This window comes from Amblyraja radiata, chromosome 19 (genome assembly GCF_010909765.2).
Source record: "Amblyraja radiata isolate CabotCenter1 chromosome 19, sAmbRad1.1.pri, whole genome shotgun sequence".
Taxonomy (NCBI): Eukaryota; Metazoa; Chordata; class Chondrichthyes; order Rajiformes; family Rajidae; genus Amblyraja; species Amblyraja radiata.
In genome coordinates this window covers 4009150-4068767 of record NC_045974.1, presented here as the reverse complement: position 1 = coordinate 4068767, position 59618 = coordinate 4009150, and the positions used below count along the sequence as shown (strand labels likewise).

The window sequence follows — 59618 nt, the reverse complement described above, 5'->3', positions numbered from 1 at the left end:
TCTAGCCTGTCCAACCCCTTAAGAATTTTGTAAGTTTCTATAAGATCCCCCCTCAATCTTGTAAATTCTAGCGAGTACAAGCCGAGTCTATCCAGTCTTTCTTCATATGAAAGTCCTGACATCCCAGGAATCAGTCTGGTAAACCTCTGTACTCATGACCTTGCCACCTGGAAAATCCCCACATCCATTCAAATCCTCGGATAGTTTTTCTTTCTTTTTTTTCCTTTAATGATACAGAAGAGTTTCAAGTGAACTCCCAATTAAATATGAATGAAATATACAACAATTTATTGCGCCATGTGATGATGTTTGATCGAATGGAACGACGCAGGTTGTTAGAACGGAGTTTCCTGATGGATTTCCAGCTCCTCCTTGTCGGGAGTTTCCTGATGGATTTCCAGCTCCTCCTTGTCGGGAGCTGCCGGCTTTGGGCAGAAGGGGATATACCGCCTCCAGGAACCTGTGCAACACCTGGTGCCGATGCCGAACGGTAGGTCGTAACAGTCGCTCTCGTTCTTGTCCTTGTCCCCCTCGTCCGTGACCGATTGCTTCCAGGCGATGATGCCCCGTTCTTTCTCTGTACCTGGGGAACAGAAGGTCATATCCCTGCCCAACGTCCCGGCGTGTGTGTGCCTGTCCTTTAGCCACAAGGGCCACATGCAAACTCCACATTGAGGGCTCCCAGCGTAGGTTTACAAGGTTAATTTCCGGGATGGCGGGACTGTCATACGCTGAGAGAATGGAGCGGCTGGGCTTGTACACTCTGGAGTTTAGAAGGATGAGAGGATATCTCATTAAAACATATAAGATTGTTAAGGGCATGGACACGCTAGAGGCAGGAAATATGTTTCCGATGTTGGGGGAGTCCAGAACCGGGGGCCACAGTTTAAGAATATTAGAACGGATAAGCCAATTAGAACGGAGACGAGGAAACACATTTTCTCGCAGAGAGTGGTGAGTCTGTGGAATTTTCTGCCTCAGAGGGCGGTGGAGGCAGGTTCTCTGGATGCTTTCAAGAGAGAGCTAGATAGGGGTCTTAAAAATAGCGTAGTCAGGGGATATGGGGAGAAGGCAGGAACGGGGTACTGATTGTGGATGATCAGCCATGATCGCATTGAATGGTGGTGCTGGCTCGAAGGGCCGAATGGCCTCCTCCTGCACTTTCCTTGTATGTGAATACTTGGCCAATAAACTTATTCATTCATTCATTCAAAACAGAGCATTGGGCCGAGACAGCAGCTTACCTGGGATGGTGTTATCTAGAAAAAAGCCCCAAAATCCTCCCACAAACATACTGGTGTTTAAAAGTACACGGAAAACTTGATCCAGCGGAAGTACTCCTAAGAAGCAGAATGGTTTGTTTTAATGTTTTGTGTACAGTCTACATAGAATCCTGGCTGAACTAAATAGGATCTTGTTGTTGTTATAACCATATAACATATAACAACCATATAACAATTACAGCACGGAAACAGGCCATCTCGGCCCTACAAGTCCGCGCCAAACAACTTTTTTCCCTTAGTCCCACCTGCCTGCACTCATACCATAACCCTCCATTCCCTTCTCATCCATATGCCTATCCAATTTATTTTTAAATGATACCAACGAACCTGCCGCCGCCACTTCCACTGGAAGCTCATTCCACACCGCTACCACTCTCTGAGTAAAGAAGTTCCCCCTCATGTTACCCCTAAACTTCTGTCCCTTAATTCTGAAGTCATGTCCTCTTGTTTGAATCTTCCCTATTCTCAAAGGGAAAAGCTTGATCACATCAACTCTGTCTATCCCTCTCATCATTTTAAAGACCTCTATCAAGTCCCCCCTTAACCTTCTGCGCTCCAGAGAATAAAGACCTAACTTATTCAACCTATCTCTGTAACTTAGTTGTTGAAACCCAGGCAACATTCTAGTAAATCTCCTCTGTACTCTCTCTATTTTGTTGACATCCTTCCTATAATTGGGCGACCAAAATTGTACACCATACTCCAGATTTGGTCTCACCAATGCCTTGTACAATTTTAACATTACATCCCAGCTTCTATACTCAATGCTCTGATTTATAAAGGCTAGCATACCAAAAGCTTTCTTTACCACCCTATCTATATGAGATTCCACCTTCAAGGAACTATGCACGGTTATTCCCAGATCCCTCTGTTCAACTGTATTCTTCAATTCCCTACCATTTATCATGTACGTCCTCTTTTGATTTGTCCTGCCAAGGTGTAACACCTCACATTTATCAGCATTAAACTCCATCTGCCATCTTTCAGCCCATTTTTCCAAATGGCCTAAATCACTCTGTAGACTTTGGAAATCCTCTTCATTATCCACAACACCCCCTATCTTGGTATCATCTGCATACTTACTAATCCAATTTACCACCCCTTCATCCAGATCATTGATGTACATGACAAACAACAAAGGACCCAACACAGATCCCTGAGGCACCCCACTAGTCACCTGCCTCCAACCCGACAAACAGCCATCCACCATTACCCTCTGGCTTCTCCCATTCAGCCACTGCTGAATCCATCTTGCTATTCCTGCATTTATACCCAACAGTTTAACCTTCTTAACCAACCTTCCATGAGGAACCTCGTCAAAGGCCTTACTAAAGTCCATATAGACAACATCCACTGCTTTACCCTCGTCAATTTCCCTAGTAACCTCTTCAAAAAATTCAAGAAGATTAGTCAAACATGACCTTCCAGGCACAAATCCATGTTGACTGTTCCTAATCAGACCCTGTTTATCCAGATGCTTATATATATTATCTCTAAGTATCTTTTCCATTAATTTGCCCACCACTGAAGTCAAACTAACAGGTCTATAATTGCTAGGTTTACTCTTAGAACCCTTTTTAAACAATGGAACAACATGCGCAGTACGCCAATCCTCGGGGACTATTCCCGTTTCTAATGACATTTGAAATATTTCTGTCATAGCGCCGGCTATTTCTACACTAACTTCCCTCAATGTCCTAGGGAATATCCTGTCAGGACCTGGAGACTTATCCACTTTTATATTTTTCAAAAGTGTCAGTACTTCTTTTACTTTGAAACTCATAGTATCCATAACTACTCCACTTGTTTCCCTTACCTCACATAATTCAATGTCCTTCTCCTTGGTGAATACCGAAGAAAAGAAATTGTTCAATATCTCCCCCATCTCTTTTGGCTCTGCAGATAGCTGCCCACTCTGTTTCTCCAATGGACCAATTTTATCCCTCGTTATCCTTTTGCTATTAATATAGCTGTAGAAACCCTTTGGATTTACTTTCACCTTACTTGCCAAAGCAACCTCATATCTTCTTTTAGCTTTTCTAATTTCTTTCTTAAGATTCTTTTTACATTCCTTATACTCCACAAGCACCTCATTTACTTCATGCTGCCTATAATTATTGTAGATCTCCCTCTTTTTCCGAACAAGATGTCCAATTTCCCTTGAAAACCAGAGCTCTTTCCAATTTTTACTGTTTCCTTTCAACCGAACAGGAACATAAAGATTCTGTACTCTTAAAATTTCCCCTATACAATAAGGAGATGCTCTAGCATTGAGGGGGTTGAGAAAGGCAAAGGGAGATGGAGATTGGGGTGTGCAGGAAGGAACAGAAGATGCTGGAATAACTCAGCGGGACAGTCCGCATCTCCGGAGAGAAGGAAAGGGTGATGTTTCGGGTCGAGACCCTTCTTCAGACTTGCATTTGGCCACGTTTCAGTAGGTTTGAGCCACCATGGCAGGTGTTGGGGCCAGACAGTGTGTTTGTGCAGGGACAGGTGGGCCTTTAGAGTCACACACAACAGAAACAGGCCCTTCGGCCCAACCCATCCATGCTGACCAAGATGCCAGCATCTATGCTAGTCCCATTTGCCCAGATTTGGCCCATATCCCTCTAAAACCTTTCCAATCCATGTACCTGCCCTAGTGTTGTTTAAACACTGCTATTGTCCCAGCCTCAACTATCTCCTCTGGCAACTAGTTCCATACACCCACCACCCGACTTTAACTATAAGGGGTAGGCCATTTAAAACTTTTTCACCCAGAAATCTGTGGAATTCTCTGCCTCAGAAGGCAGTGGAGGCTAATCCTCTGGATACTTTCAAGAGAGAGCTAGATAGAGCTCTTAAAGATAGCGGAGTCAGGGGATGTGTGGAGAAGGCAGGAACGGGGTAGTGATTGTGGATGATCAGCCATGATGATCACAGTGAAGCGGTGCTGGCTCGAAGGGCCGAATGGCCTACTCCTGCACCTATAGTCTATTGACTTGGGTAATCGTTGACAGATCTGGGCACGGACTGACACAATGATACATCCCTACCTGTCTGTATGGACTCGGGGTGCTTGTTCATCCAGTTAGGTATGACCAGGCCGGAAAACATGGAGAATCCAAAAATAAAAATATTCCTTGAACTATTCATATCCACAAACTAAAGGGCAATAAAAGGAACAGCAATCAGAGCTTGGATTTTATCATTCAGATAAATGGATATCCACAGTCCAATGGTATGAATATACACGATATATAAATGCCAAACAATTATTAATAAACATTTAAACGAGGAGAAAACTCTTGAAATTCTACACAATATAAACTCTCAACATCACAGGACATTCTGAAGTGCACTGTCATGAAACATACAAGATTGTTAAGGGCTTGGACACGCTAGAGGCAGGAAACATGTTCCCGATGTTGGGGGAGTCCAGAACCAGGTGCCACAGTTTAAGAATAAGGAGTAAGCCATTTAGAACGGAGATGAAGAAACACTTTTTCTCACAGAGAGTGGTGAGTCTGTGGAATTCTCTGCCTCAGAGGGCGGTGGAGGCCGGTTCTCTGGATGCTTTCAAGAGAGAGCTAGATAGGGCTCTTAAAGATAGCGGAGTCAGGGGATATGGGGAGAAGGCAGGAACGGGGTACTGATTGTGGATGATCAGCCATGATCACATTGAATGGCGGTGCTGGCTTCAGGGGCAGAATGGCCTCTACTCCTGCACCTATTGTCTATTGTCTGTTGTTGTGGGGAGACGGCAGGAGAATGGGATTTTGGAGGCAAAGATCAGCCACGATTGAATGGCGGACTGGACGCAATGGGCCGAATGGCCTCTAATTCTACTCCTATACCTTGTGAAGTTGTGAAGCACGTGAGGCTCACTCTGACAGATCTTCTCGGCCTCATCTAGTGGGAAGTTGCTGCTGGTTTAGATCAAGGTGTGGAGGAGATACATGGACCTTGCCCATCTCAGGCTGAGCACCATGTAGGCAGTGCCACCAGGGCACAGCTGCCAACAGGCGATGAGTGCAGCGTAAACCTTCAATATCAATGGGGATGAGGAGGAATTCTCTCAGCCAGAGGGTGGTGGTGAATCTGTGGAATTCATTGCCATGGACGGCCAAGTGAATGGTTATTTTTAAAGGAGAGGTGGACAGATTCTTGATTAGTATGTGTGTCGGGGGTTATGGGGAGAAGGGGTTGAGAGGGAGAGATAGATCAGCCATGATTGAATGGTGGGGTGGACGCGATGAGGCCTAATTCTGTTCCTATGGCTGATGACTTTATGAAAGATTCATTTCTATTCCAATAAAATTAAAGCAAATATAACATTATTTCTGGTCCAATAAAAGCACTAGAATTTGCACCTCATTTAATTCATCAGATTTGTAAAACACTAGATAGACACAAAGTGCAGGAGTAACTCTGCGGGTCAGGCAGCATCTCTACAATACTGCCTTCTGTTGCACACTCACTCACATCACTTGGTCAACACCTTCCTTATCTCCATTTTAAACTGGTGACTGGATGGAAGGTGGAGCAGAATTCTTTACACATGAATCAGAAGAAGACTCTGGGCAGGAGGTAAGGAGCATATTGTCATCCATGCATTCAATGGGTCATAAGTTGATAAGTGATAGGAGCAGAATTATCAAGTCTACTCCGCCCATTCAATCACGGCTGATATATCTCTCCCTCCTAACTCCATTCTCCTGCCGTCTCCCCATAAACCTCTGACACCCGCACTAATCAAGAATCTATCCATCTCTGCGTTAAAAATATCCACTGACTTGGCCTCCACAGCCTTCCGTGGCGAAGAATTCCACAGATTCACCACCCTCCGACTAAAGATGTTCCTCCTCATAGAAAACAGGTGCAGGAGGAGGCCATTCGGCCCTTCGAGCCAGCACCGCCAATCATTGTGATCATGGCTGATCGTCCCCTATCAATAACCCGTGCCTGCCTTCTCCCTTGACTCCACCAGCCCTTAAGGACATCTTCCTAAAGGAATGTCCTTTAATTCTGAGGCTGTGACCACTGGTCCTAGACTCTCCCACTAGTGGAAACATCCTCTCCACATCCACTCCATCCAGGCCTTTCACTATTCGGGAGGCTGAAGTGTTGGCAGTGTTTGCTAAAGTGGGAATGTTCGGCTTATACTCGCTAGAATTTAGAAGACTGAGGGGGGATCTTATAGAAACTTACAACATTCTTAAGGGGTTGGACAGGCTAGATGCAGGAAGATTGTTCCCGATGTTGGGGAAGTCCAGAACAAGGGGTCACAGTTTAAGGATAAGGGGGGAAATCTTTTAGGACCGAGATGAGAAAAACATTTTTCATACAGAGAGTGGTGAATCTCTGGAATTCTCTGCCACAGAAGGTAGTTGAGGCCAGTTCATTGGCTATATTTAAGAGGGAGTTAGATGTGGCCCTTGTGCCTAAAGGGATCAGGGGGTATGGAGAGAAGGCAGGTACAGGATACTGAGTTGGATGATCAGCCATGATCATACTGAATGGCGCAGGCTCGAAGGGCCGAATGGCCTACTCCTGCACCTATTTTCTATGTTTCTATGTATCAGGGGTTACAGGGAGAAGGCAGGAGAATTGGGTTAGGAGGGGGAGAGTTAGAACAGCCATGATTGAATGGTGGAGTAGGCCCGATGGGCCGAATGGCCCAATTCTGCTCCTGTCACCTATCAACTTGAGAAAATGACACAAAGTGCTGGAGTAACTCAACAGGTCAGGCAGCATCTCTGGGCAACATGGATAGCCAGCCGATGTTTCTGGTCAAGACCCTGCTTCAGACTGAAACATCACCTTTAGGCAGTCACAGTGGCGCAGCGGTAGAGTTGCTGCCTTACAGCAAAATGCAGCGTCAGAGACCCGGGTTCGATCCTGACTACGGGTGCTGTTTGTACGGAGTTTATACGTTCTCAGAGAGTGGTGAATCTGTGGAATTCTCTGCCACAGAAGGTAGTTGAGGCCACAGTTCATTGGCTATATTTAAGAGGGAGTTAGATGTGGCCCTTGTGGCTAAAGGGATCAGGGGGTATGGAGAGAAGGCAGGTACGGGATACTGAGTTGGATGATCAGCCATGATCATATTGAATGGCGGTGCAGGCTCGAAGGGCCGAATACTCCTGCACCTATTTTCTATGTTTGTATCGAATGTGCTTTAGGGATTGTACCTGCAGATTTGAAATTCCGACGGCTGTGATAATTCCGAACATCACCATCAACATCCCGCCAATCACCGGTTGTGGGATGGTGCTGAAAACGGCTCCGATTTTAACAAGCAGTCCCACGCAAAGCATTAACAATCCGCTGGTTAGAATAACCACGCGACTGCCCACCTGAAAGCAAAGAGAACGAGAGGCATTGCACCCGGAGATCCCAGCTCCACACTCAGACGTTAGAACGGAGACGAGGAAACATTTTTTCTCACAGAGAGTGGTGAGTCTGTGGAATTCTCTGCCTCAGAGGGTGGTGGAGGCATGTTCTCTGGATGCTTTCAAGAGAGAGCTAGATAGGGGTCTTAAAAATAGCGGAGTCAGGGGATATGGGGAGAAGGCAGGAACGGGGTACTGATTGGGGATGATCAGCCATGATCACATTGAATGGCGGTGCTTGCTTGAAGGGCTGAATGGCCTACTCCTGCATCTAGTGGCTATTGTAATTCTTCTCTAAACAACATTATCAATTTACGGCAATGAGCTACACAGAGACGTGGATTGGTCATAAGTGAGAGGAGTAGAATTAGGCCATTCGACCCATCGAGTCTACTCCGACATTCAATCATGGCTGATCTCTGCCTCCTGATTCCATTTTCCCGCCATCTTCCCATAACCCTTGACACCCGTTCTAATCAAGAATATGTCCAGAACAAGGGGTCACAGTTGAAGGATAAGAGGGAAGTCTTTTAGGACCGAGATGAGAAAATCATTTTTTACACAGAGAGTGGTGAATCTGTGGAATTCTCTGCCACAGAAGGTAGTTGAGGCCAGTTCATTGGCTATATTTAAGAAGGAGTTAGATGTGGCCCTTGTGGCTAAAGGGATCAGGGGGTACGGAGAGAAGGCAGGTACAGGATACTGAGTTGGATGATCAGCCATGATCATATCGAATGGAGGTGCAGGCTCGAAGGGCCGAATGGCCTACTCCTGCACCTATTTTCTATGTTTCTATGTTACTTCTGCCTTAAAAATATCCACTGACTTGGCCTCTACAGCCCTCAGTGGCAATGAGTTCCACAGATTAACTCCCCTCTGACTAAAGAAATTCCTCCTCACCTCTTTTCTAAAAGAGCGCCCTTTAATTCTGGGGCTATGACCTCTGGTCCTAGACTCTCCCACCCGTGGAAATGTCCATAGGACAGGTTTGGAGGGATGTGGACAAAACACAGGCTGGTGGGACTAGTGTAGCTGGGACATTGTTGGCCAGTGTGGGCAAGTTGGGCCGAAGGGCCTGTTTCCACACTGTATCACTCTATGACTAGTGTAGCTGGGACATTGTTGTCGTGTGGGCAAGTTGGGCCGAAGGGCCTGTTTCCACACTGTATCACTCTATGACTAGTGTAGCTGGGACATGTTGGCCGGTGTGGGCAAGTTGGGACGAAGGGCCTGTTTCCACACTGTATCACTCTATGACTAGTGTAGCTGGGACATGTTGGCCGGTGTGGGCAAGTTGGGCCGAAGGGCCTGTTTCCACACTGTATCACTCTATGACTAGTGTAGCTGGGACATTGTTGGCCAGTGTGGGCAAGTTGGGCCGAAGGGCCTGTTTCCACACTGTATCACTCTATGACTAGTGTAGCTGGGACATTGTTGGCCAGTGTGGGCAAGTTGGGCCGAAGGGCCTGTTTCCACACTGTATCATTCTATGTCTATGACTCTAACTGCGTGCTAGAGAAACTCAGCAGGTCAGGCAGCATCTGTGGAAATGGAATGGACACACAATGTTTCAGATTGGGATGTTTCAGGTGTAGAAGGAATAGATGACAAGATGGAAAGTATAAAGTTGGATTGGATTTGTGGCGACACAAGGAACTCCAGACACTGGGACCTTCTGCAAACTCGACGTGTCAGGCAGCATCTGTGGAGGGAATAGACCGGCGATGCTTCAGGTCGGGACCCTTCTTCAGACTGCTTGTAGTGGAGGCGAGAATGCTGGAACAATGTGCTGCCCCCCGCTACAGTGCCTACCTTGGTGATGCCCAGAGCGCCCACGTTCTCGCTGTACGAGGTGGTTCCGTTGCCTGTCCCCCACGCCCCCGCCAGCAGGCAGCCGATCCCTTCGATGCCGATCCCACGATTGATGGCTTCTCTGGTGGGGAGAGGAGCGCCGCAGAGCCGGGCGCAGGCGTGGTAGTCTCCCACAGACTCGATCATCGACGACACCACGCCGGCCAGAATGCCAAAGGTGCCAGCCAGGCTGACTGTCGGCAAGCCCCACTGCCCTGAACACAGAGACACAGCATGAGGTTCATAGATACACCATGGAAACTGCAAATACATGGGAACCATCATCTCCAGCCTCTTCCCCCCAAGCCTCACAACAGCCTGATGTGATTGATCGATCAACTGACTGATTCATTGATGAAATAATTGATTGATCGATTGATTGTTCGATTCAGTGTGGAAACAGGCCCTTCGGCCCACCGAGTCCATGCCGCCCATTGATCGCTCATTCACACTGGCTCCATGTAATCTCACTGTCGTTCCCATTCCCCGCACACTCGGGGTGATTTACACGGGCTGACTACCCGCTCGCCTTTGGGATGTGGGAGGAAACCGGAGCACACGGAGGAAACCCACACGCTCACAGGGAGAACGTGCAAACTCCACACAGACGGCACCGGGGGTCAGGATCGAACCCCTGTCTCTGGCGCTGTGAGGCAGCGGCTCTACCCGCTGCGCCACCGTGCCGCCCTTAAGGCTCTTTACTACCCTTGTTGCTATTGAAGTCAGCGTGGAGGCAACGGCTGGCCATCTTCCCTCTCCAGGGTCTGGTTAAGACACAGTTAAGACTAGTAACACCAGGGGGAACCAGGCTCTGTACTTAGCGAAGGTGCTTGTTAGTTTTCAGTAGCGTCCTATCTGCATCCTAGATTGGGCATCTTGAAAGTGGAGTGAGCAATACTGCTGGGTATATCAGGCATGCAGTTTTAATTCAGCAATCAGCTTACCGCCACTTAAGCCAGCAATATTAGATGCAACAACACAGTAGAGATACATTAGTCAATGCGTTGATGGGAACTGTGTATGTTTTTACAATTTGAGGAAATACATTTTGATCGCAACTCTTAAAACATCTCGAATGAGAGAATCACAAGGTAGTTTTAGGTATTTGGATACACAAGGAACTGCAGATGCTGCTTTATAACAAAAGACAAAGTGCTGGAGGCACTCAGTGGGTCAGGCAGCATCTGTGGAGAATGCGGAGAGTGGATGTTTCGGGGTCGGGACCCTTCTTCAGACTGATCGTGGAGGGGGGGAGAAAACTGGAAGAGGGGTGGGGGCAGACCAAAGCTTCAAACAGTCTGAGGAAGGACCCCGACCCGAAATGTCACTTGTCTAAGAGGAGGCTTTTGCCACGTGGCTTTGGGGTGAGAAGAGGAAATTTAAAGGAGATGTTCGGGGCAAGTATTTTTTATGTGGGGTCTTGGCACATGCTGGTGGCAGATACAATAGTGGCATTTATGTGGCTATTTGATGTCAAGGCAGGGGATGGATGGATATAGACCATGTGTGGACTCCGGAAATTAGTTTGTCATGACATCACGTTCAGCACGGACATTGTGGGCCGAAGGGCCTGTTCCTTCCTGTGCTGTACTGTTCCACAGCGGGTCAGGCGGTATCTCTGGAGGACATGGGTGGGAGACATTTTGGGATGCGAAACATCACCTATCCATGTTCTCCATCGATGCTGCCTGACCCGCTGAGTTCCTCCAGCACTTTTTTGTCTTCTTTTGCATCTGCATTTCCTTGTGTCTCCACTGCATATTCGATGTAGTAAAGTGTTGTTTGTTAGCGCTCCAGTTTAATGCTTTGGGGCGCAACCATGTATTGGAGGGACCTGCTGATGAAGGTAGGCTATCAACAGCTTCCAGACACCAATGGGACGGGGTTTGGCCTGTTTCCGTGCTGTAATTGTTATATGGTTATATTATATGAAAGGAATGGAGGGTTATGGTCTGAGTGCAGGTAGATGGGACTAGGTGAGAGTAAAGCCCCTGTCCCACTTAGGAAACCTGAACGGAAACCTCTGGAGACTTTGCGCCCCACCCAAGGTTTCCGTGCGGTTCCCGGAGGTTGCAGGTGGTTGCCGGAGGTTGCAGGTAGTGGAAGCAGGTAGGGAGACTGACAAAAACCTCCGGGAACCGCATGGAAACCTTGGGTGGGGCACAAAGTCTCCAGAGGTTTCCGTTCAGGTTTCCTAAGTGGGACAGGGGCATAAGTGTTTGGCACGGACTAGAAGTTCCGTGCTGTAATTGTTATATGGTTAATAAATGTCCGGTCTCCTGATAGCACTTGGGGCCTTGAATGTGTATGTTAAACAAGGAGGAATTCCGATCAAGTGTACAACAGCAACTGAATATGTTTTGCCTACCAGGGTATGGAATTCGAAACCATTCAACTCGACTGATAACATCGCTCTTTAAATCGGTTCTTGCGTAATATCCGTAGACGTTGGGATCATCAGGAAATACGTTAAAATAAGTCAGGATAAAACTAATGACCCATGAGATCCCAATCCCAAAAAGCACCTGCACACAACATCAAATAATGAAAATCTTCTTTAACGTAATTGCACTGCGTCAGAATAATCACAACTCGTTAGATTATGCCGCGTTGGTCGAGACCACCGAGGATACGATGCTCGAGGTGTCAGCTGCTCTACATCGGTGAGACCAATCGCAGGCTCGGCGATCGCTTCACCCAACACCTCCGCTCGGTTCGCAATAACCAACCTGATCTCCCGGTGGCTCAGCACTTCAACTCCCCCTCCCATTCCGAATCTGACCTTTCTGTCCTGGGCCTCCTCCATGGCCAGAGTGAGGCCCACCGCAAACTGGAGGAGCAGCACCTCATATTTTGCTTGGGCAGTTTACACCCCAGCGGTATGAACATTGACTTCTCCAATTTCAGGTAGTCCTTGCTTTCTCCCTCTGCGAGTCGGGTCGGGTCCGGTTACTGAAATGGTTGAAAAAAAGGCCCACGTTCCGCTCCGTTGCGTACTACACGTCAGCCCATTGCATTTAGAAGGAGCGGTCTATCTTGCTCCACTATAGGATCTTTGTGCTTCTGTGTTTATCCCATTTGTTACTTTTTTGTTACTTTAGTTTAGAGATACAGCGCGGAAACAGGCCCTTCGGCCCACCGAGCCCGTGCAGGCCAGCGATCCCCCCCGTACACTAGCACGAGGGATCGTTCATAGTTTTATCAAAACCAATTATCCATCAAACCCGCACGTCTTTGGTGTGTGGGAGGGAACCGGAGCACCCGGAGAAAACCCACGCAATCACGGGGAGAGCGTACAAACTCCGTACAGACAGCACCCGTAGTCGGGATGTAACCCGGGTCTCTGGCGCTGTGAGGCAGCAACTCTACCGCTGCGCCACCGTGCTGCCCAATAAAATAATATTCTCTGATTTTGCAAAAAGGCACCATTTTAAAATAACTAATCTAACACAAGGCATATTTTGTTGGTAGTTCATGATAATGTGGGTTTCTGAACGATGCTGGAAATAGGAATCGTTGCAATTGTGAATAAACTAAACGTTAAGAATCCTGCGCGGATTTGTACGTTCTCCGTGTGGCCACGCGGGTTTCCTCTGGCTGCTCCGTATTCCACCCCCCGCCACGGGTACCATGTAATCCCGTGCTACCTGCTCCATGGTCGGATAGTCGGCGACTAAACCGTCTCCCCCACCTGGTTTGCCAGGCGAGGAGGGGGCTGTGGACCCCCAGCAGGACCAAAAACAAGACCTGCTAAAGGGCGGATGAGCTTCTAGCGAGCTAACGGCCATCCACACTTCAGTAGAAGTTGCGATCACTGTCGTACACGGCATTGTAAGGAATGATGATAAAGCACACTCACACCAACATCCTAGACTTCCAGGGGCGGAGTCCGCAGGAACTGGAGGACAGTTTCTCTAAACGCGCTGTTTCTCTAACTGAAAAAGGTGACATTTTGGGTCAGGACCCTTGTTCACACTCCGACCCAAAGCCTTGCCTATCCACGTTCTCCAGCAATGCTGCCTAACGTTCTGAGTTCCTCCAGCACTTTGTTTCTTTTTTTGTTTGTAAACCAGCCTCTGCAGTTGCTTGGTTCTAATTCTAACTGGGCTTGGATCCACTGTTGCGGTGTAATACTGAGCGAGTCCGCAGAATGATTGGGGAGGGAATCGGAGGCGTTGTGACTCCAAGACTGGTGGTGTTTCTCCATGGTGGCACCGAGAGAAATAATCGCCTTGTCTAACATCTAACTGTGATTGAGGCAGTGCAGCGTAGCTTCACAAGATTGATCCCTGGGATGGCGGGACTGTCAGATGAGGACAGATTGAAAAGACTAGGCTTGTATTCACTGGAGTTTAGAAGGATGAGGGGGAATCTTATAGAAACATATAAAATAGTAAGATTAAACGAGAACTTACCAGTTTGAAGTTTGATCCTTATTTTATGAGGAGGAACGTTGAGGGACTACGTGAAGAACCCGCTTACGACGCATGCGTGTCATTCTTCAAAGCAGCGGTGTGGAATCACAGATAACTATAATGACTAAACATAGTAAGATTAGACAACAGATAGCAGTTCAGACTATGATCAAGGGTGGGAGCGGAGGGCACGTAGTTCCTCAACGTTCCTCCTCATAAAATAAGGATCAAACTTCAAACTGGTAAGTTCTCGTTTAATCTTACTATTTTACTTCGGAGTCACGTGAGTGACTACGTGAAGATTTTAAAGCTCTGTGATTTCATGCCGTGGAACGAGTCCATGCATCACATCTGCCTTGATTTTTGGGGAGAGTGGAGTTAACAACATTAGACATCAATACGATATTGAAATCCAACAGTAAAATTATGAACACCAATTATTGCCCCTATTTATGGGTCTATTATATTACAGAACTTAAATTTGTTTCTGTAAATGTTTCAGGTTCAATGACTGGTTTGTTATAAAGTCGTTGGAAAATTCCTCCGTTGGCCATCCTGCTGTCTTGAGGATTTGGTCCATTGGTACGTCCAACTTCATAGCTGCTAATGTAGCTGCAGCCCTGGTGGAGTGAGATTTGAAATGCTAGTTCCCACTCCAGCCTATTTAGGACTTGTTTTAGCCATCCAGAGATGGTCTGGACTGTCACTGTTTTAAATGGCTGTTAGTAGCTGATTAAAGTGATATTCCTCCCCTCTGATGATCTTAGTATACTTCAAGTATGATAGTAAGTGTGTTATAATACAGAGACGACCATCTGTTGGGTAGACCCTGAATTCTGTTTTTTAGGCCTGCTGACCCCGGTCTGTTCTGTATGACTATTACACTGATGTAAACCATAAATTCCAGATGAATTAATCATGTTGTCCAACCTTGTTTTCTGTGGTGACTGGACCCTTGTGGCGTGACTAGGACCATCAGCATGACTGTTTTCATAGTCAGTTCCCGTAGGAACAGAGCTGTAGCTGGAGACCAGTTTCTTAACATGGTCAGTACAATGCTCACATCCCATATTTGGGAGTACCTGGTTCTTGGGGACTAATTTTAAAATGCCCCTCATGAGTTTGTTTACCAGGGTTTGTCCCAACAGAATGCCGCTCTGTACCTTCATTCCAGCATCTGCAGTTCCCTTTTGAACACCTTCAACAGGTATATTGACAGAGCACCTCTGGCGCAGTTGATGGCACTATGACTGAGCCTCTCATCGTAATGGAGGCTTGCCAGGAATTCCAGAACAGACGGGATGTTCATAGATCTGTGGGTGATGATTATTGTTGTGACAGTACTTCCCATTACTAGATGATACCAAGTACTGATGTTTAGGTGGACTGTCTGTGACCCGCTGAAATAATTCCGCATTCGGTCCGTCAGTCCCAGGTGTAGAAGAGGTGCTTCCAACTCTAAATAAATAGGTTAATATATAATAGTGACGGGTAACTCCCCTTGTTGCGGGAAGACCCAGTAAGTTAGGTCTATGATGGATGGTGATGTATGGTTCTGACCCATGTTGATATCACCAGTACCTCTGGTTGCGTAGGGCAATCAGGTATTATCCAAATTCGAGACGTGAAGTCTATAGTTTCTTCCTAAATAACCGACTGATGAGGCAAAAGGGAGGGATGCATAAATGATCCCCCAATCAGCGAAGATACATCTGAACCACTGCCCCAGGTTCTGGCTCCCAAGAACATAATTTGATAACTGGTAAGAGCATGGATGTGAATAGGTCGTTATCTGGTGTTCCATACCAGCTGTTCCAGCAATACATATTTTATCCAACATCCATACAGAGTTTTTAGACTTAGCGTGACCTGTTGTCTGCCACTAAATTCAGTTTTCCTGGTAGTTGGAAGCTGATATCCAATCTCTATCTGGATACGCTATTAATCCAGATTAATAGAGACAGTGACTCTAAGACTATTGCCTGCATCACAGTGTGGAGGTACCCGGTGAACTCACCGCGGCGGATGCCAGCCCGTGTCCATTGTGTGCTGCTAGTATTACATGTATGGCTGCAGGCAACAACATCTCGTTCAGCCCGAAAGGTCTGATTGACAAGGATTCAATTCAATTCACAAATATTGTTGGCCAGATAGTCTCATGGTGTCGATATGTTTCTACCCATATGGTTGACATATGCTACCCCGGTGGTGTTGTCAATTTGTAGATTAACATACTGGTGATATAACCCAAAACAATTTGACTTAAAGCCATGACTAGCTCTCACTTCCCCAGGTATATATGCCCAACGTTAGTAGTGATGCCTCTTGAGCATTCCATCTCCCCCACAGCTGGAGATGGAATTAGTAGCATCCCAATCCAAGGCCCATCAGTATGTGGTTCCATAGACGGATAACTGTGTTTGGTTGTTTCATAAGTCGGTCAGAATGACCCCCACATAATTTCTTGAGTGACGCGTGTAGCGCTCTGTACTATGATTATGTAAAGGTCCGATATCATGTGGCTGTCACACAGCCCCTAATGCCAATTATTCTACTACCAGTCTGATGGCTGGTTTAGTTCCCTGGAAGCCTCCATAAAGGCTGTACCCTTTCTTACGGCAAAGTTACTGCCATGTGAAGTGTGTTAACGGTGGATCGCAGATGATCTGTTGTGTTAAATACATCTGTGGGCACCTTCAATGAGTCCTATATAGCAAGCGTATTTTAATACCATGCTTGCCATGTAGTACCCTAGGATCAATCCCTTAGTTGCACCAAAGGTTCCCATTTGTAATGAATATAAAGTACGAAGTATTCAAATTAGTCAATCTAAGATGAAGTGGTAACCAGCTCTAAATTATGAGAAGGATATTTAGGACACGAATCCCTGTGGATGTCCTCCATAAGTCCTATAATATATGGGCACTGTAGTTCAGTATGCGCTTTAGTTGTTTCTTTCCCTGTAAGCATGAACATTCAGTTCGGTACATGCTGAACTGGAGGGTAATGGAATGAAGAATTCTAAGGTATACCCCTGTACTTCTGAATTTTAAGTGTCGGTAGAATAATTCTATGCATACAGATAGATCTGTTATCCACTACCAACCTCCCTGGTTCCTATTAGTAGGTCAGTTACTATTTCGGCATCCTCCGTGGTCGTTGAGGTGCCGGTGTCTGATGAGGGTAGCACATTTCTCAGGAAGTAGTTTTTAAGACGTTCCTTAATGTGTCCCAGAGTTCCCTCGATGTGAAGATCTTTCCCTGTTAAGATAAGATGCCTCCAAATTTTAATATTGGAGGTTGGGAGGTTCCAGGTTTTCATCTGTTAGGACTTAGAACATTCTTTCGTTTCAATTCCCTGCCCTATCATGTTTAGGTTGATACTGGGAACATTCAGGTTTTGCAGTTCCCTGATGGTAAGTGTTTTCCCATAGGGTTTCCGCACCCTAAGTGTACTAGGGGTATGTTCTGCTCCTCTGTTCAAGTGGAGCCCAAACTTGACCCCCTATACTCCCCTCTGATGAGGGAGAACACTGTGCAGCCCTACAAGAGGTACTGCTGTAGGACTTACTAGCTGCCCCTCTGTGACTAGTCTCCATCTCATGGAGCTGCCACTTACATGCTCCAACAGCCGCTCCAGCTGGTCCCGATGCTCTCGGGCACCCAACCGGCTCCAATGCACATGATCACTGGCCATCGCGGCTGCTCCTGAAGCCGTTACTCCTGAGGCTGCTCTTGCTGCAGCTCCTGCAGCCTCCCAGGATTGAATCTCGGTGTTCCCCTCTGATGAGTGAGAAACTCTGTGCCGCCCCACAAGGAGTACTGCTGTGGGGCTTATTAGTTGCCCACTGTGGCTTTGCCACTTTGGAGTATTTCCACTCTGCAGCCCCACAAGGGGTACTGCTCCTGCAGCCGGTCCAACCGTCTCCAATGCTCTCGGGCAATGGCCGCTCCCTGCTGCTCTTTATCCTGCATGCTGCAGCCGCTCCAACCGACCTCGGTGCTCACGGGCACCGGCCGCTCACGGCTGCTGGTCATGCTGCAGCCGCTCCAACCAACCCCGGTGCTCACGGGCACTGGTCGCTCGCGGCTGCTTGCCATCTCCTCCAGCCGCTCAAACCGACCCCCATGCACACGGGCACTGGTCGCTCGCGGCTGCTCCTCTCCCGACCGGCCGGGGCCGGCGCGGGAGCGAAGTCGGGAGCGAAATCGGGCACAGCTGTTCCCATTACGGGAGATCAGCGTGCCGTTTGCTGCTGCTGCTGCTGCCGGCTGCCCGCAATTTTGCAGGTTCTCCCCCGCCAGCTTTCTCGCTCCTTCCAGCGCCTCGGACCCATGTATAGGTCCGTGGGGCTGTAGTCCGAGTCGTCGGAAATGACTGCTCCAGACATGCTCCACCGCTGTCGGCGTGCTCCTGGAGCTGAAGTCGGCTCCGGCTCCCGTTTTAAGGGAGATAGCAGTGCCCCGGCCGTTGCTGGCTTCCTGCAGTTCTGCAGACTCTCCCCAGCCAGATCTCATCAGCCTTCTGTAGAAAGAAAAAAGGTAAGTAAAAGAAACGACGTTCCCTCACCTTACTGTTGCAGGTTCAACCCCTGCCGTTTGGGAGGAACGTCCTTCCTCCAGCAATGACGAGTTCGAATGCGTGTAGCGTAATGCCACGCATGCGTCGTAAGCGGGTTCTTCACGTAGTCACTCACGTGACTCCGAAGTAAAATTATAAAAGGACTGGACAAGCTAGATGCAGGAAAAATATTCCCAATGTGGGGCGAGTCCAGAACCAGGGGCCACACAGTCTTAGAATAAAGGGGAGGTCATTTAAGACTGAGGTGAGGAAAAACTTTTCCACCCAGAGAGTTGTGAATTTATGGAATTCCCTGCCACAGAGGGCAGTGGAGGCCAAGTCACTGGATGGATTTAAGAGAGAGTTAGATAGAGCTCTAGGGGCTAGTGGAGTCAAGGGATATGGGGAGAAGGCAGGCACGGCTTATTGATAGGGGACGATCAGCCGTGATCACAATGAATGGCGGTGCAGGCTCGAAGGGCCGAATGGCCTCCTCCTGCACCTATTTTCTATGTTTCTAACAAAGACCCAGCGATCTTATTTGTGTGCGTCCTCTGCTGCCTGAGGAAATAAATAATTGTTCTTCCCATTCCAACATGCCTCGGGTACGAACACAAAAAGCCTCGAGACAATGACCACACATTTCACGATAAATGCATTCTTTCATGTTAACTGTTTACTGAGTCTATATTTGTACGTAAATATTACTGATACATACCGGGAACATTTGGAAAATGTTCATCCAATTAATGTGACACTTTTTACTCCTGCTGAAAGCAGGAAGTGGTACAGGCACATTCCGCAAATATTGGGAGAATAGGACAATGAAGCCGGTCGTCCTGAAATACAATTTTATCCACATGAAAGTTAATGTTCAAATGCATCCTGAACAATTCTTATTGTAGTTGTAAAAATCCATAACTGGTTAATTGGAACTCTGTTGTCACCGAGTCTGTGCCGACCATCGATCCCCGCACACTAACACTATCCAACACACACAAACACACACTAGGGACAATTTGTACATTTACACCAAGCCAATTAACCTACAAACCTGTACGTCCTTGGAGTGTGGGAGGAAACCGAAGATCTCGGAGAAAACCCACGCAGGTCACGGGGTGAAGGTACAAACTCCGTACAGACAGCGCCCGTGGTCGGGATCGATCCGGGTATTGGGACCGTTGCGTACTTACATGCCTGCGATGCCCCAGTGGGCACCTGCATCGTTGCCTGCCGTGTCGAACAACGACAGCCCAATGAGGGAGATGGTCGGAGCTATGGTTAAAGGGCCCGTGTATCGCATTAAATATCCAATCAATCCAGAAAATCCCACAAAGATTTGGAAGCAAGCTGCCACCATGATGGCTCCCTGAATCTACAAACAAATGAGATGATCTGGTTAGAACGCTGCTTTGAAACATATAAGATTGTTAAGGGTTTGGACACGCTAGAGGCAGGAAACATGTTCCCGATGTTGGGGGAGTCCAGAACCAGGGGCCACACATAGTTTAAGAATAAGGAGTAAGCCATTTAGAACGGAGATGAGGAAACACTTTTTCTCACAGAGAGTGGTGAGTCTGTGGAATTCTCTGCCTCAGAGGGTGGTGGAGGCGGGTTCTCTGGATGCTTTCAAGAGAGAGCTAGATAGGGCTCTTAAAGATAGCGGAGTCAGGGGAGAAGGCAGGAACGGGGTACTGGTTGTGGATGATCAGCCAAGATCACATTGAATGGCGGTGCTGGCTCGAAGGGCCGAATGGCCTCCTCCTGCACCTATTGTCTATTGTCTCGTACCCAAGGCCAGGTGAAACCAAGCAAAACAGTCACTCCGACATTCAAAAAACCGATTGGTTGAAAGATGCGGCGGCATGGAAACGGCCCAGCGAGTCCGTGCCGACCATCGATCGCCCGTTCACACTAGTTCCATGCTATCCCACTTTCTCATCCGCTCCCTACACACTAGGGGGCAATTTACAGAGGGGCCGATTAACCCGCACGTCTTTGGGATGTGGGAGGAAACCGGAGCACCCGGAGGAAACCCACAGTGTCACGGGGAGAACGTGCAAACTCCGCACAGACAGCACCCACGGTCAGGATCGAAGCCGGGTCTGTGAGGCAGCGGCTCCACCCACTGCACCGCTGTCCTCACATCAACTATTTACTGAAATGACAATGTAAAATTCATATTTGAAACTGTCCATTAGATAAATAGATTATATCTGTCTATTTCCTTCTGTGGAGAACCCACCCGGTGGCGCTGGTGCTAGCTGCCTCCGCCTTCAGTCCGCTATCTTTTAGTTTTTTTTTGTTATGTTTGAAGTGCGTTTTTTTGTGGGGATTTTTATGTCTTTACGTGGGGGGAAGAGGGTACGGTAAGGGGGATTCCGTCCTTCAGTCGCTTCCTGGAGAGGATGCGACTATTATTCGAGTCGCATCCTCGCATCCCCTCGCCCCCCCTCCCCCGCCTACCTACTGGATTGGCTTGGCCTTTCCTGCCGGGATCGACCAGAGCTCCAGCAGCAGCAGCAGCAGTGGTGGGGACAGCGCTGGATACATCGCGGGGCGGGCGATGCCTTACCGGGGATCGCCGTTTGGAGCTCTGGAGCGCTGGGCCTGCTGCACCGACATGGCGGAGCTGTGGTTCGCGGAGCTCCCAACGCGGGCGGCGATGACCAACATCGCGGGACTTTGGACTTCGGGAGCCGGGGACTCCGGTGGGAGGCGGCTGATCTGGAGGTCCGGGCCGCTGAGGAGGATGTTCTCCGTCGGGGATCGGCGTCGGAGTTCCATCGTTCCCGGCGTGAGGGCCTGAGCGGCGACTGCGGGTGCTCGGGAGGCCCCCGACCACGAGTGAACATCTGGGAAGATCGGCGGGGAGGCTGGCTGGACTATGGCACCTTCCTCAACTTTGGTGCCGCTGTGGGGTCATGTTGTGTCGTGGACTTCTGTGTTTGTGCTTTTTTTAAATATGTGTTTGCTTTATTTATTATTTATTTTTATGTTACTTGACTGTAAGGAAAATCCATTTTGTTGTCTCTTATGAGATAATGACAATAAATTGAATACAATACAATACAATCCAGGAAGCATGCGAAAGAATAGAAACATAGACAATAGGTGCAGGAGTAGGCCATTCGGCCCTTCAAGCCTGCACCGCCATTCAATATGATCATGGCTGATCATCCAACTCAGTATCCTGTACCTGCCTTCTCTCCATACCCCCTGATCCCTTTAGCCACAAGGGCCACATCTAACTCCCTCTTAAATATAGCCAATGAACTGGCCTCAACTACCTTCTGTGGCAGAGAATTCCACAGATTCACCACTCTGTGTGAAAATTTTTTTCCTCATCTCGGTCCTAAAAGATTTCCCCCTTATCCTTAAACTGTGACCCCTTGTTCTGGACTTCCCCAACATCGGGAACAATCTTCCTGCATCTAGCCTGTCCAACCCCTTAAGAATTTTGAAAGTTTCTATAAGATCCCCCCTCAATCTTCTAAATTCTAGCGAGTACAAGCCGAGTCTATCCAGTCTTTCTTCATATGAAAGTCCTGACATCCCAGGAATCAGTCTGGTGAACCTTCTCTGTACTCCCTCTCTATGGCAAGAATGTCTTTCCTCAGATTAGGAGACCAAAACTGTACGCAATACTCCAGGTGTGGTCTCACCAAGACCCTTTTAGTTTCTTTTAGTTTTACTGGTCTGGACTAACACAAGCTCGTTGCATCAGGTACTTTCCAAAGAAATAGTTTTGTTTAACTTATTTGATTGTCACGTGTACCGAGGTACAGTGAAAAGCTTTTTTGTTGCATGCTATCCAGTCAGCGGAAAGACTATACATGATTGCAATGGAGGCATTTACAGCCTATAGATACATGATAAGGGAATAACGTTTAGTGCAAGGTAAAGCCAGTAAGGACAGATCAAGGATAGGGGTGGGAGATTGCAACCTTTTCCACCCTGTTTCGACGAACGCAATCGACCTGGCGTGCACAAACAGAAGATCAAACGGAACAATGTGGTTAAGAAGAAACTGCAGATGCTGGAGAAATCGAAGGTAGACAAAAATGCTGGAGAAACTCAGTGGGTGCGGCAGCATCTATGGAGCGAAGGAAATAGGCGACGTTTCAGGCCCGAAACTCTGAAGGAAATAGGCAACATTTCGGGTCAAAACCTGGATGGAAATAGGCAACGTTTCGGTCCGAAACCCTGAAGGAAATAGGCAACGTTTCGGGCCGAAACCCAAAAGGGTTTCGGCCCGAAACGTTGCCTATTTCCTTCGCTCCATAGATGCTGCTGCACCCGCTGAGTTTCTCCAGCATTTTTGTCTACCATCAAACAGAACAGGTCGTCTTACAACTTTAGGCTGTGCATGCCATACTCAAGAAGGAGAAGGGGGATAGTCCAAGGGTGGCCTCTCGTACCTCTCGCAGGCGTATCTGCCAGATTTCAATGAAGACAGGATCGCTGACATTGACCAGGGTCTTGTTGGAGGTCCAGGCTGGGCATTTATAATCGGGCAAGGACATCATGGCCAAAGTGGGAGCCAGGAAAGCAAAGGTCCCTCCTTGAATGATGGGCAACCTGTAACAAAGACGGCATTCCGGTCAACGTTCCTTTCCGCGCAAAGATCACATTTACTCCAGTTATTCACCTCCCCCACACAACATCGAAGGGATCGACAGGAGGAGGCTCTGCCTCGAAAGGCAGCCGGCATCATCAAGGACCCGCACCACCCCTGGCCACGCTCTCGTTTCACTCCTGCCATCGGGAAGAAGGTACAGGAGCCTGAAAACCGCGACCACCAGGTTCAGTATCAGCTTCCCACCAACAACCTGTCAGTCTCTTGAACACTGACCTCAACTTTCAAGTCAAGTAAGTAAGTAAGTTTATTAGCCAAGTATTCACATACAAGGAATTTGCCTTGGTGCTCCGCCCACAAGTAACAACATGACATACAGTGACAGTTACGAATGACTCAGAAAACACTAAACATTGATAATAATAAAACATTAATGATAAAAAGGGAGGCTACATAACACACAAAAACATCGGGCTCCCCAATCCTGACACAATACATTGGTTTTACCGTTAAGGTTCACAAATCAGTTGATTTATTGGTGGTCAGTAATAAAGCAAATAGATTCCTCTATCAATGTTTACTCTTCTAATTATGAGTCATGATTTGATTTTTGATTTTTTTTTGATTATACCTTTAATAATCCTTTACAGGAAATTACAGTGCCACGACAGCTTCAAGACAGACATAACACCACACATTTCCTCAAATGGCTTCCATACTTAACAAGTTAAAATACAAGTTAAAATACAAGTTAAAATACAATTAATTAAAAAAAAAGTGCAGTTATTTATGCGCATTATATAACCTTATAGCAGCTGGTAAACAGGACTTCCTATGTCTCTCAGTTTTGCACATTGGTGCAATCAGCCTCTGACTGAAGATGCTGCTCTTGATCACCTTCAGGGCATGGAGTGGGTGAGTGGGGTTGGTCATTATAGAACCTAGTTTGTTCAGAGTTCTGGCCTCTGCCACCTGCTGGACCGTTCGTTGCTCAGCCCCGACCACTGAGCCGGCCTTCCTGATTAGCTTGTCCAGTCTGTTTTTATCCGCTATACGGGCGCCATCTCCCCAACAGGCCACAGCAAAAAAACAGAGCACTGGCCACCACTGAATGGTAGACACTGCACAGTAGGGGTTGGCAGATGTTAAATGACCTCAGCCTCCTTAAAAAATACAGTCGGCTTTGTCCCTTCCTGTACACCGCCTCCATATGACACTTCCAGTTCAGCTCACTGTCAAGCTGCACCCCAAGGTACCTGTGGTTAGCGACCACCTCCACCTCAGTGCCCTTAATGGTGATTGGTGTTGCTTGAGTCCTCCTCCTCCCCCTCCTGAAGTCCACAACTATCTCCTTTGTTTTTTTGGTGTTAAGATGGAGGTTATTGTGTGCACTCCACTCCACAAAGTTACTTATTATGTCTCTATACTCCTCCTCATTGCCCCCTTTAATGAGGCCGACAACAGCTGTATCATCCGAAAACTTCTGCAAAAAGCAGCTGTTGGTGTTACATTGGAGATCCGCTGTGTAGATGGTAAACAGGAACGGAGCCAGCACAGTTCCTTGTGGAGCCCCTGTGCTGCTCAAGATGGTGCCCGAGACACTGTTCTGTAGGCGCACGTACTGTGGTCTGAGGGAAAGGTAATCCAAACACCACAGTACCAGTGATGGATCCACTTTCATCTTCTCCATCTTCTCCCCTAGCAGTCGGGGCTGAATTGTGTTGAAGGCACTTGAGAAGTCAAAAAAAGTAATCCTTACAGATGCATCAGTAGTGTCCAAATGTGTGTACACCCTCTGCAGCATGTAAATGAGGGCATCATCGACACTGATGTTAGGCTGATATGCAAACTGTAAAGGATCCATTTGATTTGACACACTAGTCCTGATGTAGGAAAGGACAAGTCTCTCAAATGTCTTCATAATATGTGAAGTGAGCGCTACTGGTCTGTAGTCATTGTGGAGAGTGGGATGGGTCTTCTTTGGGACAGGTACCAGGCAAGATGTTTTCCACAGCCTTGGAACCCTCTGTAGACGCAAGCTCAGGTTGAACAGGTGTGTTAGAATACCACACAGCTCTGAAGAGCAAGTCTTCAGTAGCCTTGGGCTGGTGTCATCAGGCCCCACTGCTTTCCCTGGCTTCAGTCTGTCCAGCATCACCTTGACCTGAGCAGTATGAAGAGTCATGGGTGGGGCTGCCGGTGGAGTGGGAGGTGGAAAGAGGGGACTCCGTACAGGTGACATCTCAGGAGTGATGGAGAGAGGGATGGGAGGTGGAGAGGTGGAGAGATTTAATTGCTTGTGATTGATAACACTTGTTACATCTACTTTCACAGACACCTTTCTCATTTAATTCTCATATAGAGGATACCAGTCTTTCTTACCTTTAATTTAGTTTAGAGATACAGCGCGGAAACAGGCCCTTCGGCCCACTGAGTTTGTGCTGGCCAACGATCCCGATGCACTAACTCTATCCTACACACATTTGGGACAATTTATAATTTTACCAAAGTCAATTAACCTGCAAACCTGCACGTCTTTGGAGTGCGGGAGGAAAATCATGATTGAATGGCGGAGTGGACTCGATAGCCTACATCTGCTCCAATGACTTGAATTTTTGATCCGCCTGTCCAAATGCTTTTTAAATGCTATTATAGTACCTGTCGCAACTTGTTCCATACTCCTCTGGCAGTTTGTTCCATACATCCTTCACCCTCTGTGTGAAAAAGCTGCCCCTCAGGTTCCTACTAAATTTCTCCCCTCTCATCTTAAACGCAGGTCTGCTGGTTCGTGATTCCCCTACTTTGGGGAAAAACAATCCACCCTATCTGTTCCCCTTGTGGTTTTATACACCCCTCTCAGCCTGGGGCATTTTGTTTGGTATTGTACCGTCTGTTTTGTAATTTGAAACCGTGTTCTTAGATTTGCACAAAGAACTTGGCAAACATTTTTTCTTAAATGCCGAAAAGACATTCTTACAGTAGTTGCAAGAGAGATTAGCCATGCCCACATCTGCCAGGGGTCACTTTGGTTTAAAATAAAGCTCCCTCTGTCTCTCACTGGTACATGACATAGAAACATAGAAACATAGAAATTAGGTGCAGGAGTAGGCCATTCGGTTCATCCAACTCAGTATCCCGTACCTGCCTTCTCTCCATACCCTCTGATCCCCTTAGCCACAAGGGCCACATCTAATTCCCTCTTAAATATAGCCAATGAACTGGCCTCGACTACCCTCTGTGGCAGAGAGTTCCAGAGATTCACCACTCTCTGTGTGAAAAAAGTTCTTCTCATCTCGGTTTTAAAGGATTTCCCCCTTATCCTTAAGCTGTGACCCCTTGTCCTGGACTTCCCCAACATCGGGAGCAATCTTCCTGCATCTAGCCTGTCCAACCCCTTAAGAATTTTGTAAGTTTCTATAAGATCCCCTCTCAATCTCAGAACTGCTGTAGCTTTGGGAGCAACAACAGCAGCAGCAGCGGAAGATTAGCAAGAGATACGACTGATTGGCTCTAGCCCAAGTGGGAGGAGAGAAGTTTGTAAATTGGTAAATCAGGCCATTTATCAGTCAATTTAAGTAAGACTGCTCTTAGGGAGCGGCAGTGAGTGAGCGGCCTTGTGAGTGAAGTGCCCTGTGAGAAAAGTGTGAGTCTTTGGTTCGAGAGTCTTCGGCTTAGGGGAGGAGACTACGCAAAACACTGCAGAGGGAGAGACGAAAGAAGGAGATGTCAGGCAAGCTGATTCAGTGTGATGCTTGCAGTATGTGGGAGGTCAAGGACACCGCTGGTGCCTCTGGCTGCTACAAATGCGAAAAGTGCATCCAGGTAGAGCTCCTGAAGGGCCGTGTTGGGGAACTGGAGAAGCAAGTGGATGACCTCCGGTTCGTCCGAGAAACGGAGTCGTTCCTCGACAAGTCCTACAGTACGATTGTTACACCTAAGGTACTGGAAGAGAGAAGGTGGGAGACAGTGAGAATGGGAGGGAAGCATGGAATGCCAACGTCCCCGGGGGTTGTACCTCTTGTGAACAGGTTCACCCACTTAGAAGCCGTCGGGACAGAAGAGGTGTTTACACTGGGCGGCAGACTGGCTTGTGATGCGAATAGGGCTGTTGAGCCAAAACCAAAAAGGCCTAAGGCAGGCAACGCCATTGTAGTAGGAGACTCCATTGTGAGAGGTACGGACAGGGGTTTCTGCGGCAACAGACGGGATGCGAGGATGGTGTGCTGCCTTCCTGGTGCCAGGATCCAGGATGTCACGGACAGAGTGCAGAAAATCCTCAAGGGCGAAGGTGAACATCCGGAAGTGGTAGTGCATGTTGGCACAAACGATGTCGGAAAGAAGGGGATGAATATTCTGCAGCGTGACTTTGGAGAGCTCGGAAAAATGCTGAAAAGCAGGACCTCCAGGGTTGTTATCTCCGGTTTGCTTCCAGTTCCTCGTGCTGGCGAGAGCAGGAACAGGGAGATACGGGACCTGAACGTGTGGCTGAGGAACTGGTGCACGGGGCAGGGATTTAGATTCTTAGATCACTGGGATCTGTTTTGGGGTAAGGGGGAACTGTACAAAAGGGACGGATTGCATCTTAACAGGTGTGGGACCAGCATTCTGGCAGGCAGGTTTGCCACTGCTACACGGGTGGTTTTAAACTGAATAAGGGGGGTGGGGTGTCGAATGGGCTAGTGGAGGATGGAGTTAAAGGGAAAGGGTTTCTTAAATGTGTGAGCGTAGAGACAGAGGGGTGTAAAATGAGGGTAGAAGCAATAGGTAGCAAGGTGAAAAGTAAAAGTGGCAGGCCGGAAAATCCAGGGCAAAAATCAAAAAGGGCCACTTTTCAACAAAATTGTATAAGGGGTAAGAGTGTTGTAAAAACAAGCCTGAAGGCTTTGTGTCTCAATGCAAGGAGCATTCGTAATAAGGTGGATGAGTTGAATGTGCAGATAGCTATTAATGACTATGATATAGTTGGGATCACGGAGACAAGGCTCCAGGGTGACCAAGGCTGGGAGCTGAACATCCAGGGATATTCAATATTCAGGAGGGATAGAGAGAAAGGAAAAGGAGGTGGGGTAGCGTTGCTGATTAGAGAGGAGATTAATGCAATGGAAAGGAAGGACATTAGTTTGCAGGATGTGGAATCGGTATGGGTAGAGCTGCGAAACACTAAGGGGCAGAAAACGCTGGTGGGTGTTGTGTACAGGCCACCTAACAGTAGTAGTGAAGTTGGAGATGGTATCAAACAGGAAATTAGAAATGCGTGCGACAAAGGCAAAACCGTTATAATGGGTGACTTCAATCTACATATAGATTGGGTGAATCAAATTGGCAGGGGTGCTGAGGAAGAGGACTTTTTGGAATGTATGCGGGATAGTTATCTAAATCAACATGTAGAGGAACCAACGAGAGAGCAGGCTATTTTAGACTGGGTATTGAGTAATGAGGCAGGGTTAGTTAGCAGTCTTGTTGTACGTGCCCCCTTGGGCAAGAGTGACCATAATATGGTTGAGTTCTTCATTAGGATGGAGAGTGACATTGTTAATTCAGAAACAATGGTTCTGAACTTAAAGAAAGGTAACTTTGAGGGTATGAGACGTGAATTGGCCAAGATTGACTGGCAATTAATTCTAAAAGGGTTGACGGTGGATATGCAATGGAAGACATTTAAAGACTGCATGGATGAACTACAAAAATTGTTCATCCCAGTTTGGCAAAAGAATAAATCAGGGAAGGTAGTGCATCCGTGGATAACAAGGGAAATCAGGGATAGTATCAAAGCGAAGGATGATGCGTACAAATTAGCCAGAAAAAGCAGCATACCGGAGGACTGGGAGAAATTCAGAGACCAGCAGAGGAGGACAAAGGGCTTAATTAGGAAAGGAAAAATAGATTATGAAAGAAAACTGGCAGGGAACATAAAAACTGACTGCAAAAGTTTTTATAGATATGTGAAAAGAAAGAGATTAGTTAAAACAAATGTAGGTCCCTTGCAGTCAGAAACGGGTGAGTTGATCATGGGGAACAAGGATATGGCGGACCAATTGAATAACTACTTTGGTTCCGTCTTCACTAAGGAAGACATAAATAATCTGCCGGAAATAGCAGGGGACCGCGGGTCAAAGGAGTTAGAGGAATTGAGTGAAATCCAGGTTAGCCGGGAAGTGGTGTTGGGTAAATTAAATGGATTAAAGGCCGATAAATCCCCAGGGCCAGATAGGCTGCATCCCAGAGTACTTAAGGAAGTAGCTCCAGAAATAGTGGATGCATTAGTAATAATCTTTCAAAACTCTTTAGATTCTGGAGTAGTTCCTGAGGATTGGCGGGTAGCAAACGTAACCCCACTTTTTAAGAAGGGAGGGAGAGAGAAAACGGGGAATTACAGACCAGTTAGTCTAACATCGGTAGTGGGGAAACTGCTAGAGTCAGTTATTAAAGATGGGATAGCAGCACATTTGGAAAGTGGTGAAATCATTGGACAAAGTCAGCATGGATTTACAAAAGGTAAATCATGTCTGACGAATCTTATAGAATTTTTCGAGGATGTAACTAGTAGCGTGGATAGGGGAGAACCAGTGGATGTGGTGTATCTGGACTTCCAGAAGGCTTTCGACAAGGTCCCACATAAGAGATTAGTTTACAAACTTAAAGCACACGGCATTGGGGGTTCAGTATTGATGTGGATAGAGAACTGGCTGGCAAACAGGAAGCAAAGAGTAGGAGTAAACGGGTCCTTTTCACAATGGCAGGCAGTGACTAGTGGGGTACCGCAAGGCTCAGTGCTGGGACCCCAGCTATTTACAATATATATTAATGATCTGGATGAGGGAATTGAAGGCAATATCTCCAAGTTTGCGGATGACACGAAGCTGGGGGGCAGTGTTAGCTGTGAGGAGGATGCTAGGAGACTGCAAGGTGACTTGGATAGGCTGGGTGAGTGGGCAAATGTTTGGCAGATGCAGTATAATGTGGATAAATGTGAGGTTATCCATTTTGGTGGCAAAAACAGGAAAGCAGACTATTATCTAAATGGTGGCCGACTAGGAAAAGGGGAGATGCAGCGAGACCTGGGTGTCATGGTACACCAGTCATTGAAAGTAGGCATGCAGGTGCAGCAGGCAGTGAAGAAAGCGAATGGTATGTTAGCTTTCATAGCAAAAGGATTGAGTATAGGAGCAGGGAGGTTCTACTGCAGTTGTACAGGGTCTTGGTGAGACCACACCTGGAGTATTGCGTACAGTTTTGGTCTCCAAATCTGAGGAAGGACATTATTGCCATAGAGGGAGTGCAGAGAAGGTTCACCAGACTGATTCCTGGGATGTCAGGACTGTCTTATGAAGAAAGACTGGATAGACTTGGTTTATACTCTCTAGAATTTAGGAGATTGAGAGGGGATCTTATAGAAACTTACAAAATTCTTAAGGGGTTGGACAGGCTAGATGCAGGAAGATTGCTCCCGATGTTGGGGAAGTCCAGGACAAGGGGTCACAGCTTAAGGATAAGGGGGAAATCCTTTAAAACCGAGATGAGAAGAACTTTTTTCACACAGAGAGTGGTGAATCTCTGGAACTCCCTGCCACAGAGGGTAGTCGAGGCCAGTTCATTGGCTATATTTAAGAGGGAGTTAGATGTGGCCCTTGTGGCTAAGGGGATCAGAGGGTATGGAGAGAAGGCAGTTACGGGATACTGAGTTGGATGATCAGCCATGATCATATTGAATGGCGGTGCAGGCTCGAAGGGCCGAATGGCCTACTCCTGCACCTAATTTCTATGTTTCTATGTTTCTATGTAATCTCCTAAATTCTAGAGAGTATAAACCAAGTCTATCCAGTCTTTCTTCATAAGACAGTCCTGACATCCCAGGAATCAGTCTGGTGAACCTTCTCTGCACTCCCTCTATGGCAATAATGTCCTTCCTCAGATTTGGAGACCAAAACTGTACATAATACTCCAGGTGTGGTCTCACCAAGACCCTGTACAACTGCAGTAGAACCTCCCTGCTCCTATACATCTGACAGGAAATATCTCTAACGGATGCTGCATACCTAGAGAGAAAAGATGCAACGAAGAAAAGATTCAGAATTAAAGGGCGCACCTTTAGAAAGGAGATGAGGAGGAATTTCTCCAGTCAGAGAGGGTGGTGAATCTGTGGGATTCATTGCCACAGACGGCTGTGGAGGCCAAGTCAAATTTTTTTTTTAAGTCAGAAATTGACAGATTCTTAATTAGTACGGGTGTCGGGGGTTATGGGGAGAAGGCAGGAGAATGGGGTTGAGAGGGAGAGATAGATCAGCTATGACTGAATGGCGGAATAGACTTGATGGGCCGAATGGCCTAATACTGCTCCGGGAACGTAAGACCTTATGAATAAGTCACTACTGATGGAAAAAAATGATGTATTGTTTGTCACTGAAGTCTTTAAACACTTCTCAGGGCATGTGATGGGAATTGATAGATGTTTTAGCCTGAGCCACAGTTCACAGGTGATGGCCATTCACCTCTTTGAGAAATTCAACAAAAAGCAATTCATTTCAGAATTAACTTTCTACATATATTGCTGTCCCGTGATCTAGGTTGGCTTAGATAGAACACAGCACAGGAACAGGTCCTTTGGCCCACAATGTCCATGCCAACATGATGCCAGGTTAAACTAATCTCCTCTGCCCGCACGTGATCCATATCCCTCCATTCCTGCGTATCCATCTTGTATCCCGTACCTACTGAAGACTCCACCAGGAACTATACTGGAAGTTGGACAAGTTTTTTTATGTACTGGACAATTTTTTTTACATTTTTCCAAGCCAATTAGACCACAAACCTGCACGTCTTTGGAGTGTGGGAGGAAAGCGAAGATCTCGGAGAAAACCCACGCAGGTCACGGGGAGAACGTGCAAACTCCATACAGACAGCGCCTCCAGCAGATTGTTTAAGAAGGAACTGCAGATGCTGGAAAATCGAAGGTAGACAAAAGTGCTGGAGAAACTCCATCCTCAAACTGTGACCCCTTGTTCTGGACTTCCCCAACATTGGGAACAATCTTCCTGCATCTAGCCTGTCCAACCCCTTAAGAATTTTGTAAGTTTTTATAAGATCCCCCCTCAGTCTTCTAAATTCTAGCGAGTACAAGCCGAGTCTATCCAGTCTTTCTTCATATGAAAGTCCTGCCATCCCAGGAATCAGTCTGGTGAACCTTCTCTGTGCTCCCTCTATGGCAAGAATGTCTTTCCTCAGATTAGGAGACCAAAACTGTACGCAATACTCCAGGTGTGGTCTCACCAAGACCCTGTACAACTGCAGTAGACAGGGCCTTGGTGACGTGCAGGTTTGGAGGTTAAATCTTCTGTGATTATGTCCTGACACTTGGTGCCCCCGTGACACAGCATTTACAGAAGGTCCGAGTGCCCCATTGAACCTTGCTCTCGTTAACCTTTCACGCAGGTGAGATCAGCAGCTGTTTCACACATTCTTTGACCGCACCCTCTCCTAGCTCTGGTGAAAGGCCATTGACCTGAAACGCTGGCAATTTATCTTTCTATCCGTGCTACTTGACCTGATGAGTGTTTGTGGCACGATCTGCTTTTTATTGTCGATCTCCAAAGATTTTATGACTTTGAGAAAAACATTTTTCACACAGCGAGTGGTGAATCTGTGGAATTCTCTGCCACAGAAGGTAGTTGAGGCCAGTTCATTGGCTATATTTAAGAGGGAGTTAGATGTGGCCCTTGTGGCTAAAGGGATCAGGGGGTATAGAGAGAAGGCAGGTACAGGATACTGAGTTGGATGATCAGCCATGATCATATTGAATGGCGGTGCAGTCTCGAAGGGCCGAATGGCCTACTCCTGCACCTATTTTCTATGTTTCTTTGTGATAAGGCACGGTGGCGCGCATCTGGAGCTGCTCCAGAGACCCGGGTTCTTCCTGACCGCGGCTGCTGCCCGTACAGAGATTGCACGCTCTCCCCGTGACCGCGTGGGTTTCCTCCCGCACTCCAAAGACGTGCAGGTTTGGAGGTTAAATTGTCCCCGATTGTGTAGGATAGAACGAGTGTGCGGGGATCGCTGGTGGTTGAGGAATCAATGGGCCGAAGGGCCTGTTTCCGTGCTGAATCTGAACCAGGATCTGAAGAGGATTTCAGTATAGGAGTAAAGAGGTTCTTCTGCAGTTGTATAGGGCTCTGGTGAGACCACATCTGGAGTATTGTGTACAGTTTTGGTCTCCTAATTTGAGAAAGGACATCCTTGTGATTGAGGCAGTGCAGCGTAGGTTCACGAGATTGATCCCTGGGATGGCGGGACTGTCATATGAGGAAAGATTGAAAAGACTAGGCTTGTATTCACTGGAGTTTAGAAGGATGAGGGGAATCTTATAGAAACATATAAAATTATAAAAGGACTTGACAAGCTAGATGCAGGAAAGATGTTCCCAATGTTGGGCGAGTCCAGAACCAGGGGCCACAGTCTTAGAATAAAGGGGAGGTCAGTTAAGACTGAGGTGAGGAAAAACTTTTTCACCCAGAGAGTTGTGAATTTATGGAATTCCCTGCCACAGAGGGCAGTGGAGGCCAAGTCACTGGATGGATTTAAGAGAGAGTTAGATAGAGCTCTAGGGGCTAGTGGAGTCAAGGGATATGGGGAGAAGGCAGGCACGCGTTATTGATAGGGGACGATCAGCCGTGATCACAATGAATGGCGGTGCTGGCTTGGAGGGCTGAATGGACTCCTCCTGCATCTATTTTCTATGTTTCTATGTAACTAAACAAAAGATAAAGGTAAAATATTACGATGTAGTTTGCTAACTCACCTGACACCAAACAGAACTTGAAGCAGCGTGCAGAATCCTGACACAAAGAATATGGTGCTGATGAGTTGACTCTGGGTGATGTAATCATGTTGTAAGCAGATCACTCGGGTTAGTATGAGAGGAATGGCCACAATACTGCCCAAAGCCGTCAGGAAATGCTACGGAAAATGTCGTTACACACAGAAGTTTAGTCTCCGTTCAATGGCGGTTCACCATCACATTTGCCTAAATACGCAGGCAAACGGAATCAAGGGATACGGGGAGAAAGCAGGAACGGGGTACTGACTTTTGGATGATCGGCCATGATCACTCTGGGAACTCCCCCTTTCCATACCCATTCATAAATTCATAACTTATAGGAGCAGAATTAGGCAGCCAGGCTGAATGGCGGAGTAGACTTGATGGGCCGAATGGCCTAATTCTTCTCCTATCCTTTATGAACTAATGGAAGTGTCTCCAAAACATGGCAATGCCCACTGCAGGTGAGGAATAAGCCTCGCCCCTCATTCTCTCTGCATCTCTTACCTGCGTGCCAAGGAGTATACACAAGTACCAGGGTGGGTTGTCGGTGATAAGATAGAGCATCTTGTTTGCTTCACCCACAGCTGAAGGATGGTTGCTTTTCCCACCTTTCCCGAGGGTGCGGGCGTGATGTGTGCTTTCATCGTCATCCTAAGTGGACAAGAAAGAATATCTCTGCATGAGAACTCGACGTTAAAATGGTATGAACAATGAATTTTCCAATTCTAGGTGGCAACCTCCCTTTCCCCACCCCCCTCTCCCCCCCACCCCCAAACTCTCCCCTGTATCACCAAAGAGGCATCATCGAGGGCCTGGATCGCCTCAACACAGAGGAAGAACAAGGAAGGAAGAGACAAGCACTTTAAGACTTTTGCCTTCCACCACAGTGAGGAGGGAGGTGCCTGGTGAACTCACTGTGGTGGATGTTAAACTGTGTTCATCGTGTGTTTTGTTGATTTGTTCTATGTTATGACTGCAAGGTTCAGAATTTCGTTCAGACTGAAAGGTCTGAAACATAGAGAATAGGTGCAGGAGGAGGCCATTCGGCCCTTCGAGCCAGCACCGCCATTCATTGTGATCGTGGCTGATCGTCCCCTATCAATAACCCGTGCCTGCCTTCTCCCCATATCCCTTGACTACACTAGCCCCCCAGAGCTCTATCTAACTCTCTCTTAAATCCATCCGGTCTGAATGACAATAAAGGATACTTTGACTTTGACTTAACTGACTTTGTTTAAGAAGGAACTGCAGATGCTGGTTTCAAAACCAAAGATAGACACAAAACGTCGGAGTAACTCAGCGGGCAACTCTGGAGAGAAGGAATGGGTGACGTTTCGGGTCGAGACCCTTCTTCGGACTCAGAGTCAGGGGAAAGGGAATCGGGAGGTCGAGAGATATAGAACTAGTGAATGATAGGTACGTCAAAAAGTAGCGGTGATAAAGGAAACAGGCCATTGTTTGCTGTGTGCTAGGTGGGAACGAGACGCTGGTGCGACTTGGGTGGGGGAGGGACGGAGAGAGAGGGAATGCAGGGGTTACTTGCAGTTTGGAGAAATCAATATTCATAGCCCTGGGTTGTAAAACTGAATGAGTAAAATTGTAACTGAATTAATTTTGTTTATTTCATGTACCGAGATACAGTGAATAGCCGTGTGCTGCCCAGTCAAAGAAAAGACTATGCTAATGAATGCTAACATTAATAAATAATAAATAATAATAATAAATAATAAATACTTTATTGATCCCCTCAGGGAAATTCAGATGTCCAAAAGCCAACAACCAACAATTCCACACGTTCAGAACAAAAGCAGACAAAAAAAACCATAAAATCAAAGGTCTACACCTCTCGATTCCCTTTTGCCTGACTCTCAGTCCGAAGAAGGGACTCGACCCGAAACGTCACCCATTCCGTCTCTCCAGAGATGCTGCCTGTCCCGCTGAGTTACTCAAGCCTTTTGTGTCTACCCTCTAATCCGGGCAGCATCCCGACGAAGCTCGTTGGCCCTCTCTCTCCAGAGCTTCCTGTAATGGTTCGGCCAGTTCTGCACACAAGGCTCCAAATGCGGAGCACCAGGGCATATTCCTTGTATGTGAATACTTGGCCAATAAACTTATTCATTCAAAGGTAGACAAAGATGCTGGAGAAACTCAGCGGGTGCGGCAGCATCTATGGAGCGAAGGAAATGGGCAACGTTTCGGGGGCGAAAACCGGAAGGAAATAGGCAACGTTTTGGGCTGAAACCCTGAAGGAAATAGGCAATCGGATACAGACGGAGCTTTGTAAGTCGACAGATAATCTCATGTTCCCATGATCAACAGAACTATGATCTTGGCTGAAGGACAAGATTCCTGTGAGTATTTTAACTGTTTCCATTGCCAGTGGAAGAAACGAACCTCCCGTGTATCATGCAGGTTTAGAGATACAGCGTGGATACAGGCTCTTCAGCCCACCGAGTCCCCACCGACCTTCGATCGCTAGTTCTACCTTATAGAAACATAGAAAATAGGTGCAGGAGTAGGCCATTCGGCCCTTCGAGCCTGCACCGCCATTCAATATGATCACGGCTGATCATCCAACTCAGTATCCTGTACCTGCCTTCTCTCCATACCCCCTGATCCCTTTAGCCACAAGGGCCACATCTAACTCTCTCTTAACTATAGCCAATGAACTGGCCTCAACTACCTTCTGTGGCAGAGAATTCCACAGATTCATCACTCTCTGTGTGAAAAATGTTTTTCTCATCTCGGTCCTAAAAGATTTCCCCCTTATCCTTAAACTGTGACCCCTTGTTCTGGACTTCCCCAACATCGGGAACAATCTTCCTGCATCTAGCCTGTCCAACCCCTTAAGAATTTTGTACGTTTCTATAAGATCCCCCCTCAATCTTCTAAATTCTAGCGAGTACAAACCGAGTCTATCCAGTCTTTCTTCATATGAAAGTCCTGACATCCCAGGAATCAGTCTGGTGAACCTTCTCTGTACTCCCACTATGGCAAGAATGTCTTTCCTCAGATTAGGAGACCAATACTCCAATACTGTACGCAATCCCACTTTCTCATCCACTCCCTACACACACTAGGGGGTAATTTACAGATGGCAATTAGTCTACAAAACCCGCACGTCTTTGGGATGCGGGAGGAAACGGGAGCATCTGGTGGAAGCCCACGTGCGACGTGCAAACTCCACACATGGACGCGCCTGAGATCAGGATCGAACCCGTGACTCTGGCGCTGTGAGGCGGGCAGCTCTACCAGTTGTGCCACTGTGCTGTGGCCATTTCTAATGGTTCTTTGTTATCATGTGTACCAAGTGACATTATTTTTTGAATGATATGCTGACATAACCCGATACAGTTCAGAATAATCGCCTGATGTATTTTACTTTGTATATTTACTTAGAGTCCGTGTCAGGATGTCAGATTGTGCACTTTGTATGCTCAAGTTGGATGGTTTGCCCTGTCCACCCGCAGACTCCATCATTGGCATATCCTTATTTATAAGACTCTCCTCGGTGTTCTTCCTTCATACCTGCAGAAGTATGTAATTTGAAAAAGCACAGGAACTTATCAGCTCCGCTCTGAGGACTTGTTCTTACTAACTGTACCTAAAGTCCGTACTGAACTGGGGAAAAGGGCATTTAGTTATGCTGCTCCCTTCGCATGGAACCAGCTGCAGAATGAACTGAAACTTAAGGAGCTGGTTTCTATAAACAGATTTAAATCCCTTCTTAATGATGTTGAAGCGGGCTCTTCTGTCTGTACATGCTTTGTTTGATGATGTTCTGACTGTGACTCTATTTATATGTTCTCTGTTGTTTTTTTTTAATTATTGTCCGTAACTGTGGAACTGTGCTGCTGCCTGTCTTGGCCAGGACTCTCTTGTAAAAGAGATTTTTAATCTCAATGAGACTTATCCTGGTTAAATAAAGGTTAAATAAAAATAAAAAATAAAAAAATTAGTAAATCTCCAATATATGTAAAATATTACAGTTATATTATCAATTTACATTATTAAATAATGCGAGCTGAATAATCTAAATAGCAAGCAAAATAATTAATTACATAAGTTGTTTTTAGGATTTAGGAACTTATGAATTTATGGATAATCTAAATAGCAAGCAAAATAATTAAGAAAATCAAAGTTTAGAATGAGTTTTTTGTTGATTTTTTCCCCTTATTATTTAATGGAATGCATTGATAAATAAAATGTTACTTACTGGATAGCCGTAATTATCCAATCCATTGAGTTCTTTTTCTGAAGGCATCGTACTTGAAGGTAGAGGAGTGCCGAGGAATTCACTCACATCCAATCTTTCAGAAGGACCGGCAGAGAGGATTTAATTCCTGAGCACGTCAAAGAACCGTGTAAACTCGGATCGAGTCTGGTGCGAAGTCACACGGTCGTAGACTGTAATAGCCGAAGAAAGTGCAGAGGAAATAAACCTGGATTTTGCAGTTTAATCAATCAAGTCTGCAGTTTGAACTAACTAACTCCACCCATAGTTAACCAAATCAGTCATGTAACTGCTCAGATAACTGCCAGTTGAGTCATTCGCACTGTAATGAAAGGAAAATGTTTCTGACGTCGTTTATACAGGACTTGTCCCTAGTGTGTCAGGGCAGGTCGATTGTCCCACATGTGGAGGTTGGTGCTGGTGTACGCAGGTTGAAATCCCCACCTTCAGTGTCCTGGTGGTGCACCACAAGCTTCATTGGACCAGCCATATCCAGGAGTAGGTAGACAAAAATGCTGGAGAAACACAGCGGGTGCAGCAGCATCTGTGGAGCCAAGGAGATGGGCAACGTTTCGGGCCGAAACCCTGAAGGAAATAGGCAACGTTTCGGGCCGAAACCCGGAAGGGTTTCGGCCCGAAACGTTGCCTATTTCCTTCGCTCCACAGATGCTGCTGCACCCGCTGAGTTTCTCCAGCATTTTTGTCTACCTTTGATTTTCCAGCATCTGCAGTTCCTTCTTAAATAAATAAATAGCATGCAGGATTGGCGCAATAAAATGTTATTTACCTGTCAGGTGTACAATTTGAGGAGGAAATTTCAACCAAATTTGTACCAGATGTATTTATTGGCTGCAACAGAACCCAATCCTTGGCCCCCAGCTTCAACAACAAACTATATATAAAGTACCGGTTGCCAAGGAGCAATCGGATACAGACGGAGCTTTGTAAGTCGACAGATAATCTCATGTTCCCATGATCAACAGGACTATGATCTTGGCTGAAGGACAAGATTCCTGTGAGTATTTTAACTGTTTCCATTGCCAGTGGAAGAAACGAACCTCCCGTGTATCATGCAGGTTTAGAGATACAGCGTGGATACAGGCTCTTCAGCCCACCGAGTCCCCACCGACCTTCCATCGCTAGTTCTACAACATAGAAACATAGACAATAGGTGCAGGAGTAGGCCATTCGGCCCTTCGATCCTGCACCGCCATTCAATATGATCACGGCTGATCATCCAATTCAGTATCCTGTACCTGCCTTCTCTCCATACCCCCTGATCCCTTTAGCCACAAGGGCCACATCTAACTCCCTCTTAAATATAGCCAATGAACTGGCCTCAACTACCTTCTGTGGCAGAGAATTCCACAGATTCACCACTCTCTGTGTGAAAAATGTTTTTCTCATCTCGGTCCTAAAAGATTTCCCCCTTATCCTTAAACTGTGACCCCTTGTTCTGGACTTCCCCAACATCGGGAACAATCTTCCTGCATCTAGCCTGTCCAACCCCTTAAGAATTTTGTACGTTTCTATAAGAAACCCCCTCAATCTTCTAAATTCTAGCGAGTACAAACCGAGTCTATCCAGTCTTTCTTCATATGAAAGTCCTGACATCCCAGGAATCAGTCTGGTGAACCTTCTCTGTACTCCCTCTATGGCAAGAATGTCTTTCCTCAGATTAGGAGACCAATACTCCAATACTGTACGCAATCCCACTTTCTCATCCACTCCCTACACACACTAGGGGGTAATTTACAGATGGCAATTAGATCATGGCAGTTGGATGATCAGCCATGATCATATTGAATGGCGGTGCAGGCTCGAAGGGCCGAATGGCCTACTCCTGCACCTAATTTCTATGTTTCTATGTCTACAAAACCCGCACGTCTTTGGGATGCGGGAGGAAACGGGAGCATCTGGTGGAAGCCCACGTGCGACGTGCAAACTCCACACATGGACGCGCCTGAGATCAGGATCGAACCCGTGACTCTGGCGCTGTGAGGCGGGCAGCTCTACCAGTTGTGCCACTGTGCTGTGGCCATTTCTAATGGTTCTTTGTTATCATGTGTACCAAGTGACATTATTTTTTGAATGATATGCTGACATAACCCAATACAGTTCAGAATAATCGCCTGATGTATTTTACTTTGTATATTTACTTAGAGTCCGTGTCAGGATGTCAGATTGTGTATTAGTAAATCTCCAATATATGGAAAATATTACAGTTATATTATCAATTTACATTATTAAATAATGCGAGCTGAATAATCTAAATAGCAAGCAAAATAATTAATTACATAAGTTGTTTTTAGCAAAGATTATAGAGGAGCAAGATAGACCACTCCTCGAAAAACGCGTAGTATGACGTGTGTGATTGTCGACGCCATTTTTTGAGGCATTTTGTTGTGCTTCCCCCACACTGTCATGGCGTCCTTATCTAAATCTTCATCTCACTGCTCTGCTCTGCTCTGTTCTAATCGTAAATCTAAACGACCAGACCTGTCATTCTTTAGGTTCCCCAATTAAAAAGAAAGGTGAGAAAATATTATTATTATTTTCAGTCGATATTCTGTCGTGAAAATGTTATTTTCTGTTCTCCCATCAACGGCCATTGGGAAACTGGGTTTGTCGGTACATTAGAAAGTTATTAGACTTATTTTTAATAGATCTTTACTTACCATAATAATAAAGACAATTTTAACACTTCTGTACGTTTTTGATTTTGTTCTTGTAAGGGATTGGTCTCCAAAATATGGCCCGCGGGACACATTGGGCCCAGTGACCAGGAGATTTTTCGAGCTCAGATTCGAGTCCGAGAACGCGGCGGCTGTTACCCGTTATGTCCCTCGAATTGTCGAGACATCACAAGCAAAGATCACAAGCCCGCCGTGAAGAAGGGTGCAATCAAAGATTATACAACTCTGCTCTATCATCTCTGGGTGCAATGGTGGGCCGGGGGGTTCTGCGGCGGCGGCCGCAATCAAAGATACGAGAGGAGCTCTGCTCTATAATCTTTGCTCGGAATGGGACGGCTGCGCGTTATAATGTGCTATCGTTCCACTCCCTCTCCCCCTTCTCCCTGTCCCTCTTCTCCCTCTCCCCCCATCTCCTTCTCCCCCCTTCTCCCTCTCGTCTCTCGATCTCTCTCTCCCCTCTCTTCTCTCGATCTCTCTCTCCCCTCTCTTCTCTCGATCTCTCTCTCCCCTCTCTTCTCTCGATCTCTCTCTCCCTCTCTTCTCTCGATCTCCCTCCCTTCCCTCTCTCCCTCCTTCCCTCTCTCCCTCCTTTCCCTCTCTCCCTTCCCTCTCTCCCTCCCTTACCTCTTCGTGAGAGTTGGCAGCTCTGCTATGCCTTGGGTCCAAAAGAGGATAGAAAGAAAATACTTAATGATCTTTGTAAAAAGATTTTAATAAGCTCTTCTACATTTAAGATAAATTGACATACTAGAGGCAAAAAGCATCTTCAATATACAGGTCTCTCCACACAACTGAAAACAATTGCATTTAAGTGATATATCATCCATTGTTCAGGCATGTAGTTATGATCATCTTTTTTCTTATTAGTTAATCCTAAATGATATCTCCTGTAATTTCAGATGTCAACAGTGGGTCCAGAATACTCGTCGACAAGATCTCCTGCACCGAACTGCAGAGTATTTGTCAAATAACTGCCGTCTTATGTACATTGTGTGAAATTGTGATTTGTTAACTGCACAAAACTAATGCAAATGGCGATATAGTTATTATTGTATCTACGTTGGACATTTTGCTCTTTGGTGTCAGAACGCGGGGTGGGAGATTGCAACCTTCACGTGGTCCGCCCTGTTTCGACAAATGCAATCAACCCAGTGTGCACAGTCAAATAAGATCAAATAGAACAAGTTGTCCTACAACTTTAGGCTGTGCACGTCATACGCAAGAAGAAGAAGAAGAAGGCTTCCGACCTGCAACGTCACCTATTCCTTTTCTCCGGAGATGCTGCCTGACCCACTGAGTTACTCCAGCATTTTGTGTCTATCTCTGTTTAGATTGGACTCGTGGGTGGAGATTGCGGCTGGTCTGGTGATCTAGAACGAGGGCCAAAGTCTCAGAATATGGGTCATGATATTTAGTAATGAGACAAGGAGCAGTTTCTTCACTCAAGGGCTGGGAATCTTGGAATTCTTGATCGCGTGAGATGGTGGAAGTCGAGTCCTTGAAAGGAGAGATACTTTTTTTCAAATACGAAAAGGATGAAGGATAATGGAGAGAATGTGGGAATAAGGTGTTGAGTTGCAGGATCAACAATAATCTTACTGATGGTGGTGTGAACTTAGATGGCTTATCCTTGCTTCTATTTCTTACAGAGATACAGCGCGGAAACAGGCCCTTTGGCCCACCGCGTCCACTTTGACCAGCGATCCCCGCACACTAACACCATCCTACACACACTAGGGACAATTTACACTTATACCAAGCCTACAAACCTGTATGTCTTTGGAGTGTGGGAGGAAACCGAAGATCTCGGAGAACACCCATTCAGTCACAGACAGCACCCACTGTAAGGCAGCAACTTTACCGCTGCACCACCATGCCGCCCTTAATCCACTAGGGCACTAGGTTACAATAAACTTCCTACATATTCCAGGAATGCATCTCATAAAAATGGGAGAGGTATAAATGCATTGTAAAATCTGCTGTCAGTTTCCTAGATCGGTATTGCTCTAATGGCCTCTTTGTATCATTTTCTTTGATTTAAACCATCCATTGTTCTGCATTTAGATTTTATTTTTTCCCCTGTGGATCACAAGGCACTGTTTGTTTCAGGAGTGACTCTAATCTCCAGCGTAATTTGACAAGACAGCCAAGAGGGCAAACACAGGCAGTTCAGATCTGATGCCTGTATCGCATGAGAGAACAAGAATGAGACCAACTTGTTTTTTGCAGATCATCAACCCCTGACTGATGTTATCAATGCCGATGGTGACTCAAGGAGACTCAACCAGGTGGTGGTTTACAAAGGTCCATGCCCATTGTTCCTCATGGCATACCACCAGCCTCAACAGATCACCTAGTCATAGAGTGTCACAGCTTAGAAGCAGGCCCTTCAGCTCAACTTGCCCACGCTGGCCAACATGTCCCATCTACACTAGTCTCACATGCCTGCATTTGGCCCATACCCCTCTAAACCTGTCCTAACCATCAAATAACCTAACAGAACTGTCACATGAGGAAAGATTGAAAAGACTAGGCTTGTATTCACTGGAGTTTAGAAGGATGAGGGGGGTTCTTATCATATTGTTTACAGTGTACTATGTTTACAGATTCTGTTGTGCTGCTGAAAGTAAGAATTTAATTGTTCTATCTGGGACAAGCTAGATGCAGGAAATTGTTCTACATGACAATAAAACACTCTTGTTAGATGCAAGGGGATCTTATAGAAACATATAAATGAATAAAAGGAGTGAACAAGCTAGATACAGGAAAAATGTTCCCAATGTTGGGCGAGTCCAGAACCAGGGGCCACAGTCTTAGAACAAAGGGGAGGCCATTTAAGACTGAGGTGAGAAAAAAACAGAGAGTTGTGAATTTGTGGAATTCCCTGCCACAGAGGGCAGTGGAGGCCAAATCACTGGGTGGATTTAAGAGAGAGTTAGATAGATCTCTAGGGGCTAGTGGAATCAAGGGATATGGGGAGAGGCAGGCACGGGTTATCGATTGGGGCTGATCAGCCATGATCACAATGAATGGCGGTGCTGTCTCGAAGGGCCAAATGGCCTCCTTCTGCACCTATTTTCTATGTTACTAGAACACTCATCCAGCAATCCTCGAGCCCACCAGCTCATCCCGTAGTCAATTCATCAGCTTTTCCATAAGAACTTCCAAAAGAATGACAATCAGCCAATCTCGATTACCCCTCAGCCCATCAAGCAGCCCCTTAATTCACCCAGAAGTCTGAACTATTGAATGCTCACTGCATCTCTTTCCATGTCGGTAAGTTAATATCCAGCTGCATGAACCATGTGAAAAGGGCAATAAATAGATGCATGTGATGCAGTGATTTGTGCAGCACTATAGGCCTGGAGACCAAGAGGAGTTCACCATTGAACGGAGTTTGAACGGGGGGCTTGAGGCCCCCGACCGAGGAAGAACAAAAGGAAGGGACTTGAACTTTATTTCGCCTTCCATCACAGTGAGGAATGTGTAGGAGTCACTGTGGTGAATGTCCGTATTAAAATGTGTTTTTGAGTGCTGTTTCTTTTAATTGTATGACTGACCTGGCCAATGAAATTCCTCGTATGTTGCGAAACATACTTGGCAAATAAAATCTGATTATGATTCTGAAAAGCCTTTCCCTTCCATACTCTTTCCTCTCTTTGATCTTTTTGCAGTTGACTGCCTTTCTGTACTTGTTGCAAGAGATTGTCGCGGCATCCAGCATCCTCGGAGAATGTAGAATTAAAGGCAGAGGCAATGCCAGTTTTAAAGATGGTTATTTGCCTCAAGATTGGATTATTGTATCTGCAGAACCTCCCCAGAGGCTCTGGGAGACACAAGGTTCAAGAGGGAACTACAAAAAGCCTAATTAGGAAGAATATTAAGAGTAAGATTTTCAATTAAAATACTGTAATTGATGGAACCTTGCCTTTAAATTGGTTCTTGGATGAAACCCTGATGGTTCTCACATTGTCTCTTTAAATTTACTCTCCTTTTCACACTTGCATTAGAACACACAGCCACCGCCATTCACAGTGATACTGCCCGGCAGTCTCATAATTACAGTCAACACAGCCACCTTGACAGCCACACAAAATGATTGTTTTCCTTGTTTAAGAAGTTCAATTTAGAATTATTTGAAATTGTGGGGGTTGGTACAAAATACTGCTGACCCACAAATGTGTTGCTATGAGACATTCACATTTATAAAATCCATGTCTCAAAAAAAGCAAGAAGGTGCCCATGTTATTTGACCAACTTATCAGATGAATTTAAATATGTAGGTATGTATGCATTAGTTTTGCTCCTAATTCCCTTTTCCAAATCATTAATATATATGGTAAACAGTTGCGGCCCCAACACCAAGCCTAGTGGCAAAAAAATCCAGAAGATTAGTCAAACATGATTTCCCTTTCATAAATCCATGTTGACTTGGACTAATTCTTTTACTGCTATCCAAATGCCCCATTATTACATCTTTAATAATTGACCCCAGCATCTTTCACACCACCAAAGTCGGGCTAACTGGTCTGTAATTCCCCGTTTTCTCTCACGCTCCTTTCTTGAAAAGTGGGATAGCATTAGCTATCCTCCAATCCACAGGAACTGATCGTAAATCTATTGATCGTTGGAAAATGATCATATGTATAAATATATATGTATGTGTATATATGCATGTATATGTGTGTATATATGTATGTATATATATGTGTGTATACATGCATATAAATGTATCCATATGTATGTATGCATTTGTATGTGCATATGTATGTGTATACGTGTGTATGTATGTGTATATATGTATGTGCATAAATATATATATATGCATATATTTATTATTACTATATAATTATATATATAATTGCCTTTATGGTTTATGTATATCATCTTACAAGACAAATGAATTAATAGTGATTATTTAAATCAAAGTTGCTTCTGATCCATGAGAATAAACTTTATTATCTCTAACTTGCCTCTCACACACAGACACACATTCATATAAATATATAAAATATATATATACATTAAATTTAATTTTGTGCAGTGTGTGTTAAAGCAATACAAGGGAAACTGCACAAGACAATGCAAGGGAAACTACGCAAAGGAGGGGGCTGTTCCCGCTACAAGATACTCGAGGATCTTTGCTTTGGATTAAAGATTATAGAGGAGCTCTATAATCTTTGCTTTGGATCACAGCGGGTGGCATACCGGAAGTCGCGTGTCGCATTAAGAAATGGCGGCCGTGACGTTCCGTCACGTTCTACACGTCAGTACATTGGATTTCGGAGGAGTGGTCTATCTTGCTCTGCTATAAGATCTTTGGTTTTTAGGATTTAGGAACTTATGAATAATCTAAATAGCAAGCAAAATAATTAAGAAAATCAAAGTTTAGAATGAGTTTTTTGTTGATTTTTTCCCCTTATTATTTAATGGAACGCATTGAAAAATAAAATGTTACTTACTGGATAGCCGTAATTATCCAATCCATTGAGTTCTTTTTCTGAAGGCATCGTACTTGAAGGTAGAGGAATGCCGAGGAATTCACTCACATCCAATCTTTCAGAAGGACCGGCAGAGAGGATTTAATTCCTGAGCACGTCAAAGAACCGTGTAAACTCGGATCGAGTCTGGTGCGAAGTCACACGATCGTAGACTGTAATAGCCGAAGAAAGTGCAGAGGAAATAAACCTGGATTTTGCAGTTTAATCAATCAAGTCTGCAATTTGAACTAACTAACTCCACCCATAGTTAACCAAATCAGTCATGTAACTGCTCAGATATATATGCCAGTTGAGTCATTCGCACTGTAATGAAAGGAAAATGTTTCTGACGTTGTTTATACAGGACTTGTCCCTAGTGTGTCAGGGCAGGTCGATTGTCCCACATGTGGAGGATGGTGCTGGTGTACGCGGGTTGAAATCCCCACCTTCAGTGTCCTGGTGGTGCACCGCAAGCTTCATTGGACCAGCCATATCCAGGAGAAGGTAGACAAAAATGCTGGAGAAACACAGCGGGTGCAGCAGCATCTGTGGAGCCAAGGAGATGGACGGTGAGCGGATCTCCATGGCTCTTCCACCAGCCCGGCATGTGTGAAGGGTTCTTCTTTCCGTACATTTCCTCTCAACTTACAGTTTTGTTTTTTTCGGTTGGGGGGGGTGGGGGGAAGAAGGAGGGGAGGAGGGGAGGAGGATGGGGGAGGAGGGAGAGGGCGGAGGAGGAGATGTGAGGAGGCGGAGAGAGGCGAGGTGGGCTGAGTAGGATAAGGATATGAGGCAGATGTCCTGAGTCCTATTAATAGAAGATGCTCCTGGCTCTTCACTTTATTTTTTCTTTCTGGTCTTTTCGAGACTCTTCGTTTTCTTTTTCTTCTACTTCTTCTTTTCTTTTTCTTTTTCTTCTTCTTCTTCTTCTTCTTTTTCTTTTTCCGTGAGGCGTGTACAGCCTAAAGTTGTACAACAACTTGTTCTGTTTGATCTTCTGTTTGTGCACGCCAAAGAGATGGGCAACGTTTCGGGCCGAAACCCTTCTTCAGAGTATGTTGGACTCTGGACATCTCCCGGTGAGCGGAGTTCACGCCAGGGTTGATTGCATTCGTCAAAACAGGGTGGACCACGTGATGATTGCAATCTCCCACCCCGGCTAAGTGCAAATCCAACAATACTCAAGACCCTCAAAGGAATTCAAGAAGAAAGCATCTCACCGGACCAGTGGTGCAGTAGACGTGGACCTTGGAAGATCGATACCTCCATTGAGCGGCGTGTATCAACATTCCATCTCAGTCCCAGGAAGGCAACTAAAGGAAAATGGGGATTTACCATTTTGGACGGCCTCCTCGGATGGTGCTCACATGGAGGGAGCTCACTATACTTGAATAGTGAAAGGCCTGGATAGAGTGGATATGGAGAAGATGTTTCCACTAGTGGGAGAGTCTAGGACTAGAGGCCTCAGAATTAAAGGACGTTCCTTTAGGAAGGAGATGAGGAGGAACATCTTTAGTTGGTGGGTGGTGAATCTGTGGAATTCTTTGCCACGGAAGGCTGTGGAGGCCAAGTCAATGGATATTGTTAAGGCATAGATAGATAGATTCTTGATTAGTACGGGTGTAAGGGGTTACGGGGAGAAGGCAGGAGAATGGGGTTAGGAGGGAGAGATAGATCAGATGATAGATTGAAGAGAGATAGATAGATTGAATGGGCGGAGTAGACTTGATAATTCTGCTCCTATCACTGATCAACTTATGACCCATTGAGTGCATGGGTGACAATATGCTCCTTACCTCCTGCCCAGAGTCTTCTTCTGATTCATGTGTAAAGAATTCTGCTCCACCTTCCATCCAGTCACCAGTTTAAAATGGAGATAAGGAAGGTGTTGACCAAGTGATGTGAGTGAGTGTGCAACAGAAGGCAGTATTGTAGAGATGCTGCCTGACCCGCAGAGTTACTCCTGCACTTTGTGTCTATCTAGTGTTTTACAAATCTGATGAATTAAATGAGGTGCAAATTCTAGTGCTTTTATTGGACCAGAAATAACGTTATATTTGCATTAATTTTATTGGAATAGAAATAAATCTTTCATAAAGTCATCAGTCATGGGAACAGAATTAGGCCTCATCGCGTCCACCCCACCATTCAATCATGGCTGATCTATCTCTCCCTCTCAACCCCATTCCCCTGCCTTCTCCCCATGACCCCCGACACACATACTAATCAAGAATCTGTCCACCTCTGCTTTAAAAATAACCATTCACTTGGCCGTCCATGGCAATGAATTCCACAGATTCACCACCACCCTCTGGCTGAGAGAATTCCTCCTCATCCCCGTTGATATTGAAGGTTTACGCTGCACTCATCGCCTGTTGGCAGCTGTGCCCTGGTAGCACTGCCTACATGGTGCTCAGCCTGAGATGGGCAAGGTCCATGTATCTCCTCCACACCTTGATCTAAACCAGCAGCAACTTCCCACTAGATGAGGCCGAGAAGATCTGTCAGAGTGAGCCTCATGTGTTTCACAACTTCACAAGGTACAGGAGTAGAATTAGAGGCCATTCGGCCCATTGCGTCCAGTCCGCCATTCAATCGTGGCTGATCTTTGCCTCCAAAATCCCATTCTCCTGCCGTGTCCCCACAACCTCCCCATAAAAGGATTTGAGTATAGGTGCAGGGAGGTTCTACTGCAGTTGTACAGGGTCTTGGTGAGACCACACCTGGAGTATTGCGTACAGTTTTGGTCTCCTAATCTGAAGAAAGACATTCTTGCCATAGGGAGTACAGAGAAGGTTCACCAGACTGATTCCTGAGATGTTAGGACTTTCATATGAAGAAAGACTGGATAGACTCTGCTTGTACTCGCTAGAATTTAGAAGATTGAGAGGGATCTTATAGAAACTTACAAAATTCTTAAGGGGTTGGACAGGCTAGATGCAGGAAGATTGTTCCCGATGTTGGGGAGATGAGAAAAACATTTTTCACACAGAGAGTGGTGAATCTCTGGAATTCTCTGCCACAGAAGGTAATTGAGGCCAGTTCATTGGCTATATTTACGAGGGAGTTGGATGATCAGCCATGATCATATTGAATGGCGGTGCAGGCTCGAAGCGCCGAATGGCCTACTCCTGCACCTATTTTCTATGTTTCTATGTTTCTAACCCTTGACATCCGTTCTAATCAAGAATTCGTCTATCTCTGCCTTAAAAATATCCACTGACTTTGCCTCCACAGCCCTCGAGGGCAATGAATGTTGAATATCAACATTCCATCTCAGTCCCAGGAAGGCAACTAAAGGAAAACGGGAATTTACCTTTTTTGACGGCCTCCTCTGCAGGGAGGTCACTATAAGTGAATAGTGAAAGGCCTGGATAGAGTGGATGTGGAGAAGATGTTTCCACTAGTGGGAGAGTCTAGGACTAGAGGCCTCAGAATTAAAGGACGTTCCTTTAGGAAGGAGATGAGGAGGAACATCTTTAGTTGGTGGGTGGTGAATCTGTGGAATTCTTTGCCACGGAAGGCTGTGGAGGTCAAGTCAATGGATATTGTTAAGGCAGAGATAGATAGATTCTTGATTAGTACGGGTGTCAGAGGTTACGGGGAGAAGACAGGAGAATGGGGTTAGGAGGGAGAGATAGATCAGATGATCAACATCCTGCTCACCAGACTTGGGGACATTGGCATTGAAGGCTCTGCACTCAGCTGGCTCCGTTCCTACCTTTCCAACAGATCCCACTTCATCTCTCTCCACAACCACACCTCTGCTACAGCCGCAGTCACTCAAGGCGTTCCCCAAGGCTCCGTACTCGGCCCCCTCCTCTTCATCATCTACATCCTCCCCCTTGGGCAGATACTCCGCCACTTCAACCTGGACTTCCACTGTTACGCTGATGACACCCAGATCTACCTTGGCTCCAAATCCCCCCACAACCCCCCCCCCCCCCCCTCCTCTCCCATATCAACTCCTGTTTGTCAGCTATAAAAACCTGGATGCAACATAATTTCCTCAAACTCAACAGCGATAAGACAGAATTCCTCCTCATAGGCTCCAAAGCCACACTCAGCAAAATCAATAACCCCACTCTCACCATCGACGGCACCACTGTCTCCCCATCTCCCCAGGCCCGCAACCTTGGCGTGATCTTTGATTCCACCCTCTCCCTTGAGCCTCACATCCGCCATGTCATTAAAACCTCCTTCTTTCATCTCCGCAACATCGCCAAACTCAGACCCTCTCTCACACCGCCCGCTGCTGAAAGACTCATCCATGCCTTCATCTCCTCCCGACTGGACTATTGCAACTCACTTCTCCTTGGCATCAGCTCCACCTACATCAACCGACTCCAACTGGTCCAGAACGCAGCCGCCCGACTCATCACCCACACCAAATCCTGGCATCACATCACTCCAGTCCTCAAACAACTTCACTGGCTTCCCATCTCCCACCGGATCACCTACAAAATCCTGGTCCTCACCTACAAAGCCCTCCACCATCTGGCCCCCCCCAATCTCACTGACCTCCCCTCCCCCTACCAACCCTCACGGTCCCTCAGATCCACATCAGCCGGTCTCCTCTCCATCCACAAGTCTAACCTCCGCAGTTTTGGGGACAGAGCCTTCTCCAGGGCAGCTCCCAGGCTCTGGAACTCCCTCCCCCAACTGATCCGCAATTCCGTGTCCCTCACCATCTTCCAGTCCCGCCTCAAGACCCATCTCTTCACCTCTGCCTATCCTTAGCCCCACGTCCCCCTCCCTTTTCATCTGTGCATTAATTGCCTCATATTGTGTTTTGTATTGAATTCTGTCTTTACTTTGTGTACTAGTCATGTCTCTACTATTTATTTCATTCCCCTTACATGTTTTTCCTCTACCTGCTAAATTTTTGTAAGGTGTCCTTGAGACTCTTGAAAGGCGCCCATAAATAAAATGTATTATTATTATTATTATGATAGATTGAAGAGAGATAGATAGATTGAATGGGCGGAGTGGACTTGATAATTCTGCTCCTATCACTGATCAACTTATGACCCATTGAGTGCATGGGTGACAATATGCTCCTTACCTCCTGCCCAGAGTCTTCTTTTGATTCATGTGTAAAGAATTCTGCTCCACCTTCCATCCAGTCACCAGTTTGGAATGGAGATAAGGAAGGTGTTGACCAAGTGATGTGAGTGAGTGTGCAACAGAAGGCAGTATTGTAGAGATGCTGCCTGACCCGCAGAGTTACTCCTGCACTTTGTGTCTATCTAGTGTTTTACAAATCTGATGAATTAAATGAGGTGCAAATTCTAGTGCTTTTATTGGACCAGAAATAATGTTATATTTGCTTTAATTTTATTGGAATAGAAATGAATCTTTCATAAAGTCATCAGTCATAGGAACAGAATTAGGCCTCATCGCGTCCACCCCACCATTCAATCATGGCTGATCTATCTCTCCCTCTCAACCACTTCTCCCCATAACCCCCGACACACATACTAATCAAGAATCTGTCCACCTCTGCTTTAAAAATAACCATTCACTTGGCCGTCCATGGCAATGAATTCCACAGATTCACCACCACCCTCTGGCTGAGAGAATTCCTCCTCATCCCCGTTGATATTGAAGGTTTACGCTGCACTCATCGCCTGTTGGCAGCTGTGCCCTGGTAGCACTGCCTACATGGTGCTCAGCCTGAGATGGGCAAGGTCCATGTATCTCCTCCACACCTTGATCTAAAAACCAGCAGCAACTTCCCACTAGATGAGGCCGAGAAGATCTGTCAGAGTGAGCCTCATGTGTTTCACAACTTCACAAGGTACAGGAGTAGAATTAGAGGCCATTCGGCCCATTGCGTCCAGTCCGCCATTCAATCGTGGCTGATCTTTGCCTCCAAAATCCTATTCTCCTGCCGTGTCCCCACAACCTCCCCATAAAAGGATTTGAGTATAGGAGCAGGGAGGTTCTACTGCAGTTGTACAGGGTCTTGGTGAGACCACACCTGGAGTATTGCGTACAGTTTTGGTCTCCAAATCTGAAGAAAGACATTCTTGCCATAGAGGGAGTACAGAGAAGGTTCACCAGACTGATTCCTGGGATGTCAGGACTTTCATATGAAGAAAGACTGGATAGACCTCGGCTTGTACTCCGCTAGAATTTAGAAGATTGAGAGGGATCTTATAGAAACTTACAAAATTCTTAAGGGGTTGGACAGGCTAGATGCAGGAAGATTGTTCCAATGTTGGGGAGATGAGAAAAACATGTTTCACACAGAGAGTGGTGAATCTCTGGAATTCTCTGCCACAGAAGGTAGTTGAGGCCAGTTCATTGGCTATATTTAAGAGGGAGTTGGATGATCAGCCATGATCATATTGAATGGCGGTGCAGGCTCGAAGGGCCGAATGGCCTACTCCTGCACCTGTTTTCTATGTTTCTATGTTAATTGCTTCTTTAAATGGTGTCTCCCAGACATTGCCATTCATCGTCGGGTATCACTACATTGTGATATTGAAGTTAACACGCGCGCGTGTGAGAAACGCTTTTCACACAGAGAGTGGTGAGTCTGTGGAATTCTCTGCCTCAGAGGGCGGTGGAGGCCGGTTCTCTCGATACTTTGAAGAGAGAGCTAGTGGTGTGTGGTTCCTGACTTCCCCTTTCTTTAGTACTCTAGGCCAACAGTGTAGAATCTGATTCATTCATCATGATTAAAACCGGCCTCGCCTAAAAATAGGTTGCCGTTTTAAAAATCGATCATTTTTTAGTCGCAGGTTTAGTCGAAGCCGGTTTTCTTCATAGTGGAGGAAGGTTTTCAACATATGCGTGGGATGGTGGTAGGAGGTTGCCGGGCACCTCGACCTTGATTTTTTTATTGGGTGGTTGGCAAGGTCACCAGAGGTGCTGTTTAGGTCTCCTAAGTGGGACAGGGGCTTATATGTCTCTCATTATTTTACACGATGGTGGGTTTATGGGACAAGCTGCCAGAGGAGACAGTCACCCCCTTTAGAATTAGCATCAGATCTGCACACGGAACGAAAAGATTAGAAAGCTTCTGATTTAAAATAAATTCAAATGGCATCTAATTGGAATACTAACGTTGTTACAATCCCAATGAAAGGCTGGGCACGAAATGAAGATAGCAACGTTTTAATCAGAAACTATTTTAAAACTGTGTCTAAACGCAACAATTTGTGGTCACAAGCATTTCCAGTCACGAGAAGGGGCTAAAGATAAAAAGATCTAAATTAGTTCTGGTGATTTACATCTTCATAGTTATTACAAAGCAGTGGATATAATGCTGAAACATAGACAATAGACAATAGGTGCAGGAGGAGGCCATTCAGCCCTTCGAGCTAGCACCGCCATTCAATGTGATCATGGCCGATCATCCACATCAGTACCCCCATTCCTGCCTTCTCCCCATATCCCCTGACTCCGCTAGCCCCAAGAGCTCTATGTAACTCTCTTTGAATGCATCCAATGAATTGGCCTCCACTGCCTTCTGAGGCAGAGAATTCCACAAATTCACAACTCTCTGTGCAAAAAAGTTTTCCTTCATCTCAGTTCTAAATGGCCTACCCCTTATGCTTCAACTTTTTTTCCATCTTGTTAGCCTTAATTATATATATATTTTAGTAAATTTAAAATCTAAATCTAAATAGACACAAAAGCTGGAGTAACACAGGTAAAAAGCTGGAGTAACTCAGCGGGTCAGGGCAGCATCTCTGGAGAGAAGGAATGGGTGACGTTTCGGGTCGAGACCCTACACCATGTGGGCTGACTCTCCTGGGTCACACTGCTCCTCCCCCTCGTACAAGGCACCCTCGTAACCAGGTTACCCCGACCACCACCCCCACCCACCCCACCCCCACCCACACATCCTCCATCTTCATGTAATCCTTGGTGACTTGAGTAGTGTGGATTTGGATCCAACAACCTTCCTCCCTGGATGGAAATATCAAATACTAGGGAACATAACTTTAAGGTGAGAGGGGGACACAGTTTAAAGGAGTTGTGCATGGCAGTGATGGGTGCCTGGAACATACTTCTAGGGGAGAAGAGATATGATGGTGGCATTTAAGAGGCTTTCAGAGAAACGCATTAATGTGCGGGGAATGGAGGGAAATGGATCATGTGCATCGGTTTAATTTGGTGGACACAGAATTGCTGGAGGAACTCAGCGGGTGAGGCAGCATCTATGGCGAGAATGAAGAGAGAATGAACTGCAGATCCCGACCCAAGGGTCTCGACCCGGAACTTCACCCATTCCTTCTCTCCCTCCAGGGATGCTGCTTGACCCGCTGAGTTACTCCAGCATCTTGTGTCTACCAACATTGAATAGATATTCGGACAGGTGCATGGATAGGAAAGGTTTAGAGGGGAAGTTGGCCAATGGGGCTAGCTTAGATGGTGCATCTTGGACAGCATGAACAAGTTGGGCCTAAGGGCCTGTTTCCATGCTGTGTGGAAGAAAAATAACTGTCGCAAAAGAACGCAAATTGTGTACCGTAAAAGTGTTGAACAATTCTTCATTCTATGGGACAGCACCCTGTCTGAATCACACTCGTAATGTACTATTTTAACTTTAGTTTAGAGATACAGAGTGGAAACTGGCCCTTCGGCCCACCCAGCCTGCACCGACCAGCTCTACTGCTGTTCCACTGTGACTCCGGCCCAAGGAATAGCCAAGGATCAAAATGGTGCACCTTGCTTCAAAGGTTTAGTGGCAATATCCATTCTTTTGAGAACTGGGAACTCCTATGAGAACCATCCGACTTGGCTTTGTACGTTCTGCCACCCATTGACTTCTTCACATAATCTCGTGAAAAAAACTTCAGGAAGATGAAAGTGTAGAGGGGAGCAGGGATTGTAAGAGGAAAGAAACAGACAGAGAGAGAGGTGCAGGTGTTGCGAATGTAGAATACATTTTCTAAGCTGTGCGTCTTTGTGGTGTGGGAGCAAACTGGAGCACCCGGAGAAAACTATGGAATTCTCTGCCACAGAAGGCCGTGGAGGCCACATTCACTGGATGTATTCAAGAGAGGAGTTAGTTACAGCTCTTAGGGCGAACAGGATCAAGGGATATGGGGAGAAAGCAGGAACGTGGTACTGGTTCTGGATGATCAGCCATGATCATATTGAATGGCGGTGCTGGCCCGAAGGGCTGAATGGCCTACTCCTGCACTATTTTCTATGTTTCTAACCCTTGACAACCGTTCTAATCAAGAATTTGTCTATAATAGCATATTAATTCGTTACAAATAGCAAGCATGTGCAGTTACACAAAAAAGCTGGAGAAATGAGCGGGTGCACCAGCTTCTATGGAGCGAAGGAAATAGGCAACGTTTCGGGCCGAAACCGTCTTCAGACCTTTCCTTCGCTCCATAGATGCTGCTGCACCCGCTGAGTTTCTCCAGATTTTTTGTGTACCCTTCGATTTTTCCAGCATCTGCAGTCCTTCTTGAACACAAGCAGTGCAGTTCCTTGTTTATACACTGAGCATGTCCTCAGTTATATCACCAGGTTACTCTCCTGCTTGATGTAGATAATAATTATACATAATACTTGTTATGAATTTGTTTAATCTATGGCTTTATATTTACAACATATGGAATAACCACAGCACAACAAATATTTGCTAAACATCTTAAGTTAAAAGGTTCATGTTACAATATACTGTAACCAGTGGTGCTGTTAACCTGCTGATACTAACATTAGACTGTTTCATTGAGCTGAAGAACTCCCAGTGAAAACATGTAATCCGTGGAGCGGATAGAATTCAATTCACTCTTTCGGATAATTGGCCACATTTTAATATAACATGTTTCCGTGTCTGCTGTTTGCTCTCAGTAAACGAGGTCCAAGATCACAAGTGGAACATGGGGATAGATATTGGGCTGCGCTGGCTGTGAACATCACCTGTCATCCCACGCTGGGGGCATCTCGGATTTCTCAGCAGAAGTTCCGTTAGTAAAGGTCATCGTCGAACGTCTCTGTGCATCTCAGGAGGACCGTCTCGTCGTCGAGGTTTGGAGAACTTTGCTGCGGAGAGCGAGGGAGGTAGTTATTTAGCGCCAAAGGAAGGAGTCAGAGTATATCTGGCAAACAACCTGCTGCCCTGGGAAATTAGACTCATAGAGTCGTAAGATTATTGAGGGTTTGGACACGCTAGAGGCAGGAAACATGTTCCTGATGTTGGGGGAGTCCAGAACCAGGGGCCACACAGTTTAAGAATGAGGAGGAAGCCATTTAGAACGGAGACGAGGAAACACTTTTTCTCAGAGAGTGGTGAGTCTGTGGCAATTCTCTGCGTGGTCCTCAGAGGGCGGTGGAGGAGGTTCTCGGATGCTTTCAAGAGAGAGCTAGATAAGGCTCTAAAGATAGCGGAGTCATGGGGATATGGGGAGAACGGGGCACTGATTGGGGATGATTCAGCCACTGAGTCTATGTACATCCTTTATTGAACTGCGACACACTTACTGTGAGTGGAGTGCGATGGAGCCGGAGCGAGCCAGCACAAAGTTAACGATCTGTTTGTACAGCAGGCAGGTCTCCTCTGGGTTTCAAAGGAGCTGTGAGTGAAGACGCGGGCTTGTGATTCAATCGAAGGGGAAACAAAGGCAGTCGTCAGCACAGCTCACATCTCTGCGGCAACACTGTTTTCTAAAACCCCTGTCCGTCGGTACGAGTCATTCCAAGAGTTCTCCCGAGTTTGCCCTGATTCCAACCGGAGATTACGGTAATGGCCACTCGTCGGTACTCGGGGATTCGTGGGACATTTTTCATTCATGTTGAAAATCTTCAAGAGTATTCCCGTGCTTACCTGCCTGTTAGCGAGTCTCCGAGTACCTGCGTTAGCGCTAAGAGACGTCCCCGAGCTCCGACGTACCCGCACGTTCATTCTCCGTGCTTACCAGTGTTTGATTTTTTAACTCTTGGAATGAACTCGTACCGTGGGACAGGACTATTACATGTACGTATAAGAGGATGACTCTCTACCGAACAAAGATTTAATACGAATCCGAGGGTAACTTTTCACACAGGTGGGTTTAGACTCAAAATTGCTGGAGAACTCAGCGGATGTGGCAGCATCTATGGAGCGAAGGAACATAGGCAAAGTTTAGCTGGCCCGAAACCCTTCTTCAGACTGATGTAGGGTTGGGGGGGGGGGGGGGGGCGGGAAGAAGAAAGGAAGAGGAGGAGGCCCCGAGGCTGCGGAGAGCTGAGAAGGGGAGGAGACAGCAAGGGCTACCGGAAATTGGAGAAGTCAATGTTTATGGCATCTAGGTGCAGGACTGCCAAGCGGAATCTGAGGTGCTGATCCTCCGAATTCTGGTGGTGCTCACTATCTGGCCATGGAGGAGGCCCGGAACAGAGAGGTCGGCTTCGGATTGGAGGGGGAGCTTGACAGTGCTGAGCCACCGGGAGATCAGGCTTGGTTAAGTGCGGTACCGACAGCGGAGGTGTTTGGCAAAACGATCGCCAAGCCTATGCTTGGTCTCACGATGTAGAGCAGCTGACCTAAAGCAGCGGATGCAATAGATGAGGTTGGGGGAGGTGCAGGTGAAGCTCTGCCGCACCTGGAACGACTGCTTGGGTCCTTGAATGTAGTCGAGGGGGGAGGTAAAGCGACAAGTGTCACATCTTTTGGTTGCAGGGAAAGTCCCGGGGAGGGTGGGAACGGGTGGGAAGGAAGAATTGACAGAGGGTGGTGGGTGAATGGAACGAGCTGCCAGAGGAGGTGGTTGAGGCTGGGACTATCCATCGTTTAAGAAACAGTTAGACAGGTACATGGATTGGACAGGTTGAAGGGCTATGGACCAAGCGCAGGCAAGTGGGACTAGTGTAGAGGGACATTGTTGGCGGTGTGGGCGAGTTGGGACAAAGGGCCTGTTTCCACACTGTATCACTCAGACTCTAACAATCATTTCTTCAGACCCACAAACACGAGACTGACATGAGTTTGATACTGCTTTCTTCCTTTATTTCTGTCAGTGTATCCAGCTCTGGTTTCCGAGGAACCCTGAGGCCAAATCAAAAGCGGTCTTCGAAAAGCATCTGTGGAACGGGCAGTAAGACGGGTTTATTTATTACGCAGGAGACCAAAGACGACCTCAGAGCTTCCATTGACCAAAAATAACCTCGTCGCCCGTGAAATACTTAACCAAAATAAGTGCCCCTGATAGACACAAAATGCTAGAGTCACTCGCTGGGTCAGGCAGCATCTCTGGAGAACATGGACATCAGGTCGGGACACGAAACCTTGCCTATCCTTTTTCTGCCTGACCCACTGAGTTACTCCAGCATTTTGGTCTATCTTTGGCAGAAACCAGCATCTACAGTCCATTTTTTAATTACATTGGTTGTTCTTGAGCTGAAGACAGATGAAGCGAAATTTCAAGTCAATGGATATTTTGAAGGTGGGGGTTAGCGGATTCCTGATTAGTGCGGGTGTCGGGGTAATGGGGAGAAGGCAGGAGAATGGGGTTGAGAGGGAGAGAGATAGATCAGCCATCATTGAATGGCGGAGTAGGCTGAGGGCCGAATGGCTAATTCTGTCCGATAACTTATGACCTTTTGAAAGAATAAGGACGGTACATGAATAAATGATCAAGCTGTCACCTGCACCGATCAAGGATTAAAAGGTATACCTTTAGTGAAAGAGTCAGTAAGTAAGTACATTTATTGGCCAATATTCACATACAAGGAATTTGCCTTGGTGCTCCGCCCACAGTAACAACATGACATAACCAGATGCCACACAGTTTAAGAATAGGAGTAGCCATTTAGAACGGGACGAGGGAGGAAACACTTTTTCTCACAGAGAGTTGTGAGTCTGTGGAATTCTCTGCCTCAGAGGGCGGTGGAGGCAGGTTCTCTGGATGCTTCAAGAGAGAGTTAGACAGAGCTCTTGAAGATTGTGGAGCCAGGGGATATGCGAAGAAGGCAGGAACGGGGTACTGATGGTGGATGATCAGCCATGATCACAGTGAATGGCATTGCTTGCTCGAAGGACCAAATGGCCCACTCCTGCACCTATGGTCTATTGTCTATAATAAGGACGTTCACCTTACATGTCAAGAGAAACTGTCTCACACACGACCTGTTGAATTCTAAAAGAATAAAAAGTTCCTAAATGAATCAAGACTTTCTCGATGTGAAAACTGGTTTGTTTAAGAAGTCTAACCTCGTCCTGATTGGATCTAAAGAAGCACTTGCTCCCTGGCTGTCTAAGATGCGGTCTCTGGCAGAGTGGCCATCTGTAAAGTATCTGCAAGGTGAGTTGCTCGCTTGGGGAGAAGCACACTCGCTGAGAGCACTTTTGAAGATTGCCGCCTTCCCCTCCATGGACAT

General features: G+C 46.4%; 1 protein-coding gene across 2 annotated transcripts; it reads right to left on the bottom strand.

The window, feature by feature from the left end:
- Window positions 1-217: 217 nt before the first annotated feature.
- Window positions 218-39073, bottom strand: LOC116983715 (solute carrier family 23 member 1-like). Of its 2 annotated transcripts, none has more exons than XM_033037486.1 (12): window positions 38944-39073; window positions 34381-34527; window positions 33856-34013; window positions 22906-23065; window positions 19678-19859; window positions 19203-19323; window positions 11877-12033; window positions 9470-9723; window positions 7457-7621; window positions 4319-4427; window positions 1245-1340; window positions 218-583 (listed from the first exon to the last, which is right to left on the bottom strand). In XM_033037486.1, the coding sequence occupies exons 2-12, from the start codon at window positions 34438-34440 to the stop codon at window positions 336-338; spliced, it is 1710 nt and encodes a 569-aa protein (XP_032893377.1). In that variant the 5' UTR covers window positions 34441-34527; window positions 38944-39073; the 3' UTR covers window positions 218-335. The 2 variants fall into 2 exon arrangements, with proteins under 2 accessions (XP_032893377.1, XP_032893376.1); XM_033037485.1 differs by lacking the exon at window positions 38944-39073 and adding an exon at window positions 38093-38262.
- Between the last annotated feature and the right edge of the window lie 20545 nt (window positions 39074-59618).

What these genes read in the sequence shown, in the direction of transcription:
- LOC116983715 (XM_033037485.1), bottom strand. Translation starts at nt 38,140, where the DNA reads ATGCCTTCAGAAAAAGAACTCAATGGATTGGATAATTACGGCTATCCA. An exon ending in CACTGGGGCATCGCAGGCAT is followed by an intron (nt 19,324 to 19,677) that starts GTAAGTACGCAA and finishes ATTGTATTTCAG; the next exon opens with GACGACCGGCTTCATTGTCC. An exon ending in CCCCGAGTCCATACAGACAG is followed by an intron (nt 1,341 to 4,318) that starts GTAGGGATGTAT and finishes TCTGCTTCTTAG; the next exon opens with GAGTACTTCCGCTGGATCAA.